General features: G+C 43.0%; 1 protein-coding gene across 1 annotated transcript; it reads right to left on the minus strand.

Moving 5' to 3' along the window:
- Positions 1-753: 753 nt before the first annotated feature.
- On the minus strand, positions 754-51,487 carry c12h21orf91 (chromosome 12 C21orf91 homolog). Its single transcript, XM_048541279.2, has 5 exons — positions 51,342-51,487; positions 31,287-31,417; positions 11,749-12,291; positions 7,671-7,733; positions 754-5,409 (listed from the first exon to the last, which is right to left on the minus strand). Exons 2-5 carry the CDS (start codon positions 31,408-31,410, stop codon positions 5,243-5,245), a joined length of 897 nt encoding a protein of 298 aa, XP_048397236.1. The 5' UTR covers positions 31,411-31,417; positions 51,342-51,487; the 3' UTR covers positions 754-5,242.
- Positions 51,488-64,499: the final 13,012 nt, after the last annotated feature.

Here is a 64,499-nt window from a genome sequence, read left to right on the forward strand (position 1 = left end):
ACTTGGATAACTTGTGGATTACCAACTGCCGTCTCAGCAGCACAGCTAAAACCCACAAAGAAAAGCTAATACTGAAAACACTACAGGGCTTCCAAAAAAAAAATCCCCAGCACAACAGTTAGAGGGAAAAAAAACCAGAAATAAAAACAAATTCTTTATATGGCACAAAGAAATGATGTACAATAGAAAATGCATTTTAAACAAATTAGGTTTTACTCCAACGAACAAAATTGACAAATTACAAGCTGCCACAAAAGGTCAGCAGCATGCCGTTTTCTCTATCCATTGGTGGAGTGACAATAGCCACTGTTTGCAGCTGTCAAGGTTGGAGACTAATTGGCAAGTTGCTCAACTATAAAAAACGTGTACAATAGAACCCAACTTGATGAGTGTTCACTGGCAAATGCTGGATAGCTCTCAATTAGGAAGCTCGGCCAACTTGATCGAACTGCTGTAAAATTCACAGCCGTTTTCAAATCCTTCTGTGAACCCCCACACACACTTCCCCGAATCTCTATAACTTCAAGCCACCCAAGCACCCAGATCTCTGCCATTCCTCCAAGTCTGGCCTCTTGCACATCTCAGGTTTCTACCAAGGCAGCTGACTGTAGGCCCCAGACTTTGAAAAACCTCTCCATCACTTCAGAAGTGGTAAGAGAGACAGGCGCACAGAACTGGGTGGGGGGGGGGGGGGGGGGGGGGGGGAAGAAAAAGATCTCCAGTATGTACTTAAAAAGAAGAAACAGAGACAGATAAGAAAATATTCTTTATTTAAAAATCTATTTTCCAGTATAGAGTTTGACTTTATACAACACAAGTGTAAAAAAAAATGCAAGACTGAGGAAATGTAATTGCTAAGTCCTCCCCAGCAGCGGGGGAGCAACCACTGAGTTTGCAGAACAGACCACACAAATATCTTAACCTAAGCCAGGATCTAGTCAACACAGGTCAGCAATCCCCAGCAATATCCTGTCCTAACAAACTGGAGAAAATGGCAGTGGTTCACACGTGTGTGCAGCACTCCCTATTACTAATTTCGAGGAGCGCTTCGAGGAAAATCTCTCTACTTTTCCTGAAGACCTTGCTGGTGGAGCAGTCTCAAAAAAAAGAGGGGGAGGCAGCTCAGGATAATTGGATTCTTACAAAATACCCACACTTCACAAATTCACATGGCTGCTCTGTATTTCAGACAGTACGAACGCGTCAGAAAGGGCCGAGTGTGTGTTTTTGTTTTATTGAACCCATCTGTGGCTGAGAACGTGGGATTGAAATTGGGATATTGCCCCTTGGAGGCTCAATGCTACTTATGGGCATTTATCCAAAGTGAACCCAGAATACTATCGCCATCAAAAGCAACAAAAATAAGACAAAAGTGACAAGTCAACACGAAACTCTACACGAGAAGAGACAGGAGTCTGAAATTCAGACTGAAAATCCTGAGGAAACCCACAGCAAATGTGGAATCTGTGTGTGACCTTTGAATAAAGATACTGCAAGTGTACAAAGTTGCTGGGTTTGGATACTCCCTGAAACAGCCTTGTTCTTGCACAGTGTGATCTGATGAAGGCACAAACACCCCAATCCAAAAGAAGGCTCGCACTCTACCGAAGTCACTGAATTCACTGCATTCCTAAATGAGTGCTTTCCTTTCGGCCAGGTGGGGAGGTTCAACGAATGTGTTCCAGACACACTCCAGGGCTGTAGTTTATGAAAAGTGTTGTGCTTTCAAGCCTCCAAATCACACCTGACCAGCACAATACAAAAAATACAAAACCTCTACATCTAGAAAACAATAAGAAAGAAAATATCAACATCACAGATTCAGCTCAAAATCACCTTACAAAATACAAAGACTGAAATTGGAAAGTGCTGCAAACAGTAAGCAGAGCAGGCTGCTTCCACAGAAAAACAGATGCACATACAGTTTTCAGGAAAGACCAACTGACACATTAACAGTCTCTCGTCTATCCAACAAGTGCTACTTGACTTGCTGGAATTTCGAACACTTCCCACATTTAATTTCAAGTTCCCAGAATCCGTCGTATTTCACTTCCATCTTCGGATTGTGGGGTTTCTCGACATGAAGCCCCTGCAAACTACATCTACGCATCTTCCTTTTCCACCCACTCAAACAGTGGGCACGGTTGCTACACAAATACTTTACCTAACTTCATGCAAAAGATACAGTGAAATGTGAAACAGGCAGTGGTTTAAGAAACTCTAGTTGGAGGCTCACTGCAAGAATTTGCTGCAGGGGCCAAGTTTAAACAGACAGCAACAATGGGCAACTCATTAGTCTGACAGCAGAGTTAGAAACACCAGCTTTGCACTCTGCGGTATTCTTCCCTCCTCTTCCACATGCTTGGGCTTTCAATCCTCAAAAAAAAAATCAGCATCACCTACCAACACCATTGGAACAGCAGGAGGCTATTGAGCCTCAGATCAATGAAAGCTTGACCAATCGATCCCACGCCACAGGTGTGGTCAGTTAGCTCAGTTATGTGGAAGGCAGGTTTAATTGCCTAGACCAGCTGAGGTTACCACGGGAGGTCCTCCATTGTCAGCCTCTCCCCTCGCCCAAGGTGACCCTTGGGTTAAAACACCACTAGTTGTCGGTCTCTCTCGCTCTGATCTTCTGGGGCAATGGTGACTTTACTCACTGTTACTTCAGTTACATGGATGGGTTGGAGAAGTTGGGTGCGTTCTCCTTGGAGGAGGGAAGTTTGATGGAGGTCATGTGGAGATGCTCGGAATCTGGAGGAACGTGGATAGAGCAGACCAGGGAAAACCATTCCCACTCGACAACCAGAGGGCACAGATTAAAAAAGGTGACTGGCAAAAGGCATAAATCATTAATGATTACGACTGAGCATGTGGGGGAAGCAGATTCAATTGAGGATTTTAAAAAGGACCATTATCTGAAAATGAAAAACACACAATGGTACAGGGAGAAGGCAGGAAATGCTCCCAGGTGACTTCCTGGAATAGGCAGAAGAAAATCCAAAATTGGAAGCTAGTCTCAGTAATGAAGACCATGAAACTATCAGAGTCAGCGTTTAACCGCATGAAACGAGGCCCTTCAGTCCATCATGTCCATGTCAGTCATCAAGCATCTACTGTAATCCCATTTATTGCCGTAAAGCTCTCTAGTTCTCTAGGGAATTCTCCAAGGGAAGGAAATGTGCAATTCTTATCCAGTCTGGCCTACTTGCAACTCCAGACCACAAAGATATGGTTGACTCAAAATTCCCTTAGAGGGCGGCTGGGTAACAAATGTTGGCACTGCCAGGAGTGACATCAGTGCCCACAAAAGAATGTTTAAAAAGAAGAGCCATCACTGATATGATGGGCCAAATGGCCCTCTTCCATGCTGTAACGGTCCACTTTATTCACATGTTGGTGGGCAATTGGCAATTGAGGTCGCCCAGGTATGGCTGTAGGAACAGGGTCACTGTGCTAATCGATGGCTCCTTTTGTTATCACCGTTGGAAGAGGATAGAGGAGCTTAAACATTTCACTGCAGCCAGCAGCTCCCGAGGACAGCAGTTCTGGCAGAAATGTATAAACAAAAGGAGGTAGAGACCAGCAAAATTCTCCCTTCCACTTCATAGCAGACAGAGTGCATCCCTAAGCTCTCATGACCTTCTCACAGAGTCACTCACCACCTTCCTCCAACACAAATCAACCCAATCCAATTAAAAAACCTCCAAAAAAATGATAGCTAGAAACTGGCCTGGCATCCAACAGGGAGGCACACTGCATTAATTGTTCAGACAATTTCTGACACATCAAAAAGGCATGTTACTAGCTGTAGTGCGTTTGAGGAATGCCCTGAGGTTGTGAAAAAGGACCTTTTCCTTCTTAAGATTTTTTTTTAAATCTTCAGATTCTTACTAACCCTACAAGTTCTGGTTCTGCTTCCCCTCACTGTGGGTTCAAAATGCCCAAACTTGGCTCTTGGAAGATAGCTTTTAAAAAAAAGAGCCACGTTGTTGGCAGAAACAGATTTATAGCAAATCCACGACTATAGCACTGACATGGAAGCTTAAAGTCAGGGGTGCCTGAGCCAGATCTAGTGAGAGGCAACTAGAGAGTTTCCTTGTGTAGCTTCAGAAGCTGCTTAGAGAGTACAGTCTGGTGTCTTATACAGGGCTCATCACAATTCCAACGGTCATTCCATCCATCTTGCATTCAGCTTTTTCTGGGTCTTTCAATAGAAAGATCTTGTTGTATGCAGCTGACCTAGCTCTGGGTCTCAGCCTCTGGTCTGAGTCAGTAAAGGTACAGTCACTGCAGTCTTACCTGGGTGTAGGGCTGCTTGGAGTGCGAGAGAGCATGAGAAACACAACTAGTGATGGTTTAACCCGGAGGGTCACCACAAAATAATTCAGGCAATGTATAAACATCTCCGGCAAGGGGAGAAATTGAGAAGGGGTGTCCTTCAATGGCAACCTCAGCTTCGCACCAAACATGTCAAGTACGAGGGTATGGTTGAATGCACCACACGTGGTCTGTATTGGGACTTGCCCATTTTATGAACAATTAGAATAATAGATCACACAGCCACATCACACAGAGACAAACACAAAGTGGAGTGCCAGTGAGGCTGAAGTACTGGCTTCCAGCATTGCTTTCACACAACAGGACCTGCTAAGATAGGGTGCCATAAACAAAATGCAAACTTTAATTAGGGTACGTGTCTCAATTGCCTTGGCCTCCAGGGATCTTCAGGCTCTCAAGCAATGGCACGCAGTGCGCATCACAGCCCTGTATGAACTTGTTGCTGCTAGATCTTGTGGAAAATGAGTAGGGGTGGGGGTAATGTCCAAAAATTCAAACCACGTTGGTACTGAGTAGTGGAACCTTGGAAATTTCACCAGCCTATCCCTGACCACAGAGCAAAATTCGGAGCTCGGTCACCTGCATTCAGTTCGTCCTTGCTTAAACCTCCCTGTCATCTTCGACGCAAAATTCCCCAAATTACACTTGGTTGCGCAGAATGAACTGTTGGAGGTGCCACAATAAAGGCTAGTCAGCCACACAGGGTTTCAAGAAGAAAAACAAAGTCTTAAGAAAAGGAGAAACACTCAAACCAGTATGCAAAATAAATTACTTTTTTCCCACCTTATGCAAATATAAATGTAACGTAACATACAAAACACCTCCCCACAGCAGAGTCCAACTTGACACTGTTGGGAAGCTTATTTGATGCAAAGCTGATTTCCAATCCATTGGTTGAGAGTCAGTTATCGAGGGGAGCATTGGGTTTGATCCCTCCTTGTCCCACTCGCAGCCAGGGTAGCTTCTCCCTGTTCTTGAACAGCTGCTCAATGGCGATGTAGCGTACGTGTAGTTCGGAGGACAGAGAGTCTTTCTTTTCCAATTCCTGTGCAAGATCCTCAAAGACCACTTCGAAAAGACAAAAAGTAAATAAATTAGATTGATTTCAAGTGCAAGAAAAGGGGTCATTCTATCTCCATCTCCTTCTAAAAAGAAAATTAAATGCTTGCTTCAGGTTCAGCTGGAGCATTGCCGCCAATTCCACATCTTACATTTTGCACTAGTTTTTGGATTGGTGCAGTGGTTAGCACTGTTGCTTGAGTGCCAGGGTCCTGGGTTCAATTCTAACCTTAGATGACCGCCTGTGTGGAGACTGCACATTCTCCCTGTGTCTGCGTGGGTTTCCTCCGGGTGTTCTGGTTTCCTCCCACAGCCCAAACGTACAGGTTAGGTACATTGGTCATGCTAAACTGCCTGCAGTGTCCAGGAGTGCACAGGCTGGGTGGATGAGCCATGGGAAATGCAGGGTTACAGGGATGGGGTGGGGCCTGGGTCGGATGCTCTTTGCATTACTAGTGCAAATTCAAATGGGCCAAATGGCCTCTTCCTGCACTGTAGGGGTTCTAGGCGCTTATTTTACATTTTTATTAGCACTTCTGTCAAAATCATCCACATGGCTGTAGTATCTGCAGTCACATAACGGGCTAGCTTTTAATTTCAGACCTTATTCGCCATCTGCCACAGTGGGATTTGAACCCTTGTTCTCAGATTTGGAACATGTTCCTGGGGCTCTGGATTGTTTATCCAGCGATGTTACCACTGTGTGACTGCATCACATTTCAGAAAGGGGTGTCGATGCCTTGTAGAAGGTGCAGAGATGAATGCTAAGAAGGGTATATGTGTACAAGGAACATCAATTAAGGCAAGGTGATAGGCTGTTGTTGTTAGACTGTTAATCCAGAGACCCAGGTACAGTTCAGGGGATCCAGATTCAAACGCTGCCAGGGCAGATTGTGAATCTGAATTCGATAAAAAAATCTGAAGTTAGGATTCCAATGATGACTCTGAAAGCCATTATCAATTGTCAAAAAACTGATCTGGTTCACTTTAGGGAAGGAAATCCTGCCATCCTTACCCAGTCTGGCCAACATTGGCTCCAGGCACATAGCAATATAGTTGCTCTCAGGGCAATAAATGGTGACCTAGCCAGTGGTGCCTATGTCCCGTGAATGAATTTAAATAAAACAGTTAATGTGGAAAAATTGGAGACACTGGGATTCTCCTTCATGGAGCAGATCATGGGCAGTTTATCAGAGATGTTCAAAATGGAGGTATTTTAACCATAGAGAGAGTGTTCTTACTGGCAGAAGGATCGACAACCAAAATGGTAAGGACTGAAGGTAACCGGTAATCAAGACAACTGGTCAAAGAAGTGGGCGAGAGGAATTCCTTTCCTTAACCACAAAACAGATTATGATCTGGAACACTCCGTTAAAAGGTGGCACAGGCAAATTCAAACATAAGTCTTTAAAACTTGGAAATCAACTGCAATGTGGAAGGTTCACAAGGCTGTGGGTAAAGCTGGGCAGGAGGACTAATTAGGTGGCCCTTTTAAGGAGTGGCATAGGTAAGATGGAAAGAACAGCTTCATTCTACGCTGTCCACGACTCCTTAAGTCATTGATTGTACCAGAGACAGTTCAGACGCTGTTTGGAGATAAATATCCATCAGGACACCTTGGCTAAGTCACTTGCTTTCCTTTAGTGTAGAGAGAGCAGGAAGAAGTCGCAGGCAGGGGAGAGCGAGCCAGCAGGAGACGGGAGGAGAAATGCCCTAAATGCCCCTTAAAAGCAGCTGGCCTTACTGGTATTAATTTTTAACTTGACTCTGTATCTATGCACTTGTGCAGTTTCATCACAACATTTATTCAGAGACATCGGCTCCAATATGCAAATTAAAATGAAACACAGATGAGAGTCTGAATCTCTTCAATTTATCTCTTTGAATCACAGTCAGTGCTATTTTTAATAATTAGTTGTTAAATTGAGGCCACACCTGCAGTCTCAGATGGATATAAAAAGGATCTCGTGGCACTATTCTGAACAAGAGGAGAGACGTGCCTGGTCTCCTAACCAATGTCTAACCCTCAATCAAACCGCTAAACACATTATCTGTCAATTATCAATTTGCTGTTTCTGGGAGCTTGTTGTGCATAAATCGGTTGCAGCATCCCTCATGTTTACAAGATTGGCTAAACTGGGATGAAGAAAGAAATTGTACAAAACAAAGACAATAAATTTTTACGACTCTTTTCTGGAAATAAAAAAAATCACATGATATTAATTTAAATTCTTGAATTCTTCCCAGACCATGCAGACATGGTTATATACCTTTGATTTGTTTGAGGAGCTGTTCATTCAATGGCAGCAGATCATCCACCGACATGGCACTCACTGAAAGAAATATCAAACAGTGTTACAGCTATTGTAGTAACTGGTATAAGCAGAGGTCGTCCGGAAAATCATCTTTATCTCTAACTCCCCGTAGTCTATCTAGTAAAGGCATATTACACTGGGCACTATGCACTGAAATAGGAACATTGGCAATGCAGCTGTGAGGAAAACCTGGGAGATAAGTGACCATGTGGTAGAATTCTTCTTCAAGATAGAGACAGCAAGGTAGTCGACTCAGACAAGGGTCCTGAATCCTAATAAGGTAAGGATGATGGTATGAATTGGCTATGATGGATTGGGAAAGGTTACTGAAATGAATAAGTGAATGCTTGCATTGCCTGTCCATTGCATGAATGGATAAGCTACAGAAGTGATTTATTCCTGTCTGGTGCAGGTGAGAACAATAGCCAAATCATGGCTTGAGGGAAGTTAGTGATAGCATTAGATGCAAAAACAGGCATACAACAGGAGAAAGAAAAAAACAGAAGGCCTGAAGATAGCTACAGCTTAAAAGTTAATCAACCCCTTGGTTCTCCTTTAAGTAGTGGAAGGGAAAGTATGAGAGTAAGCTTGCAGAGAACATAACAACTGTAAAAGTTTCAATTGATACGTAAAGAGAAGATTGGTAAAACTTGCAGTTGCCTAGAAATGGGGAACAAAAATGGCTGACAAACTAATTTTAATGCTTTGCTTCTGTCCTCACAAAGATGGTCACAAATAACTTACACCAGAAATGAGGGGGAATACAGGCTTTAGTGAGAGGAAAGAACCGAGACAAATCTGTATGAGTGAAGAAATGGTGTTGGAGAAATTGATGGGATTGCAGGCTGATAAATCCCCGGGACTTGATAAAACTATATCCCAAAGTATTTAAAGAAGTTGCCCAAGAAACAGTGGATGCATTGGTGGCTAACTTCTAAAGGTTCTTTAGACTTCAGACATTAACTAATCTAACTCCATTAGAGAGAAAACTAGGAATTATAGACCAATGAGTCTAACGTTGGTAGTGGGAAAGATGCTAAAGTCCATTATCAAGGATTTTATAGCAGAGCACTTAGACTGTGGTAGAAACAGACACTGTCAGCATGGTCATACAGAAGTGAAATCATGCCTGAAAAATCTACTGGAATTCTTCGAGGTTATAGCTGGTAGTGTTGATCAGTGGATGCATTTTATTTGGACTGTCAGCAGCCTTTTGATAACTTTACACATTAATCTCTTATGTGGGACTTAAAGTATATGAGATTGCGGGCAATATATTGAGTTGTTTGAAAAGTTGGTTAGCAGACAGAAAGAAGTAGGAATAAATGGGCTGCTTTTTGAATAGCAGACCATGGCTAGTGGGTTCCTGCAGGGATTGGCACTAGGACCCCAGCTATTCATGACATGTAAATGATTTAGACAAGGGAACTACATGATGAGGGAACCATCTGTTTTCAGATGACATGAACCTGGGTGGAAGGATGAGTTATGATGAGGACGCAGAGATGTTACAGTGCGATGCAGATTGGGCAAATGCATAGCAGATACAGTACAACATGGTTAAATGTGGGATTATCTGCTTTGGTAGTGAAAGAAAGGAAGGTGGATTATTATTTGATTGGTTGTAAATTAAGAGAGAGGGAAATGTTCAATGAGACCTGGGTGTCCTTGTGCACCAGTTGTTGAAAGTGAGCACATAACTGCAGCAGGTAGTAAGGGTGTATTGGCCTTCATAGTGAAACGATTCGATTATAGGAACAAGGGTGTCTTGCTCTAGTTACGCAGGGCATCGTGAGGCCTCATTGGAATATTGTGTGCAGTTTGTCTCCTTGTCTGAGAAAGAATGTTCTTGCTAGAGAGGGAGTGCAGCAAAAATTTACTAAAATGGATTCCTGGGATGGTAGGGCTGACATATAAAAGAGAGATTCAGAGATAACAAAGTGGAGAGCTGGATGAACACAGCAAGCCAAGCAGCATCTTAGGAGCACAAAAGCTGACGTTTTGGGCCTACTACCCTTCATCAGAAGGGTCTTGGCCCAAAGTGTCAGCTTTTGTGCTCCGAAGATGCTGCTTGGCCTGCAGTGATCATCCAGCTCCACACTTTGTTATCTCTGAATCTCCAGCATCTGCAGTCCCCATTATTACCGAAGAGAGGCTCAGTTAGTTAGAAGTTCAGAACAATAGTGGGGGGGTGGAATCTCATAGAAACCTGTAAAATCCTAACAGGACTAGACAGGCTAGATGCAGGAAAGGCATTCCTGACAGTGGGAGAGTCCAGAATCAAGAATCATAGTTTAAAAAGGATAAAGGGGTTAAAAACTAGGACTAAGATGAGGAGAAATCTCTTCACCCACACAGAATGGGGAGCCTATGGAATTCACTACCACAAAGCAGTTGAGACCAAAATATTGTGCATTTTCAAGGGAGGTGGTAGTTATAGCTCTTGTGGCTAAAGGGTTCATGGGATATGGAGGGCGGCAGGATTGGGCATTGAGCTTGAAGATCAACCACGATCATACTGGATAATAGAGCAGGCGCGAGGGTGGAATGGCCTACTTCTGCACCCATCTTTCAGGTTTCTATTACTGGAATCAGATGGGTGATTCACTATAATTGAAAAAGCTGGTGTGGTTCAACTTGATTTCCTCTGCTGGAAAGAGCTGAGCCAGCGTGAGCGAGAGAGCACAAGAGAACAAAGAGTTGCGGGTTATCCTTGAAATTAAAACTAGACTGCTGGGAGTTGATGTCAGGTCTGTCAAGTTACATATTCACTGGATATTGATGTCTTTGGACCAACAGAATTAAAGGTACAGATCATACACAAGCTGATGGAATGATATAAAATAGTCATGGTCTTTTCTCCAGGGTAGGGGAGTCCAAAACTAGAGGGCACAGGTTTAAGGCGAGAGGAGATAGATTTTAAAGGGACCACTTTTTCACACAGAGGGAGTGGTGTGTGTATGGAATGAGCTGCCAAAGGAAGTGGTAGAGGTTGGTACAATTATAGCAACATTTAAAAGGCATCAGGATTGGTACATAAGTAGGAAGAGTTTAGAGGGATATGGACCAAATGCTGGCAAATGGGACCAGACTAATTTAGGATATCTGGTCGGTATGGGCGAATTGGACCAAAGGGTCTGGTTCTGTGCTGTATATCTCTATGATTCTAAGCCATCGAGAGGCTAAATGGTCACTACTGTCCATGATTATTTTTGGTTCTGCTCAGCTTGAGAAACAAGACTTTGCGTGGGCCGCATGCAGGGAGAAAAACTGAAGGTCAAGGCACGAGTCATGTTTTCCCACATTTTTCAAAATAACGTCATGCAGTCTAATTGCCGTAGGTCCAACCACGGTGCTGTTAGGGAGGCACTTCCAGTATTTTGACCCAGTGACAGTGAAGTAACGGCAATATATTTCCAAGTCAGGATGGTGAGTGACTTGGAGGGGAGCTTGCAGATGGTCTTCCCAAGTATCTATTGCCCTTGTCCTTCTAGGCAGAAATGGTTAAGAGTCTGGAAGGTGCTGTCTCAAGATCTTTGGTGAATTTTCTGCAGTGCATCTTGTACATTGTACACACTGCTGCTACTAAGCATCGGTAGTGGGAGGGAATGCATGTGGTGTCAGTCAGGTGGGCTGCTTTGTCCTGGGTGGCATCAAGCTTTGAGCATTGTTGGAGCTGTACTCATCCAGGCAAATGGGTAACGTCCTATCACACTCCTGACTTGTGCCTTGTCAATGACGGACAGACTTTGGGGAGTCAGGAGCTGAGTTACCTGCTGCAGTATTGTTAGCATCTGACCTGCTCTTGTAGGCACTGCATTGAAATGGAGAGTCCAGTTCAGTTTGTGGTTATGGCAAGCCCCAGTATATTTTTCCTGGCCTATCACTTATAGTTCACTTGTGGCTGAGGCCCAATTCAGGGTCTCAGTGCCGTACTTGGATATTTAAAAATGGTTGTAAGTGAAGATGTGAAAGGGGTAGCATCGATAAGTCTCCGACCAAAAGAATCTGCCTGCCCCTCCCCGATACTTACATTCCTCCTGGGTGTAGTGCCGATGACAGCTGGCCTCCACCCTGCTGTGGTTTCCTGCAGCGAGTGGAGATTCTGTCCCGTGCCCCCGCTCCTTAGGTGGCCAGTGAACATCTAAACCACGAAATCTTTCGACAGACACCCCCAGCATCCCCTGACGGAAGTGTGATGGCACATCCTGCTCCAAAATCCCCTGCCCGCACTTGGAGTAGCCCGGTGAGCTCCCATTTAGCCAGCGTGGGGAGTACTGTGGTAACTGCAGGCCATTCACCTGGGGCAAGTGTGTCCTGAGTGCGCTTGGCTGGTGGTCGTGACCCTTGACCTGCTCCCGCCCACACTCCCGGAGGTCAGGGCGCGAGTGCTGGTTTTGTGCGTACTGAATAATGCGGCTGATCTTCCTGCTCAGGATCTCCTTCACATCTCTGTAGGTGCTCTTTGATACTCTTGGCTGGGGGAGGTCCTGGTTGGCGATGAGGTGAAATTTTTCAAAGCACTCTCTGTGGCCGTGTACTGATTCAGTGTGGAGGAGATTTTCCCTGGCCACCCCTGCAAGACAGAGGATAAAAATATAACACTTACACCAGTCCTCTAAACAACAGACGCTTGCCTATGGAGTCAAATAATTGGTCGAATTCTTGACCCTTGCAAGAACCTCAATTCATAAAACGTTTGGGGCGGCACAGTGCCTCAGCGGTTAGCGCTGCTGTCTCATGGCATCTGAGATCAGAGTTCGATTCTGCCCTCGGGTGACTGTTCTCCCAGCGTCTTTGTAGGTTTTCTCCGGGTGCTCCGAATGCAGGGTTACAGGGATAGGGTAGGGGGTAGGTCTGGTTGAGATACTCTTCAGAGGGTCAATATGGACTTGACGGTCCAAAAGGCCTGATTCTGTGTAGTAGGGGATCTATGATTTGTGATGCTTTCAAGAGCTTAACACTGTGTTCACAATGGAAATATCGTGCATTTTAAAGGAGGTGGTAGTTATAGCTCTCGTGGCTAAAGGGATCAAAGGATATGGTGGAGAACAGGATTGGGACAATGAGCTCGAAGATCAAACATATCATACTGAATGATAGAGCAGACTCAAGGGTGGAATGATTGGTGGCCATCAAATTTGATCAAAGAGGTCAGTTTTACTCAGGACAAGGGATTTCAGAGGGGGGTTTTCACAGCTTAGGCCAGAGGCTGAGGCAGAAGGAGTCGAAGAAATAGCTACTGCAGATCCAGAGAGCAGGGTGACAGGACAGAACCACGGGTGGAGAGAAGGGGAAGGGGAAAAACAATGACAGAGAGAGGGGCAGGGGGATGTAGCTAAAGAAGTGGGGAGAAAAAGGAGCAGCTTGTACCCAAACCTGACCAGCTTTCTTAGCTATCTGTAAAGCATGGACACTGGGCAGGAAACCTGGTTCCAAAAGCCAAGCCAGATCAGAGAACAAACAGATGACCAATGCAACACAAGACCGGCAGCAAGTTTAAGTGCACAAAGGCGAATCCAATCAAGCAAAAAGATAAACTTCAGAAGATGTCCAAGCTTTCCATATCATTAATTGGGGGAGGTGATGGCTTAGTGGTGTTAAATTGCTGGACTGAGGATCCAGAGAGCCAGATAATGTTCTGGAGACACAGGTACGAATCCTGTCATTGCAGACGGTGGAGTTTGAATCCAATAAATATCTGGAATTAAGAATCTAATGATGACTGAGAAAAAAAAACACTATCTGGTTCACTAGAGCCCTTTAGGGAAGGAATCTACCATCCCAACCTGGTCTGGTATACATGTGGTTGACTCTTAACTACCCTTTAGGAAATTAGGGCTGGGCAATAAATTCTGCCTAGCCAGCGATGCCCTCATCCCATGAATGAATAAAAGAAAAAAAACAGGTTGAGAGAATATGCTGATCAGAAGCTTTTCTGACCATTAATATATCACAGGTCCTGAAACACTAGGAGAACGCATACAAAGCTTAGGATCAGCAGGGGTTAGTGCCAATATATTACCACTACGCATTGTTGAAAGACATGCATCTCAGCAGGTGGCACTCGAAGGGGCAGACTGTCAGACACCACACAATAAATCACCAGTTCTGAACATTTGCATAACCATGGTAGTGCCCAAACACAACATCCTCTCGGTTATCTGGAAATCTTCGACCTGTAGATGCCAATGGTCCTGAAATGGCAGGACTACGCATGCAACAAGGCATGAACATGGATTGCGTTACAACGTGAGAAGAGCATCAAGGTGCCGCTCTGGTATACCACAATGCAAATTAGCCTGAAGTCATGAAGGATGAATATTCTGTGTAGCCAGAGGACAACTGCTAGTGGAGTTTGCACCCATTAAAACGAGAGAGAGTTAAGACACTGTAAAGAGGTGAGAGTCAAACAAGAGGAAAGAGTTGATATTTCACTGCAACTGATGTACAGATGAACCTACTTGACCCACGACAAGAATTATACTCCACATAAGCCTTCTCCAATTTTGTTCACCTCACCTTATTAGCGCCTTTCTATTGCTTTCTCCTTTAAACACTCAACTGGCTTATGCTTAAATTCATCTACATCATTCACCTTTAGATTCACCTGCACATTACAGCAACCCTCTGGAATTCCCTGCAATTAACTTTCCGATTTATTACAATTTTATAGACTAAATCTTGGAGTTTGAGCATAAGAGGAAAGAATGTGTTCTCGCCACCCATGAACCTTAAGCCACTTTTTTTTAAAAGGAAGGAACTTTTGCCTTTTTTTAGGTTTTTCTGACAGGCATAATTTCTCAGCCCTGCCACAAACGTTTGCCCTTCTGTTTTCGGCAGATAGTCCTGCTGCTGGTTCAAAACAAAAGAGAGTAAGTATCTCCTCTCCTTCCTCACCGCCCTTCCTGTCTGACATCTCTCTGCAGGTTGTAGCAAGTTTGCTCATATAAGTTGCCACATCTGCAGTTTCATCAAAAGCTGCTGAATTTCACAGAACTCAGCAACCACAAGCAGAGACCCTACCATGTGAAACCTATCAGCACACAATCAACCGAGGCGCAATTGACAGAGATCAATTCAGTCACTTCAGGAAGGAAATAAAATGCAGGATTTGAGGCTTTGCATTGTTCTATTGAGGGGCTCTCGGTTTTTCCTTATGGTCAGTTGTTTGGCTTTAATTAAAAGCTGTACTTAATTCCCTCTTCTCCAAGACACCAGCTGTCTCAGACTTACACAGCAGTGGTTTGCGCGTCTGGACAAGATGGATTAGCAGGCATTTTGGAACTAGGTTATTGAAAAGAGAAGATTAATTTTAAAAGAATAGCTGAATCTAACCCTATTTTTAGTCCATCTTCATGCACGTTGACTTCTGATCATCATCCAGTGAAAGTAGGCTAGAACATTCTGCATATTTACCCAGGAATGTGACCACATTGTAACGCCCTAGTCATTCTTCCAGCATAACATAATGAGCTAAGTCAGCAGAGTTTAGGAACAGAACCTGCATCAATCCTCTGGTCAACAGGAGGGGAGATGGTAGAAAATTTGTACTGTTGCCTGTGTTTCTAGTCCAGCAATTTTCCAGGAACATGGGTACAAATCCCACTGCATTAATACATCTGAGAAATGAAGTTTATTTCAGTAATGGCGAGCATGAAACTCAAAACCCAGCAGATTCACCAAGCTTTTTTTAGGGGAGGAATTCTGCCATCATTCCATGGCCTAGCCTCCATGTGACCACAGACCCATAGCACTTCTTAGGAGCTAATAATGCTCTGAACAGGAGTCATCTGGAATTGAAACATTAGCCTGCTTTCTTTCCATGGATGCTGCCTGACCTGTTGTGATCTTCAGCACTTCTTGTTGCTTCTTAATTACCTTCACGGGCAATTACAGATGGGCAATAAATGCCCTCATCCCAAGATAGATTATAAACACAAGCAGCTCAATACCATCCAGGGCAAAGCAGTCCACTTGGGGAAAGTAAAATCACCTTCTTAGGTAGTTTCTGGGTTCCAAGAGATCCTGTGAAATAAATTTTAAAAACGTCCTTAACTTTTCACCAAGCTAGTAAAAATGTCGTGACAAATAATCCACGTTTTCACACCCAAGCGATTCTTCCTGCTCACTCTCCACCTCTTCTTCATAAGTCGACAGCAGCTATTTAAACAAAATCAACCCACACTGGGGAACTCTGGATTTAAACAAAAAAAACAGAAACAATAATGCAACATAACCAGGAAACATCTGTCGCTAGCCTCACCATATCCTCAAAACTTGGCAACAGATACGTCACAGGTTGACAAGAGAGAGGGCGAAATGGGAAAGGAGTTGGAGTGGAGTGGTGGGAAGGGATAACAGAGTAGGAGTGGGGAGTGGGGAGTGGGAATAGGAGGTGGACGAGCCGGAGGGCAGGGCAAGAAAAGGAGTGAATTTCCTTAATGACCATTGCTTCCACTGGGCTCTCTTTCTAGTAGTCAAAAGAAACACAACTTGGAAGCAATCTCAATTCAATTGAAATCATCCCTTCTAATGTTAAGATGAACAACAGACAGTGCTGCACGTCAGGAATGTTATTTTTAAACAAGTAGATGCTGAACTGAGGCCCCAGTTACCTCTTCAAAAATAGACATAAAGATCTCATGACATTGCTTTTGATCAAAAGCAGAGGGGTTTCTAGTGTCCCAACCATGATTTATCATACAAATCAAAATAACTTGAACACACTATATTTGTTAATGATCAAATTGTTGATCATGGGAGGTTGCTGTGCATAAATTGGTTGCAGAGTTTACTATATTAAAAGACAACTACACTTCAAGGAGGTGTAGATATAGTGGATTGAATGGTTTAACTAATGCAAGTCCTGTATTTCATTGACCTGTGGTTAGCTGTTGGACATTTGGCTCGGCTTAGCATTAAATGAATCAGACACGCATGCAGTCAGAATCATATCGCCTCACCGTGACTACACCGATCAACTGACAACACTAGTTCCATTTACCTGCACTTGGTCTGTAGCCTATGTCCTGGCACTTTCAAAACTTATCCTGGTGCTGCTTTAATACTGCAAGAGTACCTGCCTCCACAACTTTCTCAAATATATTCCACATTTTTAACATCCTCTGGGTAAAATTTTTATCCACCTCCTGGATTTCCTCTAAACCACCCTGCACCTTAGCTCAAAGCCTATGCTCTCTAGTTCCGGGCACATATGAGCCATGCGGAAGAGAATCTCTGGCCTACTCCGTGCCGGTCATAATTTTGTGCATCTCAATCAGATCATCCTCTCAGCCTCCTCTGCTCCAGGGAGGACAAACACAGCCTATGCATTCTCTCCTCATGCCTGGGAATGGAAAGTCTTAGTTAACATCCTCTCCAGTGCCATCACATACTTCCAATAAACGTGGTAACAAGAGCAGCTAACAGTATTCTGTCCATGGTCTGACCACAGTGAAGTACAGCAAAGTGTAACAAAGGTCATTCAGCCCCTAATGGCTGTGCTGACCACATCTCAACCATTCAGTCTCCTTTCAAAGCTTTTCTCATTCTTTAAGCCTTATAGGCTCTACATTAAACACATATCTGACCATAGCTGAAACATTATGAGACTGTTTGCCTTCACAATGTTTTCTGGCTAGGAGTTCCTAATGCATCACTTAATAGACTAAGGCAAAGTAGGAAGGAAATGATATGTAATACCATGACCAGATGCTCCTGCACTGATCACAAGAAGAGACTATTTTTCACATTCTGTGAATTGGAGCATTACTTACAGACAGCAGGGCCTGTGAACGCTGTGCTATCAGATAACCATTCAGGCTATTTTTAGACCACCACCATAGGTTTGCAGTACGTCAGTCAGTGATTTGGGGGTGGGGAGTGGTGGTTGAGCAGAGATAAAAAAAGAAACAAAGCCTCTTTATAAGCAGATTTTGTCAAGAGTACAAAAGCAGCATGAAATGTATTACCAGCTTTCCTCTGGAATTACACTGATAAACCCACCCCTCGCTCAGATTCCAATTATGTGAAATAGGCTAAGCACAAATGTAAACGTTGCCAAGCCTCATGAACATCCTGCTAGTTTCAGGGTAGCCTTGGTGAGAACCCAGTCCTTCTTAAGGCTAAGTATATGGGCGTACATGGAATAGTGTAGGTTAGATGGGCTTCAGATTGGTATGGCAGGTCGGCACAACATCGAGGGCCGAAGGGCCTGTGCTGTGCTGTAATGTTCTATGAATAACTATGAAAAAAGTGTAAGCTGGTGGAGCAAAATAAGTTGAATGACAGGTTCCTTCAAGCAAGCATTGGTCGCGTATGCTCCTAGACTTTCCACTCCTGATGAGAATGAACCCTGGGGACTGACTGCAGTCTGGGGTTGGGGTATCAAACTTTGGTGTCAAGAAACTTTTCATCAGACCAAAGCGCAATGCAGTATCAATACAAAAGGTTTTGAATAACCTCATGCCAGGATTTTTTGTGCTACTGTCTCTGTTAGTAGTTACATTATTTTTCCAACTAAATGTAAGCAAAGAAGAGCTCACAAAACTATGGCGGTCTAATGCACTAACATCTCCAATGCCTCTGCTATATCATTACAGGGGTAACTGGCCTGAGTGACAGTGATTGAAAGGGCAAAGGGAAAAATGAAAATGTTTGGACCACATTATAGCCTAAAGGGTCCAATAAAAAGCTTTACAATCAATGAATTACTTTTAGAAGTGCGGTTATTATTAAGTAGCCAATTTGGACAAAGCCAATTGTGCAGCAAGATTCCAAATCAAATCTGAATGAAATACCAATCTATTTTGACTGTTGTTGTTTGAGAAAGAGGAGTCAAAGAATTTGCTTAATGAGGTTCAGTCTTTACATCCACTTAAACTGGCACACGGACAGAAACTATAGTTTCAAAAGGGAAGTGAGCCTCAAACAATGCAGTACTTTTTCAAGAGCACAGCTTTGTCTCAGCACTTGGGTCCCAGTCTGAGAACTTGGCTAACAGTGGGTACTGACCCTCTGACAATGCTGCGCAGTCTCTAATGTGCTCAGTGGTGATGAGAATGTGAGACCCACCATTGCAGCGGTTGGAACGAATAACAGCTGCACTAAAAAAGGCAAGAAACTTGTACAGAGGAGAGATAGGAACGGAAGGACATAGGCACAGCATTAGGACGTTAGCAGATGTTTGCTGTTCCAAATGGCCCAATTCTGGGCTTTAATTCTATGCAGTAGCTAGAATGGCACTTGAAGTTACAAAGTTCTGATTGAGAAAGTGGTGTGCTTTCATAAGCTGTAAAAGTACTGTCTTCATTCAGATTTGATTTGGGATCTTGCTGCACAATTGGCTTTGACCAAATTAGCTATTCAATAATACTTCTTAAAAGTACTTCTAAAAGTAATTCATTGATTGTAAAGCTTTTTATTGGACCCTTTAGGCTATAATGTGGTCCAAACATTTTCATTTTTCCCTTTGCCCCTTCAATCACATTAATTCCTGTTTTTAATGAGTGCTATTTTAGTCACTCAGACCAGTTACCCCTGTAATGATATAGCAGAGGGATTGGAGATGTTAGTGCGTTAGACCGCCATAGTTTTGTGAGCTGTTCTTTGCTTACATTTAGTCAGTGTGACTGCTGACATGAGCACAGAGACACTCTCCCAGATCCTCTTTTGGTGTCACATAATCTCACCTGATGTTTCTGCATGTGTTTAAGTTTGAATTTGGATGGAGGCAGTTCAGAAGGTGGCACTTTCAGCATCAGAAGATAAACCAAAAGAACCCTCTTTACCCAGCTCCTTGCTCTTTTATAAAAAGCAGTAATATTTGTACATCAACAAATAAGTCAAGTGGTCATGAATTGAAAACACTGCTTTTCTTGACGATTTCATAAGCTGTCTAGTGTTAAGAAATTTAATAGTCACATTGGTTGCAAGCATGTTACCAGGGTTGCAAGTTGCAGCTCTGAGGAAAGAGTGAAAAGGCTACTGCTGTATTGCTTTTTGACTTAATTGAGGTGTACAAAATTATAGTGGGCTTGGATAGAATGAAGAGGGAAAAGACATGTTTCCCTAGGGGGGAGAAGAGGTCCATTAATCGGAGGCAAATTAAAAGGCAAATGGTGGAAGGATTGCAGAGGACACAAAAGGAAATTGGTCACCCTCTGCCCAGTTTGCTGGTGTAGGCAAAAACTCTCAACTCATTTTAAGTGCTGGAAACTGAAAAGGCTACTGCCCTGGTGCTGAATGGCTTCTTTCTGTGCCTGAATGTTTGCATTGTTCTACAGCAGCTTTACAGAGTTAATTTGCTCAAGAATGTGGCTTCCAACAGCTTTAATCTAAAGCACTTAAACGTAAACTAAAATAGAACTTCCTGCTGGTGTGAATCCTGTTCTATTTATAAAAGCAAAAAACCACCAGCCTGCAATTTATACAATAAAAATAAAAATCAGGCTCTGCGTGTATGTATTTGTTAGTCTGGTGTGCAAATAATGATTTACAAAATGAGGAATTAGTCCCCAGCTGATTTCAGAATCAAATGCATCATTATTTTAAAAGCAGCACAATATTGTCGATAGACACACATTGGTTTTCCTCTCCTCTGATGCTGCCTGAGCTGCTGTGTTTCTCCAGTTCCACAACGTATTAACAATATTGTGGATGCTGTGTTTGGTCAACTTGCCTAGTTCACTAATTTGCAGACGTTTCATTATCCTGCTGGGTAACATCATCAGTGCAGCCTCCAATTAAGCGCTGTTGTGTCTTCCGGCCTGGTATTTAAACCCTGGGGAAACATTGGATCGGATTGCCTCATTTCTGGTTTTTCTTCGCAGTGGTGTACGTATAGGGTCTAGTTCTATGTGTTTGTTGATGGTCTTCTTGGTGGAGAACTAGGCCTCTAGGAATTCCCATGCTTGTCTGTTTGGCCTGCCCTCGGATCCTGGTGTTGTCCCAATCAGACTGGTGGTTCTCCTTATCCCAGCGAATGGAGAAGAGGGAGTATTGGTCTGTCTATTTGTTGCTGGTTGGTGTTTGTGTATTCATGCCCAGTTTCCTTCCTGTCTGTCCAATGTAGTGTTTGTTAAATTCCTTTGGTTCAAGTTAGCAGTCGGTGTAGAGTTGATGTGGGTTTGAGCTACTCTGATGCCCAATGGTTGTAGGAGTCTTGTGGTCAGTTCGGATATGTTCTGGATGTATGGTAATATGATGTGTGTGTCAGGGTGTACTGTATCTTCCTGTTATTCACGTGATAGGCATCGTTGGATCCAGTTGTTCAGGCATCTGTTGACCTTAAATACTTGGTAGAGGTACTCCTCTCCCTTTTACGTAGTTCCGGGTTGCTGCAGTGTGTTGTCACTTATTTAAATAGTGTTTTCACACAAACTTTGTTTGTTGGTTACTGTTAGGGTGGTTACTGTTGAAATTCAGCACTTGGTCAGTGTGTGGCTTTTCATCAGGAATTCCCTCTGTTGGCCCTGCTTTCTACCCTAAGGTTCAGGAATAGGAGCTGTTCGTTCTTTTCATCTTCTCTGGTGAATTTGAAGCCGGAGAGAGTGAAGAAGAAGAAGCGTACCGCCACCAAGTATTTAAGGGCAACAGATGTCCGAACAACTGGGTCCGACTATGCCTATCACAACAACAACAGGAAGATAGGAGTACACCCTGACACACTCATCATGCTACCATACATCAAGAACATATCCGAGCTGATCACAAGACTGCTACAACCATAGGTTGTGAGCTACTCTGACGCCCAGTGTCAATTCTATGCCAACTGCTAACTCAAACTAAAGACCCCTTATTCACTATGGGCGGAGCCAATGCAATATACAAAATTCTATGCAAGCACCGCGAAAAACATTACATTGGACAGATAGGAAGACAAGTGGCCACAAACGGCACATGAATACCAACTATCAACAAAAAGACATTACTAATACTCGTCACTCATCTCCATTCACACGGATAAGGACAGCCACTGCGATAACACCAGGATCCTACGACAGGCTAAACAGAGACAAGCACGGGAATTCCTAGAGGCCTGGTTCTCTACCAAGAAGGCCATCAACACACACATAGAACTAGACCCAAAATATACACCATAGTGATGGAAAACCGGAAACGAGGTCATCAAATACAATGGACACCCAAGTTTAAATACCAGGTGGGAAAACACACCGCTTCATCGGAGACTGCACTGAGGATGTTACCCAGCAGGGTAATGAAATGTCTGCGAACTAACGAACCAGTTCAGAGAGCAAACCAACCACAGCATCCACAACCTGAGCTACAGATCTACTCAGGAGTATCGTGCATGCTTAAAACCTGAAATAAAAGTTACAAGTGTTGGAAACACGAATCAGGCAGCATCTTGGCAGAGAGTCAGAGTTGAATTTCAACTGACTGACCATTCTTCAAAACAAGTAAAACTTTTGGCAAATTCTCTCCCAACAAATGCTGCCTGGCCTCCTGAGTGTGGCCACCGCTTTCTGCTTTAATTGGCTGAAGCAGCAGTATTTCGATTTGGACTTCTAGGTGGTGGTGAGAGTTGCTTTGTCTGTCCCCACAAGCTGTTGCTTGCATGTCACTGGATAGCATTCTCATTGATGAGTCAAGTCACTCCTGTGCCTGTACTGAGGGCAGGTTGCATTGTTGAAAGTGTCTTAGAACATAGAACATTACAGCACAGTACAGCCCTTCGGCCCTCGATGTTGTGCCGACCTGTCATACTGATCTCAAGCCCACCTAACCTACACTATTCCATGTACGTCCATATGCTTATCCAATGACGAGTTAAATGTACCTAACGTTGGCAAATCTACTACCGTTGCAGGCAAAGCATTCCATTCCAATACTACTCCGAGTAAAGAAACTACCTCTGACATCTGTCCTATATCTTTCACCCCTCAATTTAAAGCTATGCCCCCTTGTGCTCGCCATCACCATCCTAGGACAAAGGCTCTCCCTATCCACCCTATCTAACCCTCTGATTATTTTATATGTTTCAATTAAGTCACCTCTCAACCTTCTTCTCTAATGAAAACAGCCTCAAGTCCCTCAGCCTTTCCTCGTAAGGCCTTCCTTCCATACCAGGCAACATCCTAGTAAATCTACTCTGTACCCTTTCCAAAGCTTCCACATCCTTCTTATAATGCGGTGACCAGAACTGTACGCAATACTCCAAGTGCGGCCGCACCAGAGTTTTGTACAGCTTCATCATAACCTCTTGGTTCCGGAACTCAACCCCTCTATTAATAAAAGCTAAAACACTGTACGCCTTCTTAACAGCCCTGTCAACCTGGGTGGCAACTTTCAAGGATCTGCGTACATGACTGTCTTGACTGTTTTAAATATACCTTGCCTGATCCCTCAGAAAGGTGAATGTGATCCTGAAGCTATTATTTTGAAAACAACGTGGGGACCTTGCCAACGTTCTGGGCCAATGTGTGGCTGTCTGTAAGAGACAAGTCAGGTTCACCAGGACCTTGCAGTGTGCTAAGATGACTGCCTTGTTTCCTAACAATGGCAGCTTCAGATATAACTATTTTCTCACAAAAAAGTTGATGGAGCACTAGAATAACCTGGACAGGAGGACTTGCAATCTGACATCTGGTTGTGGGGCCTGCCATCGATAACGGGTAGAAGACCATTAGACACAGGAGAAAGTAGACAGACAATCGACTATTGGTATTATTATTGGTTTATTAACCTAGAGACCCAGGAAATATCTTGGGCACCTGAGTTTGAATTCCACCATAGCAGACAGTGGAATTTTAATTCATTAAAATCTGGAGTTAAGAGTCTAATGATGACTCAGAATCCATCTTCAATTGTAAGGAAAAACCCATCTGTTTCATTGATGTCCTTCAGGAAAAGAAATCTTCTTTATCTGGTCTGGCCTACATTTGGCTCCAGATCCACAGCAATTCTTGGCTGCGCTCTGGGATGGGCAATAAATTCTGGGTTAGCCAGTGACACTCATCACATGACAGAATAAAGCAGGCCATTCAGACCACAGTCTGTCCTACTGCTTACGGTGATCATGGTTGATCAGATAATTCTCAAGTTTATTTTGCTGCCCCATAAGATTACCTTATTGATTAATAATCTGCCCATCTCAGCCTTGAAAACATCTAATGATCCAAACCTCAGCAGACCTCTGGTAAATAATTTTACAGATTCACTAATGCAGAGAAAGAAATTCGTCCTTATCTGTCTTAAATGCAAGACTCCCTATTCTAAGATGACGCCATATAGTCCCAGACTCCGCCAAAAAAGGGGAAAACAACCTTTCTGCAATCTCTGGTTTGTTTCATAGGATGGGTGGGCCACAGTCCCAGGGTCTCTCGATCATTCTGTCACATTACTTAGCCACAAAATCTGCCTCCCCTTCACCGTGTTTTACTCCCAGTTGCTCTGCTGTAACAATCTCCTCGACTCATCCTTACAATTTCTTTACTGGTTCTGCGGCCGCCACCTTTTGCCTTGTATCATTATGTGTTATGTCTTTTAATTGCTGCTCTCTCCAAATTTCAGGCGTTCCTTTAATGTTCTTGAAATGCATACACCTCCTTTCTTCTGACTTTGTGCTTGTTGAAAAACTGTTCATTTTGCAGATTCAGATGACAGGACATCAAGTTCAAAAGCCAATAGCTTACTCAGAGGGTGTGTCAAAGCTGCTGAGTGTTTAATTCACTCTGCTTTTTAATCAAATTCACTCCAATCGTAAAAGGGAGGAAATTTTTTTTTGGTGTGTTTAAACTCAGCAAGTTGTTCTGACTTGCTAGCTGAAAAAGGTAACATAAGCAGAGTCAACAGAAACTTTTTAAGATAGCCATGGACAAAGATATCGGAATGAAGTTCTGGGCTCTGGGGAACAATAGTCAAAAGGCACGAGGACAGTTCGGGAAGGACAATGAACGTTGGCTGTGCCAGGGACGCCCACGTTCTGTGAAAGAATTGGCAGCGTGGAGGAACAGAGGGATCTTGGTGTGCAGATACATAGATCCCTTAAAATGGCCACCCAAGTGGACAGGGTTGTTAAGAAAGCATATGGTGTTTTGGCTTTCATTAACAGGGGGATTGAGTTTAAGAGTCGTGAGATCTTGTTGCAGCTCTATAAAACTTTGGTTAGACCGCACTTGGAATACTGCGTCCAGTTCTGGGCGCCCTATTATAGGAAAGATGTGGATGCTTTGGAGAGGGTTCAGAGGAGGTTTACCAGGATGCTGCCTGGACTGGAGGGCTTATCTTATGAAGAGAGGTTGACTGAGCTCGGTCTCTTTTCATTGGAGAAAAGGAGGAGGAGAGGGGACCTAATTGAGGTATACAAGATAATGAGAGGCATAGATAGAGTCGATAGCCAGAGACTATTTCCCAGGGCAGAAATGGCTAGCACGAGGGGTCATAGTTTTAAGCTGGTTGGTGGAAAGTATAGAGGGGATGTCAGAGGCAGGTTCTTTACGCAGAGAGTTGTGAGAGCATGGAATGCGTTGCCAGCAGCAGTTGTGGAAGCAAGGTCATTGGGGTCATTTAAGAGACTGCTGGACATGCATATGGTCACAGAAATTTGAGGGTGCATCCATGAGGATCAATGGTCGGCACAACATTGTGGGCTGAAGGGCCTGTTCTGTGCTGTACTGTTCTATGTTCTATGTTCTAATTAACACAAAGACAGCTCATTTTATGTTGTAGGATTCTGTGAATTTGTTATTCTTCTTGTGTTCCACAACTGAGACCCAACCTACCCGGGCTGCATGCCTACACATGCCCGAGGAGGTCCTGGCAGGACAGCCTTCGTAAGTAGTCTGCGTGGTGCAATGAAAACACTTTTGCCTCAAGTAATAGGTGAGATTCAAAAAGGCAGAAATTGCTGCAGAAACTCAGCAGGTCTGGTCACATCTGTAATGACAAAAAAAAAACAGCATTGACAGTTTTTTTTGAGCCCAGCGACTCTCCTTCAGTTCTGAAGGTGGTTTACCAGGCTCGAAATGTCAACAGTACTCTCTGCACAGATGCGGCAGTTTCTCCAGCAATTTCTGTTTTTGTTTGTTTCAGATCTCCAGCTCTGTTTTGTTTTATTGATGCTAAAAACGTTTTGAATCTTCAGACTTCCAAAACATTTTGAAATCAGCAAGAGGAGATAGTAAGAACAACAGATGCTGGAGATAACAGTGCGGAGATGGAGGAACACAGCAGACCTGGCAGCAGAGGATCAGGAAAGTCGACACTTTAGGTCAGGACTTTTCTTCGGAATTTCTTTGAATTCAGGAAGAATACTGGTTTAACTAGAACGATAATTTGCTGTGTGGAAATTAGAGAAATTGTGATGGTGCTCTTTGGAACAGAGAAGATTTGAAGGAAGTTTAATGGGGGTATCAAAGTCAAGAACACTGAAGATAAATAAAGAGAAGTGTCAGGTCAGTAACCAGAGTAGACAAGTAGAAAGATAACTGGCGAAAGAACCAGGATGGCATCGAGGAGAATTACTGCTCTAAACAGTAATTTCTGATGAGCTGAAACACACCACCAAATATCAAATGCGAATTCAACAGCAAGTCACAAAAAAAGGACTTGGATAAATATTCAGTAGGTATTACATCACAAGCAGTTCAGAGAAGGTTCGCCCAACTCATTCTTGTAATGGAAAAGTTGGACAGGCTGGGCCTTTATCCATTGAGAGTCACAGGTTAAGATTAAGAGGTTTCCCTTTTAAGATAGAAATTGGAGAGGGTTCTTTTCCTTAGTGTGGCTTGTCTATGGAAATCTCTTCCCAAAAAGAAAAAAAAAAAAAAAAGAGGTTTGGTCACTGAATTAATCCAAAGCAGAGTTGGATAGATTTTTGATAGTGAAATGTGTAAGGGTTATGACAGGAGTGGATCAGACTGAAAAGCAGGGTTGAGACTAGAACCAGATCATCCAAGATGCTATTAATTGGCAGAACAAGCTCAATGGGCCAAATAGCCTACAGCTGCTCCTAAATCCCATGTTTCTGTGAAGGTAAGGGTTAGAGGCATAAGGGAAGAAAGCATGGTTGGGAGCAGGGTAGATCTTCCAAAAGAGCCGAGCGCGATAACAGAATCACAACAGAGAAAGACCACTCCTAAGTCCCAACTAGTCAAGCTGTCAGAGTTAGCTTAGTCATTATGTGAAGCCTTTTTGTCTGATCATTCTAAAGCTGATATCACATGGGAAGGATAAAGCTAACTGCAGGATATGGAATCATCCACTGCTGTCAGTACTCTCTAAACCCATTTGGCATTGCTCTGGTAAACAGAGACTTACACTTTGCAAGTTTCATTGAGTTCAGCCTTCTGCCTGCCAAACTGAATGTAAATTAATTTAAAATTAATTTACACAGAGTGTTGGCATCACTGTCTAGGCAGCATTTATTGCTTGTCCTTAGTTGCCCAGACAGCAGTTAAGAGTCAAATATATTGCTGTGGATCTCTAGTCGCTTGTCAGCAAAATCAGGTATGGGCAGCAGTTTCCTTTCCTACAAGACATTAGAAAACCAGCTGGGTTTTTCCTGACAATTGACAATAGTTTCACGGTCAGTTTCCAGATTCCACCATCTGCCATGGTAGGATTTCAACCTGGGTCTTAGAACATCACCTCTGCCTCTAGATTAATAGCTCCAGTAATAATATCATTAAGACATTGCCTCCACAATATTTTGTGATGCAACGTTGAAAAATGGCTGCATTCATTAGGAGACGTGCAAAATATTTTCTTTAAAAAAAACTGTGGGAAAATAGCCCCAATTTCAGTGGAGCAAACAAAGGATATAACTGCATTTAAATGCGAAAAAAAGACCTCAAAGACACTATATAGAGTTTTCCCAATCAAAATTTAAAGCTTAGACACACAAGACATTACAGTAGGTGGCAGCAAGCTTGGTTAAGAGGTTTATTGAAAAAAAAGCGTATTAAGACGACAAAAGTCACGTACACACCCCGAGTGATTTAAGGAGGAAACCGCAGAGCTCAGAACCTTGACAGCTGAAAGCACAGCCAATGATAGTGAACAATTAAAATCGCTGATGCTTAAATGTCTGGCATAAAAGACATTGCAGAGTTGTGCAGCTGAAGAAAATTACAGAGGTGCAATGGAGTAAGGATATCAAAAGGGTGAGAGATTCCCCCCCCCCCACCCCGGACCCTGAAACAAAAAAGGTATTATCTAACCAGAAGCTACTGTAAATCCCTGAGCTTTGGAACACCTCACAGCATAAATAAGAACAGAGCCAGATAAGGTCAGTTTCACCCAGCTGGAAACAAGGGGAGAAGAATTTGGGGTGAATGGCTGATAGTAGGTGGAGAAGGATAAGGAGGGATTGTTCAACTTCTGAGACTTGCTATGTTATTTTTGATATTAATAACAGATTGAAAGAAAAGGGGGGAAAATAGTCACAAAAAAAGGACAGCAGGGGTTAAGATTTATTTACTGAGACTGAATGGGAATAATTTTCAAAAATGTCCATATTTTGGCTTACTGCCAGACAAGAACAAAAATTAGTAAAATGTTACCCACTACAGAGAACTTAAATATTGCGCAGTCCATTGTTAAGAAATCTCAATGCAAGGCATGCACAATAGCCATTTGGAAACAATCACTTGTTGGAACAAAGAGACCCAGGTCAGCCAACAGCCAAATGTTAAGCATGCACGACTGGTCGCAATAGATCATGTATACAGAATACCAACAAAGGTAATGTAGCATGCTGAAGACCAGTTGAGAGATAATTAACATCAGACTCAAACTGATTTGACTAACTCTTGGTTTAGAGTTTATAGTTCATCACCATTTCCTGAAAGAAGGTTGTTTCTCACCTTGGTCGGTTTGAGAGAAGGACCAAGTTGTACAGCACGTACTGTATTAATGAAATATTTCAAGGTAGGTAGTGGCATTGTATTAAAATTGCTGGATTGGTAATCCTGACAAGCAAGCTGATGGTCTGAGACACAGGATCCACAGTAGCTGGTGGAATGTAAAACTCCATTAACAATTCTGGATTTGAAAACTACTATCAGTAGCAAAAAAAAACTGACTGATTTACTAATGCCCTTTCTGGAAGGAAATATGCCAACCTCACTCAGGCTGTCCTAGTCATGACTTAAGGTCCACAGCAAAGTGGTTAAATTTGAACCACACTTTGACCCAGATCAGCAAGTCACTCAGTTCAAGGCCAAAATCAGCGATGGGCAATAAAATGGCAGGGACACTCACATTCCATGAAATAACTTTTATAAAACATGTAAGTCAGCTGGTGTGACAAGTACCACCACTCTATCATCTTCATGTTGTACTGGTTACTGACTGTGGAAGAGACACCACTATATAAAAGGTAATCATCATACATGTTGCTTGTTCCAAATGATGCCGATGGTAACTGTGTGGGCAGCAAGGATATTTCAAAAAAGAGCAACTGGGGGCTTAGCAAAAACCAAAAAAGTCTGACAGTGCATCTCTTTATACTGATTTCCGGGTGCCCCACATTTGGGAGAAGATACTTTGCCACCAACATGCCCAGATTCATTTTAATTAAAATGTACCAGAAAGATAATATTATTGGCAGTGGGATCAGAATTTGCATTGAATCTGGATTCATAGTTCAGTAAATTAACCACTGGGTTGCAGTACTCTCTGCCAACTTCTAAACGATTCTCATGGTAGGATAGCCTTCTGCACTTTGGAGGACGCAGACAAAGTGTAGCCTATGCTTCAGGCACTGTGAAATGGAACTTCTGGATGAATTGTCACTTGTCAAACAGGAAGGGAATGCAAATTTGAAGAAAAAGAAACAAACCTTGCTTGAAGAGTATGAGGTCATTGGAAAAGTAGAACTTGGTTGTTTTTAATTCCTGGATTTGTTTCATAAGTACGTCAGCCTGTTTTCCAGAAGGTTAAGCTTTGTAAACACAATCAGTGTGAGCTTCTGTTGAATTGAGGAAGCTGGGTCTCGCAAAGTGATTACATGCAGTTTCCTGTTTTTTTTAAAGTATTCACTGATGCAGCGTTGACCTTTGCACCGTATTTTCTGCTTCTCCAATGGAGAGGTGATGCCTAGTGGTATGATTGCTAGACTAATTATGTTCTGGGCACCTGGCTGAAATCTTGCCATAGTGGAATTTAATTCCAGATTTTTAAAAAACTGAATTCAAAACAGTCCAGTGATGACTATGACAATCATGGCTGATTGTCGGGAAAATCCATCTAGCTCACTAATGTTCTTCAGGGAAGGAAATCCACTGTCCTCACCTGGACAGACCTACGTGTGACTGCAGACCCACAGAGGTGAGCGACCCTCAACTAGCTTCAAAAATGGCCTAGCAAGCCATTTGATCAAGGGCAGATAGAGACTGGCAATAAATGCTGACCAGCCAGCAATGTCCACATACCCTGAGTTAATTAAATAAAAACAAATTCTGCTTTCTCATGCATCCTTGATTCTCATTGCATCTCATTGGCATTTGTCTATTATGCTGTCTAATGTCTTGGTTTCTTTCTGCAGCTCCTTTTTCCATGTTATGTCCTCACAGTTCCAGCACTTTTGTTTTCATTTTATATCTAATACCTAAATCTTTTATTCTGAACACTTCACAAGATATCTTCACTCATGTTGTCTGTGGGAAAAGACCCTGGCAAGGGATGTTTAAGTGTCAACTTGGGTCTAGATAATGCTCTTCATGAAAGCTTGCAGAGACAGGCACTTATAAAGCTAGCATCACTTTGCAGCATTTATCAGGAAGATATTATATTGATCCAAAAGCTTACGGTTAAGTATCAAAATTTGGTCTCAAGACACGAAGGTTTAGTTTAAACATTTGAATCAGCTTGATTGCTGTAGGCAGCAGTGAGTTTGAATTCTGATGCCTACAGAAAAAGTCACCAGGCCCCCCTCACTTCTCTACAGCATTGCTAATGCTAACGCTAACTCCCAATATTTTTGTCCAGTAATGCACTGCACAAAAGTGATGTTGCATGACAGCGACATGAATAGCATGTGATTCCATGTCATTTTATTTATTTTTTATAATAATTTGGCTACTGTCTTATCCCCTGATCACTTGGAATTGAAGGCCACAGGGCCATTCAGAGCTGGCACTGAGAGACTCACCCTACCACTGTTGAGGCTGCTATCTATATCTGTGTCACAATGACCTTGCATGATTAAGTATGGCCACTTTAATCAAAGACTTGCACGTTAAACATTGAAAATGAGTATTCTGGGCAAGATCAGACACTCAACAATAAATGTAAACATTACTTCACTAACAAATCCAACAGGAACTCATGAGGCACTTGTTTATGTTCAACTGCAATCCAACTAAATGGGGAAAAGAGGCTCAGTGTTGAATAGGCCCCTCCTGTTCTTAAGCTATGAATTTTGTTAGGTAGTAATTGACCTGGATATCATTCCTGGCTCTCACTGTGATGATCATGTGAGAGCAGAATGGTTAATAGAAACAGACAGACAGTCTAAACTGCTAACTCAACATCTATATTTACGAATGGGTCCTATTAAAATCTAAAGTTCCCCTTCTCTAACCCCGCCAATATCACGCTTACCTTCGATGCTGAGCTCAAAGCAGACATGGCAAAAAGAAAGCAGCTCCTTTGCAGTCTCAAGTTTACAGACACTGCAGATATCGTCATCATTTAGGTCAATATTAACAAACTGCTCCTCGTTCATAGTGAGTCTGAAAACAACAAACAAAACAAAAGTCATGACAGATGAATCAGAAGAGATTGATCATCCAAAGATAACTAATTGTAGATTAGAAACAGGGCCTGTTGGCAAGACCACAGGGAGATTCAAAGCAGGTTATATTTCACGAGTCATTTCAAAAAGTCGCCAGGAAGTGCCCTGGTGGAGAACTGTGCTGTAATGCAAGTGCCAGCAGACATAACAAACTTGAATTTATTTAGCTCTTTCAACACCAAGACATCCACAATGTTTTGGGCCATAAGTTCCTGGCCCAGGTGGCCATTAGTTCCTGGCCCAGGTGGCCATTCAACTCATCAACTTCGCTCCACCATTAATAAGATCATGACTGATCATTAATGTATTCATCCTGAACTTCAGTTTCTTGCCTTTCCCCACAATCCTCAATTGCATTACTGATTTTAAAAATCTCTCTCAATGGCCTAACTTCAACAGGCATCTGTGGTTAAAAAAAAAATTGCACAGAAACACTATGCTCAGAAGAAGGTCTACTTCATATCTATTTTAAGTGTGCCACCCCTTATTCAAAAATGATGTCCTCCAGCCCTGGACTCTCCCATGGGAGAAAAGATTCTTCTTCAAGAACTCTACACTACAAATGGAAGACTAAGAAGGTTAAAGCACATACCTTCCCCTGGAACTGCAGGAAGTGCTACATTTGCCCCCACACCTCCTCCCTCACCCCCATCCCAAGCCCCGAGGTGACTTTCCATATTAAGCAGAGGTTCACCTACACATCTGCCAATGTGGTATACTGCATCCACTGTACCTGGTGTGGCTTCTTCTACGTTGGGGAAACCAAGCGAAGGCTTGGTGACCACTTTGCAGAACGCCTCCACTTGGTTCGCAATAAACAACTGCACCTCCCAGTCGCAAACCATTTCCACTCCCCCTCCCCCTATTCTTTAGATGACACGTCCATCCTGGGCCTCCTGCAGTGCCACAATGATGCCACCCGAAGGTTGGAGGAACAGCAACTCATATTCTGCTTGGAAATCCTGCAGCCCAATGGTATCAATGTGGACTTCACAAGCTTCAAAATCTCCCCTTCCCCCACTGCATCCCAAAACCAGCCCAGCTCGTCGCCACCTCCCTAACCTGTTCTTCCTCTCACCCAGCCCCTCCTTCCACCTCAAGCCGCACCGCCATTTCTCACCTACTAACCTCATCCCGCCTCCTTGACCTGTCCGTCCTCCGCGGACTGACCGATCCCCTCCCCACCTGTCTTCTCTATCCATCTTCAATCCGCCTCCCCCTCTCTCCCTATTTATTTCAGAACCCTCTCCCCATCCCCCTCTCTGATGAAGGGTCTAGGCCCGAAACATCAGCTTTTGTGCTCCTGAGGTGCTGCTTGGTCTGCTGTGTTCATCCAGCTCCACACTTTGTTATCTTGGAATTCAGAGAAACTTGGTGAAACACAGATCAGAATCTGGTTTGGTAATAGGACACAAAAAGGGTAGTGGTAGAAAGCTGTTTGTATGACTGGAGACCAGTGTCTAGCAGTGTACCATAAAAATCAGTAATGTGATCCTTACTCTGTTATATACATAGAACATAGAACATAGAACAGTCCAGCACAGAACAGGCCCTTCAGCCCACAATGTTGTGCCGACCATTGATCCTCATGTATGCACCCTCAAATTTCTGTGACCATATAGGATGAAAATAGATAAAAACGTTAGTGAACGTTAAGCATGTTTGAAGACAACACTTTGATTGGTAGGGTTGTTCACAGTGAAGATAGTTGCAGGTTACAGGAAGATATAGCTGGATTGGTCAGTTGGGCAGAGGAGTGGTGAACAGTATTTAACAATAAATAGTGTGAGGTGATGCACTTTGAAAAAAAGCAACAAGATGAGGAGGTATTTAAATGAATGGTAGGACACTTGGTAGTGCAGAGGATGAGGGATCTTGGGGTAATTATTCACAGATCCTCAAAGTCAGCAGAGCACGTGAACATGATGGTTAAGACAACATAAGGGACACTTGCTTTCATCCGTTGCAGGATTCAGTGTGAGAGCAACGAGGTAATACTGGAGTTGTACAGAGCAGTGGTCAGAGTATTGTGCGCAGTTCTGGTCACCCCACTACAGGAAGGACATCATCACACTATAGGGTGTACAGAGGAGGTTTACCAGGATGTTGCCTTGGATGAAGAAATTGAGCTATAAAAAGGAGTGACAAGGTAGGTTTGGATCGTTTGCTGCAGAGCAGTGAAGACGGGGGGGGGGGGGGGGGGGGGGCTTGATTGAGGTGTATAAGATTTTGAGGGGTAGGGGCAGGGTGAAGAGAGAGCAGCTTTTCCCCTTGGTTAAGGAGTTAATCACAAGAGGGCACAGTTTTACAATAAAGGGCAGGAGATTCAGAGGGAAATTGGGAAAAAGCTTTTTCTCACAGCAGGTGGTAGGAATCTGGAATGCACCACCTGGCAAGGTTGTGGAGGCCCGAAACCTTAATGTTTAAAAAAGAATTTGCATGAGCACTTTAAATAGCATAACATTCAAGGATATGGGTCAAATGTTGGAAATTGGGATTTGCACATCTTTTGTGGTAGTTACGTCAGTATAGAACTGAGCAGTTATTAAATGTTAACGGAGGAAATGTGAAATCCAATTTCACACAGCAAGCTTACAATGTCAGTGTTGACGGAAGACATGGGCCTCAGCACTAATTTTCATCTGAAAGGTGGAACCTATGACAGTGTCTGATTCCATCAACACCACGTTGGATATTGCCCTAGATTACACCTTCAAGATTCTGCAGTGGAAACTTTTCTGCGGACAAAGCACTGTTAGAGATCAGGTTAGACACCAGGTATAAGATAAAGTCTGGAGCTGGATGAACACAGCAGGCCAAGCAGCATCTCAGGAGCACAAAAGCAGACGTTTCGGGCCTAGGCCCTTCATCAGAGCATTAGACACCACGTATTTTTGGAGTAAACCCATCTTAATTCCAGCATTTGCAATTAGCATCCCCGGGATTTGGGAGAAAGAGGATTTATGCTTTAAATAAAAAAGCAGGCTTGAACTCTGTCACTGTTCCCCTGCTGTTTAAAAAAGATACTGAGGAACAGTCAGAGGTTTAGCTACAACATGCTACCACCTCACTGTGAGCTAATTTGCCAACATTGCAAATATCCATCTGTGAATCCAGGCAATGTAGTCAATATTCTGCCATAGCGATAGAAACACCTGCTTGTAAAAAGTACTTCAGTCACCATAAGACAGAGCCTCCATTTCTGGAATCAACCTAGCGAACCTTCTCCAGGCTGCTCCCAATGCCAGTGTATCTTTCCTGAAATAAAAGTGCCTAAAACTGTTCACTGTATTCCAGTTGTTGTCCAACTAACGTTTCACATACTTTTGTACTTCATTCTTTTTGAGATAAGATGAGCCAATGGAGTACATTTTGGTTCTTTTCTAGAAAACAGAACACCAAAGAGAAACCAAATTAGATTAGGTTAGATTCCCTACACCGTGTGGAAACAGACCCTTCGGCCCAACAAGTCCACACCGCCCCTTGAAACATCCTATCCAGACGCATCCCCCTATAACCCACACACCCCTGAACACTACGGGCAATTTAGCATGGCCGATCCATTTAACCGGCACATCTTTGGACTGTGGGAGGAAACCTGAGCACCCAGAGGAAACCCACGCAGACACGGGGGAGAACGTGCAAACTCCACATAGACAGTCGCCCAAGGCAGGAATTGAACCCGGGTCCCTGGCGCTGTGAGGCTGCAGTGCTAACTACTGAGCCACCGTGCCACCCCAAATGGACGAATGAAGTAAAGAACTACGGATGCTGGAAGTCAAACAAGACCAGAAATTGCTGGAGACACACAACAGGTCTGGAAGTATGTGTGGACAGACAAGCAGTAATAACATTTCAGTTCCAGTTCTGAAAAAGGGTCACTGGACTTGAAATATTGCTCAGTTTCTCCAAAAGAACTGCAGATGCTAGAAATAAAAAGTAACCAAATTTATGGAAAATCTCAGCAAGTCTGGCAGCATCAGTAGAGAGAAATCAGGGTTAACATTTGGGGCCAGTGATCCAGAGTTTCTCCAACAATTTCTGGCTTTGTTTCAGTACCAAATGGAGGTCTTTAAAATTATAGAAGATTTAGAGGTAGAAGTAGAGAAATCCCTTCCACTTATAGAGTGAATGATTCACTAAGGACCAGCAATACAAATCCTGTCACCTACAAATCCAAATTCAGTAAGTCAGGAGAAAGTTTTTCCACTAGAAATGGATACTACGCTCAGAGCGGCTGCAAGCTGTCTGAGGTCTTTCTGTCGACGTTAAATAGGGATCCATTCCCTCATCAGACCACCCCCTACCTCAAATATATGAAAATATAATCTTACACAAGAAAGATACGCTTCCGGTTCATTTATTGGATACAGTCCAACTCCAATGTCTGGTTTGTTTTCTTCATTTGCTACTATTCAGAATGTGCCTGCCTATGTGCACATGTGTGTATATTTATACTTTTATGAATGAACTATATTTTTGAAAATAAAACAAAAAGAGACAAACACTACCATATGCAGCTGAGGCAATTAACAGATGCATTTTGGAAGGAGCTTTTCTTTATTTATTAATCAGATGAGGGCAATGCTGGCTAGGCAACATTTATTGCCTAATTGCCCAGAGGATGAATGTCAAGCACATTGCTGTGGGTCTGGAATGGGTCCAGACCAGATAACGATAACAGCTTCCTTCCCCAAAAAGGACATCAGTGAACCAGATGAGTTTTTCCCAACCTTGAACAGTGGATTCATGGTCATCATTAGAACCTTAATTCCAGATATTTTATTGAATTTAAATTCCACCATCTGCCATGGCAGGATTTGAACTCAGGTCCCCAGCATATTATCTGGATCTCTAGATTAACAGTCTAGTGATAATACCACTAGGCCATCACCTCCCCACAGTTTAACATGTGTGAAGGAGAGATGAACAGAAGAATACTCTGGCAGCCACAGGGAGGGGGTGGTGGTGGCAGCAGCTGGGAAAGATAGCAAAATGAGTGGGATGAGATTCCTGTGGAGCATAAGCACCATTATAGTCCAGCTGGGCTAAGTGTTCTGCTGCTGTGCTATGGATCCAAGGTAGTGGGGAGGAAGAAAATGAGATGGCAAGCACCCAACAGGTAAGAAGGACATTTCACCACCGCACACCACCACAGCCACCATCACCTCCCCCCCCCCCCCCCCGCTCCAGGAAAAATGTGAAGCTTGAAAATGAATGGACAAGAGTTGCAGATTAAATTGAGAGCGATGAAGGCACTTTCAACATCACTATATATAATCAGTGTACTTCAATCTCGTATTTGAGCAAACTCTGCTCCAATTGGTCATTAGTTTCGAATTTGTGTGAAAGGAGCATATAAAGATTAGCTAAAACAAACGTCAGTGTTTGGCAAACTGCCAAAAATCAGCAGCATCTGCTTTGAACAAAACCAATTTTTAACATCAGCATTTTCTAGTCCACTAGTTTATGGGGACCGCAGGTTTAACTCCGTCTCCATTGACAGGACCTCCCAATTTTAAACAGCTTTTTGGAGTTCACATTCATCATTCTGTGACGAGGATTAAATTTTTCTTTATATTTCAAGACAGTGCCAAGACATACGGTTCTGAATCTCAAGATATCCGACAATGCTTTACCTTCAGCAAATCAGGCATTGAAGTGCAGTCGCTGGCGTGTGGGAACAAGCAGTGAGCAATATTTACATAGTGTGAACTCCCATATCTATCTACAAGATGAAAGGCAAATTAAACCAATCATTAGTGACATCAGTTAAGCAGGTAATGTCTCAGCTTTTTTCGAACAGCAGAGGATCTTCTGCTTATCCCTCCACAGCAGACATGACTGGATCCTTAGTCTGAGATCAGGGCCAAAGTAAAATGCCTCACAGCTTCAAGGTGCCAGCTGAGTTAAATGTAGATGTGGTTGCAGCAGTCCTCACTGCGTACTTAGAACAATAAGTCTATTGTTTAACACCAAGCTACTGACTACCTCGCTCAAAACAGGCTGTAATGACACGACAAAGTGGAACTTTTATTTACATACTGTCTTTCACATCCTCATGATGTCACAAAGACTAACTTGAGGTCTAGGGAGATGCCAGTTCTTTGAAAAATAGAGCTGAGCAATTTATTTTAAAATGTCTACCGAAGAGGGCATTTGAAAAGATATATGGACACAGAAGGAATATGCTTGTTAATAAAATGTGACGCTGGATGAACACAGCAGGCCCAGCAGCATCTCAGGAGCACAAAAGCTGACGTTTCAGGCCTAGACCCTTCATCAGAGAAGGGGATGGGGGGGGGAAGAGTTCTGGAATATATAGGGAGAGAGGGGGAGGCGGACCAAAGATGGAGAGAAAAGAAGATAGGTGGAGAGTATAGGTGGGGAGGTAGGGAGGGGATAGGTCAGTCCAGGGAAGACGGACAGGTCAAGGAGGTGGGATGAGTTTAGTAGGTAGGAGATGGAGGTGCAGCTTGGGGTGGGAGGAAGGGATGGGTGAGAGGAAGAACAGGTTAGGGAGGCAGAGACAGGTTGGACTGGTTTTGGGATGCAGTGGGTGGAGGGGAAGTGCTGGGCTGGTTGTGTGGTGCAGTGGGGGAGGGGACGAACTGGGCTGGTTTTGGGATGTGGTGGGGGAAGGGGAGATTTTGAAGCTGGTGAAGTCCACATTGATACCATTGGGCTGCAGGGTTCCCAGGCGGAATATGAGTTGCTGTTCCTGCAACCTTCGGGTGGCATCATTGTGGCACTGCAGGAGGCCCATGATGGACATGTCATCTAAAGAATGGGAGGGGGAGTTGAAATGGTTTGCGACTGGGAGGTGCAGTTGTTTATTGCGAACCGAGCGGAGGTGTTCTGCAAAGCAGTCCCCAAGCCTCCGCTTGCTTGTGTTCGGCTTAATCAGTATAAAAGGGAAGACTTGAGAAAGGAAGACAGTAGTGTTGCACCTGGGACAAACGGGAACACACAGCTGAGTAAACTGTGCAGACTTTCACATTTCAACTCATTGCCCCATTCCCACTGTCTGTTGTTACATCCGCCTGGTGTTCCAGCACTAAGAATGCACACTGCCCAAAAGTAGAAGAAAATCAAAAAGAATTTTAACACCAGTTCAAGAAAGAGCTGAGCAAAACTTCTGCACACTTATGTTTCACTGTGCCACATGCATGGTGGCTCAATGGTTAAGACTGCTGCCTCACAGCACCAGGGACCTAATTCCAGCCTCGGGTGACTGTGTGGGGAGTCTGCACAGGTTTCCTTCAGGTGCTCCGGTTTCCTCCCACAGTTCAAAAGATGTGCAGGTTAGGTGGATGCTAAATTGTCCGTAGTGTCCTGTAATGTGCAGGCTAGTTGGGTTAGCCATGGGAAATGCTGAGTCACAGGGATGGGGGTCTCAATAAGATACTCTTCAGAGAAGTGGCGTGGATTTGATGGGCCAAATGGCTTGTGTCCACATTGCAGTATTCTAAGATTAACATTGAGTCCAGTGACACTTCTTCTGAACTATCAGCAGTTTAACTGTTTTTATTCGGGGGTCGGGGGTGGGGGGGGGGAACGAGTACAGAAAGACATTGGGCCGGGAAATGAGTGAGCAGATCGAGCATGTGAGAGGGAGAGAGTGAGAGCACAAGAGAAATTCAACATGTGTTGAGCCACACCGGAGCACTACAGTAGGGCTGTGACAGATGTGTTAGCATGGGAATAGGAGGACGTTTTTATTCTGACATTCTGCAAACTGGTGACCCCATCCGCACTTCACCTCCGTAATGTAGCGCAAGTAAATCACAGTTTCACCTGGATGGTGCGTCTGAGTCTTGGATAGTGAGTAGGTAAATGAGCAGGTGTGGCACCATCTGTGATAGCATGGGAAGGTGTTGTAGGGAGGTATTGAAATTGGAGGAATGATCCAGGATGACCCAGAGGAAGCAAGCTGACAAGATAATAATGACCAAGGACTTGGAGACAGTGGAGTTGATTCAATCATCCTCAGTGGCCATACAACTGAAACTCTCAATTTCAGTCGCGTGGAAGAGGTGACTGATTGGCACTCTGCGTAGTGCCAGGCTGTTCACAGTGCCGGGATAAGACACTTTCGTTTTAAACTTGAATAGCCTTTTGAAAACAATACGTTGGAAATAAAGAAACCAATCGGAAGCTACAGGATGAAAGTTCAGCACATGCTTTTTTTTTTAAAAAACTATATGCCTTCCAAATTTCTAAGTCTCTCAGGCAGCACGGGTAATTCATAGACATAATTATTCAGTACATGTATTAAATTCGCATCCCACAGTAGAAAAAAAAACTTTAAAAACGGTCTAACTTTGAATTACAGCATTTTGTGTTTGTTTTTAAATCTATAACTTGGACAATAAAGTAACCTTTAAATGTCATTTAAATGATGTCGTGCTGCAACTGTACAAAATGCTAGTGCAGCCTCATTTGGAATATTGCGTGCAGTTCTGGTCGCCCTATTACAGGAAGGATGTGGATGCATTGGAAAAGGTGCAGAGGAGATTTACCGGGATGTTGCCTGGTCTGGAGCGCAGGCCCTATTAAGAAAGGCTGAGGGACTTTGGTCTGTTCTCATTGGAGAGAAGGAGGCTAAGACGGGATTTAATAGAGACGTACAAGATGATCAGAGAATTAGATACGGTGGACAGTGAGAGTCTTTTTCCAAGGATGATGACTTCAGCTTGTACAAGGGGGCACAGCTGCAAGTTGAGGGGTGATAGATGTCAGATGTCAGAGGCAGGTTCTTTACTCAGAGAGTGGTAAGGGCGTGGAACGCCCTGCCTGCCAATGTAGTTAACTCAGCCACATTAGGGGCATTTAAACAGTCCTTGGATAAGCAAATGGATTATGACGGGATAGTGTAGGGGGGAGGTGCTTAGATTAGTTCACAGGTCGGCGGAACATCGAGGGCCGAAGGGCCTGTTCTGCGCTGTATTGTTCTATGTTCTTTGTTCAATGTTCTGAAATGGGGGTTGGTTAGCTCAGTTGACTGGATGGCTGATTTGTAATGCAAAGTGATGTCACCAGCATGGGCTCAATTTCCACACTGGCTGAGGTTACCACGAATGACACTCCTTTACAACCACACTTCTTGCCTGAAGCACAGTGACACTCTAGTTAAACCACCAGTCTTCTCTCTTTTGAGACAGCAGCCCCATGGTCCTGAGAGACCTCCATGACATTACTATCTTCAAATCAAACTTATAACACTTCAGACAATTAATACAACATTATGGGTATTGAATCTGGTGATAAAATTATATCAACGTGTCATCTCAGCTACATCACAAACAAAAAAATTGCAATCATAACTTACCCCTTGAAGAAGAGCTAACACCTATTACAGTGGCCTAGCATACACTGCGTCTATACCAACAAACAGGTTTACTTAGCATAACAACATTTTCATTAAATTAATCATTTGAAACAGGGAGGCACAATGAACATAATTAAAATTGTACCAATGTGTGGAGCTGGGTGAACACAGCAGGCCAAGCAGCATCTCAGGAGCACAAAAGCTGATGCTTCGGGCCTAGACCCATCAGAGATCTCTCTCTGATGAAGGGTCTAGGCCTGAAATGTCAGCTTTTGTGCTCCCGAGATGCTGCTTGGCCTGCTGTGTTCATCCAGCTCCACACTTTGTTATCTTAGATTCTCCAGCATCTGCAGTTCCCATTATCACTCTAATAAAAATTGTAGCACTTTTCTTCATTTTGTTTTTTCCAAAAAAGTTTCTTATGTTAATGTGATCCTATATGAAACATTCAAGAGCACAAATGAGATGTTAAAGAACCACATGTGGCTCTGTACAATGCAACTCCTGTAATATTGGGTACCTGAAATTGGGTAGTTCACTGCCATCAAACCTCTTTTTTAATGTTTTAAATAACAATTAAACTGATAAGACAGCCCCTGGTCAGAAAAACAAAATCAAAAGGTCAGTGGAAGCTGAATCTAAGAGCCTGCCCAATTGCCTGTGACACAGAATAAACCACTAATGAGTTTCAACAGGAACAGGCATCTGTCTTAAAATGAAAGGGCGCAGCCAATGCACGATAGAATTAAGAATTAAGAATTACAAACTAGCTTGGATCCAGATCGATAGAATTGTGCCCGAGGTGACATATTCATTTCAAAATGTCACTTCATGCTAGACTGACCAGGTTACTTGGATAGAGCTGAAGTAATTTCAACAACGAACTTTTTCAGAGCCATCAGTTTATACATCAAACTCACATAAGAGCATTGCATGGTCTTCCACAAATAAAATACTTGTACTTACTTTATTGTTTGTTTATGGGCACGGATGTGCAGCTGTGGCTAGACTAGGCCAGCAGTTATTGCCCAGGCTGCAGTTAAGAGTCAACCACATTGCTGTGGGTCTGGAGTCCCACGTAGGCCAGACCAGTTTCCCTCCAGAAAGGGACATTACTGAACCAGATATGTTTTACCGACAATCAGCAACAGTTTCACGGCCATCATCAGACTCAATTCCAGGATTTTTTTTACTGAATTCAAATTCCTCTATCTGCCATGGTGAGATTTGAACCCAGGTCCCCTGAATATTATCTGCGTCTCTGGATTAACAGTCCAGCCACAATACCATTAGGCCATTGCCTGCCACTGTACGCAGTGTTTCAAGCTGCCCAAAGCCGATAGGGCCCCGAACTTGGGAAATACCAGGTGTAGCTCACCGAGATTGAATATTAAAGGACATCCCAGTGCAGTGGGAGATTGAGCCACATCACAGAAGCCTACAGTCTAGATGGAAAACACATGGCCTGTCATGTGTCTGTGGGTTTTTTTTGGGGAAGAGGTTTTGAATTATTCTCATTGCACTATACCCTTTCCTCTCACTCAGCATTTTTTCCCCCTTTTGAAATGCATATAATACATATCCAATTGCTTTTTGAAAACTATTCTTAGATCTGCTTCCATCATCTTCAGGCAATTACTGCAATCATAACTCATTGCCAAAAAAAAAGCTCAATCTCTTCATACGGTTCCTGGCCAGCAAAGGAAAAGCTTTATCCTCCAGCTCCCAACTCTACGGTCAGTGTAGTGTAAAGTGTTTTCGAACAGCCTTTGGCTTAGCCCTGGTCTGCCCCTTTGATGATATCTGCCTCTGCACAATGTGAGGGAATCAGACAGTCTCAATTTTAACGTAGCAATCCTTGTTACACATGTCACGCCCATGTGCTTGAAAGTTTTATAAAAATAGCTATAGATCTGAAATACTGATTAAGTCTGACCTTGAGGTTTGACCAAAGACAGCTATAAAACAGAAACGGAATAAAGAAAAATACATGAGTGATAATGGGAACTGCAGATGCTGGAGAATCCAAGATAATAAAATGTGAGGCTGGATGAACACAGCAGGCCCAGCAGCATCTCAGGAGCACCATATCCTCCACCGCATCCCAAAACCAGCCCAGTTCGTCCCCTCCCCCCCACTGCACCACACAACTAGCCCAGCTCTTCCCCCCCAACCCACTGCATCCCAAAACCAGTCCAGCCTGTCTCTGCCTCCCTAACCTGTTCTTCCTCTCACCCATCCCTTCCTCCCACCCCAAGCCGCACCTCCATCTCCTACCTACTAACCTCATCCCACCTCCTTCACTTGTCCATCTTCCCTGGACTGACCTATCCTCTCCCCACCTATACTCTCCTCTCCACCTATCTTCTTTTCTCTCCATCTTCAGTCCGCCTCCCCCTCTCTATTCCAGAACCCTCACCCCATCCCCCTCTCTGATGAAGGGTCTAGGCCTGAAACGTCAGCTTTTGTGCTCCTGAGATGCTGCTGGGCCTGCTGCGTTCATCCAGCTCCACACCTCGTTATGTCGGATTCTCCAGCATCTGCAGCTCCTATTATCTCTGATGCCCGTTCTCACTTGTTATGCAGATCAACATCATTTTGCATCTTAATAGCAATATAATGTAACAGTACAGTCCAAGTTACTACGAAGGAACATAGCGCAAAATCTGACACCAAATCACAAAAATATGATGGTCAGTTGAGAAATCTTGATTGAAAAGTTTGTTGGAGGAGTCTAAATAAAATGGGAGTTTATGCAGGGAATCAGCTGAAGGGATCAGTGGTAGAGCAATAAATATCAGGAGTGGGCAAAACAGCTGAACTGAAAGAGTTCAGGGATTTCAGAAGGTTGTAAGGATGGGGAGGAAGTAGAGATAGCAAAGAGAGACACCAAGGATGAGAATTTTAGAGTTGGCATGTTGCTAGCTGGTAAGTCAGCAAGGCAGTGACTTCCACAATTTTAAAGACCAGTTGGGGGGGCAATAAATGCTCGCCTAGCCAGCAACCCCCACGTCCTGTAAATGAATATGTTTTAAAAAGTGGAATTACATTTGTATGAACAAAAACTGTTCTGAATTAAGAACCTCCAACTGAAAAGCAATCTCATACAGGGGTGTAATTTTAAAGACCTGACGTATGAACATTTCCTGTCTATACGAACAGCTCCTTTACACTGTCCTGCGTTGTGTTCTGACTTGTGTACATCAACTTGCAAATTGACTCCAGACGAGATCTATTTGTAACCTACAGATTGCCTCTACTCTGCCATTCAAATAGATCATGTTTGCCCTGCATTTCAATTCCTTCTACCCAATTTGTCTCAATTTATATGAATGAGGTGCTGGAGTATGGTGAATACAAGTGGCTCATGATGGATTGATTAGCAAAGTTAGATCACACAGAAGACAGAGAGAACTAGCTATTTGGATACAAAACAGGCTCAAAAGGTAGGTGACAGAGGGTGGTGGTGGAGGGTTGCTATTGAGGCTGGAGGCATCTGACCAGCAGTGTAGCACAAGCATCGGTGCTGGGTCCGCTGCTTTTTGTCATTTATATAAATGATTTGGATGTGAGCAAAGGAGGTACGGTTAAGTAAGTCTGCACATGACAAAAATTGGAGGAGCAGTGGACAGCAAACGTTACCTCACAGTAATCTTTATCAGATGGGCACATGCGCCAAGAGAGTGGCAGATGGAGTTCACTTTCGATAAATGTGAGACGGTGCATTGTGGAAAGGCAAGTCAGGGCATGACTTATACAATAATGTTAAGGTCCTGGGGATGTTGCTGAACAAAAAACCTTGGCATGCAGGTTCAGAGGTCCTTGAAAAAGGAGTCCCAGGCAGACAGGACAGTGATGAAGGCATATGGTATGTTTGCCTTCATTGGTCAATGCACTGAGTATAGGAGTTTGGAGGTCACGTTGTGGCTGTAAAGGACGTTGGTTAGGCCACTTTTGGCAAACGGCGTACAATTCTTGTCTCCGTCCCACAGGAAGGATGTTATGAAACCTGTAAGGGTTCAGAAAAGATTTGCAAGGATGTTGCCAGGGTCGCAGGTTTGGGCCATAGGGAGAGACTGAATAGTCTGGGGCAATTTTCCCAGGAGCATCAGAGGATCAGGGCTGATCTTACGGAGATGTGTAAAATAATGAGGGGCACAGGTAGGCTAAATAGACAAGTTCTTTTCCCCATGGTGGGGGGAGTCCAAAACTAGAGGGGATAATTTAAGATGAGAGAGGAAAGATATAAAAAAGTGACCTAAGGGGTAACTTGTTCACACCGTGGGTGGCACATGTATGGAAGGAGGTGCCATGAGAAACAATGGTACAATTGCAACATTTAAGAGGCATCTGGATGGACAGAAATAGGCAGGGTTTCTAGGGATATGGGCCAAATGCTACCAGTGGGATTGGCTTTATATAGGATATTTGATCAACGTGGACAAATTGGATCGAAGGCTATCCAATGCTCAACGGGCTTGAGCCAAAAAGGTGGCAGTCTAGTTTGGAAATTGTCAGCTGATCCAGGAGATAAATAGCTATTGGGAACAGTAGTCCCTGATTTCCTCTAACATCCAAACGAAGGGATTACTTCTGAATGGCCTAGTTCCAGTTTTAAGGAACTATGTTTATAAAGTAGTGATCGAGAAATAGGATCTTGAATTCCTAACCAAGTTGCTGCACACAGCTGGGAACAAAAAAACACTTCCGATGCCCCCTATCTCAGTATAGAGCAAGAGTCTGACAGTTGCAGCAAACTAGATTGGTTACACCCAAAAAAAAGAGTCACCCAGCTTGCAGACAATCACAGGACATCCTAATGGCTACACTGCTCCGCTACAAGTTGTTTTGATGCTCTTGATTCGGTTGCTCACACGGCCTGTCTGTGTAACGACCTGCGGAGCTCAGCACAACACCTCCCAGCCTGGCCCAGGACACAGCTCTCCAAGATCAGTGACACAGCCACAAAGTGGACAAGGAAGCATACAGTAAAACAAACAAATGAATCCATGGGGGGGGAAAACAGACGGAGAAGTCGCACATGGTTTAAAATATTTACTCCAACACAAGTGAGATGGCAGCCTCGCAGTATTATCACTGGACAGTTAATCCAGAGTTTCCAAGTAATGTTCTGGGTTTGAATCCCGCCATGATAGATGTCGGAATTTGAATTTAATATTAAAAAAGAAGTCTGGAATTAATAGTCCAATAGTGACCATATGAACCCATTGTTGATTGTTGGAAAAACTCATTGTGTTCACTAATGCCCTTTCAGGAAGGAAACTACCATCTTTACCTGGTCTGGCCTACATGTATATGCCTGCAAACTAGTTGACTCTTAACTGATGAGCAATAAGTGCTGGTGTAACCAGCAATGCTCACATTCCCTGAATGAGAAAACAAGCTGAACCCTTTGTTTTTTGGAACCTGTTCCAAATTCCAAAACCTCCCGACTGTTCTCCCTCTCTTCATCCCGTTCCCAAGCCTGCCAGCGGAAGATGATATTACATAAAAGCACCATTCACAACCCTGGGGCTTCAAACCTGCTCTTCACTCCTGTGACCTATCCTGGGTCATTTGCTGCATTAAAAGGAAATGATACCTATACTAAATGATGTTACATTGGTTGGTAGCAGCTGAACCAGATGGCCTGGTACAGCCTCTGTGCACAGAGATATACCAGTCATCAGAAACTCTCCACGCCTGAGGTCATCCACTTGGTCCAACAATAAACCCTTTCTTCAAAAGCAGAAACTTCAAACATTTTGAAACAAAGTGCTGGAAACACACAACTTGTCCATTAGCATCTGGAAGCTTTGTTCAAATAAGCACACAGCTTTTTTCCCCTTGAAAGAACAAACCGTCTCAGGGCAACAGACTGTACCCTGCAACTCCTGGATGTTAGTTCCACAATCAATATGTTAACTCCTTGCCTTGTGCTCCCTGTGAAAAACCTAGGCGTGAAAACTGCATTCCATACATTTCTCAGCAGATATAAATTTTAGATTTGCCAGTCCAGACTTGTAAATTAAATCCCTTGCTACAAGTCAAGATTGCCAAGACAAAAGTACCTCATCTCTGTCAGTAAGTAGCCAAGTTTGAAAATGGACCTTGGGAGCCCCTTTCAGGTTTATACAGTTTCACACCAGTCACTGCCGAGTGCTATGTGACGACACAGACATACAGATCCCGTACTCATGTCAAAATTAGTGGCAGTTTGATGAATTCCATCTCTCCCACACACATTGAATCACCTCCTCCATCTGTAATATTTCCTTTGTTTCTGTTAACTATAGAAGTGCACACAGCACATTAACTGTTCAAGCTGTGCCCAACAACATGAACCTGATTACTACTCCATTTCACAGTAAAGAGTGTCCAGGCACTCACTGCTTATGTTAAATCCTAACCTTGTTCATTAACTTCAAAAGCTACACACCAAGTCCTTTATATGCTTGAGCTGCAAACACCAAGTTTCTGGCTACTGCCAACTCCAATAAAGTTGCTTTGGCTTTATTAGTGGACTGAATTGCTGCGTCAATTAAAGCCTTTAAGGCTCAGTGTGCCACAGATGCCTTTGCCAGTTTTGTTCATCAAACAATACACGTTGCAGCTTTTAGTATTTGCCACAGAAGGGCAGAGAACAAGCGCCCCCCCCCACCCACCCCCAAAAAATCTTGGGACATCCAAGTTACGAAGTTTCAAAATAGGGAGGGAAACTTAGGAGCACAATTTCAATGACTTGCTCAAAAATAAAGGTGCGCTTTAATAGGTATGAAGAGAAACTGTAGTCATTGACAAATGGTTCATAGCTACAGAAAACAGATTTGAAGACAATTGACAAAAAATAAAAAAACTAGAGATTTATGTTGGGGGTTGCACGTCGAGACAGATTCATACACACATACACAAAATGCAAGAAATTAAAGATCTGGAACCTACTTTGAAAATGTTCTTAGAGGATGAAGGCACATATAAATGATCTTGCTGTACATTGTCGTCAACCTGCATTTCTTCCACTACATTGTTGGGTCCAAGGATCCTTTGCTTTATGGTAATTGTTCCAATGCTTATTGTCACTCTCTGTTGCTCTGGGTAATTATTTGCCACCTTCGATGCCAACTTTCATTCCTTGCCCTGTCCCATTATTGCCCAGTTTTCCCTTTTGAAGTTACCTTCTGAGCCAATCATAGAGCTACTGTTCTATTCCTGGCCTATATCCGCTCTGCCGACACACAACTATTCCGCGCCCCCCCCCCCCCACCACCCCAACAACCCCCATCACCCTGCCAACTTTGTACTCATTCAAAACTGTTAATCCGATACCAGTTATGCAGAAAGGCCACTGTCCTGATGTCTCTCTCCACTCATCTTGCCTAAAGTGCTAAGAATTTCTAATCTAACACAACAGAAACAAATGGCTGAATGCTGGGTATCTGAAATGACAACAGAAAAGTGCTGGAGAAACCTGGCAGGTTTGACTACACCTGTGGGAAAGAGAAATAGAGTTAATGCTTCGAGCCTAGTACGAATCATCTTCAGAGGCAGCGATGGCCTCGTGGAATTACGGCTCAAATGTTAATCCAAAGGATGTTCTCAGGATGCGGGTTCAAATCTCCCCAAAGCAGGTGGTGGAATTTGAATTCAGTAAGGAAAAAAATCTGGAATTAAGAGTCTAATGTTCACGCTGAAACTTGTTGATTGTTTGGGGAAACCCATCTGGCTCACTAATGGACCTTTAGCGAGGAAAACGGTCATCCTCACTTGTTCTGCCATCTATGTGACTCCAGACCCACAGCAATGTGGTTGACTCTTAACCGTCCTCTGGGCAATGAGGGATGAGCAAGAAATGCTGGCTCAGCCAGAGACACCCACACCCCATGAAGGATTTATAAAAAACAAACTGGCAATGCTTTATGGTTTTTGAGCAAGCACAGAGCAGCCCAATTTTGCACTAGCCAGTGGTACATGTGGATGATGTGATCTTCCTTTCATAACAACGTATAGGCAGAGAAGGGATGGCAGGAAATGGAGTGAACCCTTAAAATTCAAGTAAAAAGGCAGTCAACCCATTACAGCACATTCAAAGCAAATCCTATTAATTTATTCCCTCCCAAGGCCTTACACATTCCTCCACTTTACACATTTAACCTCTTTCCCTCAGAAGCAGCAATGCCATTGTATTAATCATTGTGGCAAATCTCTCCGCACTGAATCCTGTCTGAAGACTTTTCTGACAACCTTTTGGACAAAGATTTTGAACAGATTATCTCATCAGCCAGAGGAAGTAATCCTTCCCTGCTCACTGTACCAAGATACTCACCAGCAACTGTTTTGCTCCAGTAAGAACAGCAGTGTTCCCCTATAATTACCATTTTCCTTCTCATCAACCCCAGCAATTCATGCTGAAAATCCTGTGGTGCTGATGACCTTTCTTGTAAACAAGTACACACCTCAACCCGCACATTGCCAGCTGCAATAGTAGTAAAGCTTGGAGATCCAACAGCAATTACAACCAACAGGCAGATATTTGCCTCACCCAAAGTCAAAAGTAATTCTATATACACTCACATAAAGCAGGGAAACATGCTTCCCGTACACACTTAATTCAAACATCCAACAACACCAAGAAACTAAAATAAAAACACAATCAATCAAAAAAGGAAAAATCACAAGCAATCCACCATTATGCCAAGAAACACAAAAATAAAATTGAAACTCTTGTGTGTAATGATGTGAAGATCATAGTCAAATGCCTAACAACATTATCGGCTTGCTACCTAGAAATACAATCTTGACACACTTGGATTTCCAATTCACCATGTATGGTGGCATGCTGGGCATCTCTGACTAAACGCAACACATTGTCTAACTTGGTTCTTGGATGACATTCTGTTAAACATCAGGGGCAGAGAAGTACCGGCCAGCTTCCATGAGCAGGTTTCAGACGTTTTGATATGACAGCCCGGCATAAATGGGAGTTCTTCAACTCAAACCAGACATCCACAAATCATAAATCATCTGCACAACCAAAAGTACACCAGAAACTGTTGACACACTGTTTATCTTTCAAAAAAAAAATCACAAACAAAATTTTATTTTAGCAAAGTTCCTTCAGGATGACCAATTTTAATGGATAGCTTTCTATAACCAATGAGAATGGGATGAGCGAGTGCATTACATTCTGCACTGGGAAGAAATAAACTCAGTGAAATATGACAGTTGGGCTCTTTCACGATGAAGGGAAAGTAAACTAAAGAGAGAAACCCACAGCTACAGCTTAACTTATACAAACATTAAACACATGACAATGAAGGAGGCCCAACGCAATCCTCATGTCACATCTGCCCTTTGAATAAGTTGATTAACTCATCCCACTCTTTTCCTCTTTCCCCAAAACCTTGGGATTTCCTCCTTTTGGAAGTAAACTTTCAGTGTTTCCAACTGTTAGGCTTTTTTTCCAGACGGCCAGCAGCTACAGCACTGTTTCTTGGAGGAGCAGGGCTGTGTGGGGCGGCTCAGTCACTGAATTGTCATAGATTAGCTTTGTTTTGGTGAGCAAGATGGGTGGGGAAAAGAAGACGGGAAGGGTCGGGAAAGGACGGCGCAACTAAGAAGCATGCAACAGATTCGGAATTGGAGCACATTAGCAACACTACCAAAAAAAATCCACAACACCAAAACATAGACTTGAACATTAAAAAGCACGCCTTTCCCAACTCCAGGGGCGGCTCAGTAGTTAACACTGCTGCCTCACACCTTCAGGAGCCCAGGTTCAATTCCACCCTTGGGTGACTGTGTGTATATTCTGTTTAGGGGTATGTATGCCAGCGACATTAGCCATAGGAAGTGTAGAGATAGAGTGACGGGTGGGATGCTCTTTGGAGGGGCAGTGTGGACTTGACGGCCTGCTTCCACACTGTCAGCATTCTAGGATTCCACATCAATAACCATTCGCAGCCACCTTGGAAACAAATCCCCTGTGCTAATGCATGGGACATTGAATTCAATCTGCTGTGGCAAGATCCCATAGTAATAAAAATAGATTATCCAGCAATTTGCAATGATAAATGTCAGCCCAAATTATCGATAGAAAACACTCTCCTCCTGGTTAAATACTTCTACAACACACACACACATCTATACATAGACGCATTTGCGCGTGTAAACATACTTAATATGGTTTGCCACATAACTGGCGGGGTTCAGTCCAACCCGGGGGGGGGGGGCACAAAGAGAAAGTGAGCGATCTCTTAGACTCTCGGGGACGTTGTTTTCGCGACTTATCACATTTACTCCATTATTATGTACACAGTCCCAAAGGTAGATATTACCCTCCGCAACAAGAGGCCAACCAATCTTGAAGTGGGGCTCGACCGAGTCCAGAAATGAGTCGGTCAAGGCCCGTCAGTGAAGTTCCCTTGTTAAAATGTTTGAATCAGACCGACCGAAATCTCCATCACCCTGCGGTCATCGTTCTCTCTCCCTACCTCCCCGTTTTACTGCCTCAGGAAGGCTTTCCCTTACTCACTTTGCTGGTGGTAGCAGCTCTGAGCTGGCCGAGGGTTACACAGTATCTCCGTCTGATACAACGTGTCCTCCTCTTCGTTACACTATTATCTCCCTTTGAAACAATGTATCAACTCCTCACTGCGATACACCGCGTTCCACGAGAAACCCCCCCACCAACCCGAATGTGTAAATAACGGCGCATACAGCAAAGGGATGTCAAACAAATTCCTTCGCATCATCCACAACACAAGATCGCACCCCAACACATCAAGACACAGAATATATTTACTATTAACTATTAATGATTACAACCTTATTTTCCAAAACGCCGCTGCGTTAATAGGTTAAAAAATTATTTCAAACCGCATAATCCCCCCCTCCTCCGCAATTTAAATTGGTTAATCCAACACGTCACGTTTCATTCTGGACTGTACCATAATGCTTCAGTTTCAGAGAGTGGATAATAAACTATAAAACTGAAAATTTAAAATGATTGAATATGTAATGAGGTGATTTATCCTTGCATTATTTTATATATTTACAGTCTGTCATAATGTTAAGGTTAGAATGCAAATTATATGGCGTTATTTGATAAAATCATCGCAATTTTCACTCTCCTCCCCGTCTTGGTGTGGTGTATTCCTAGCACTGCCTCGCTCCTTACTGCCCCCTGCTGCTGACTCACTGGCAGCGCAGTCTTTGCCCAGCTGTTGGGAAATTCCTGCTGCTCGGAGCATGTTCCAGTAATTGAAGAACTGTACTGTATCGGATCGAAACTGAACCTGGGGATTTCCCGACCTGAAATCGGGTCAAAACATGTTTTAACGCTAATTCCTCCGGAATTTCCTAAAATGTACATATCAACTAACTGCAGTAGTAGAACACTCAGCGCCTTTGCTTCACCTTTGAACAATATCGCGGCAGACCTGAACATTGTACATTCCTGCCGATCTCCTAATAACGCTTCACCACTGTCCCCTCCTTCTTGCTTATCCAGGATTTAACTAACTTCCCCTTGAAAATATTCAAAGGTTTTGCTTCCACCACTTTTCAGCAAGTGAGTTCCAAACACTCATGACCCTCTGTGAGAGAACAAAAATCTCTCAACTTTCTTAAACGGACGATCCCCCAACTTTTAACAGTGACCTCTTGTTGCAGATTCTCCCATTATAGCGAACATCCTCTTCACATCTAACCCATCAAGATATGGAATCTTTTATACTTTAATCAAAACGCATAAAGGTGAGTAAATCCCTGGGATCTGACCAGGTGTATCGCAGAACTCTGTGGGAAGCGAGGGAAGAGATCACTGGGCCCCCTTGCTGAGATATTTATACCATGGACAGGTAGTTGGCGACTGTGCTGCTACTATTTTAAAAAGATGGTACGGAAAAGCGAGGGAACTACAGACCAGCGATGACAAGGTGTAGAGCTGGATGAACACAGCAGGCCAAGCAGCGTCAGAGGAGCAGGAAGGCTGACATTTCGGGCCTAGACTGAAGGGTCCAGACCCAAAACCTCAGCCTTCCTGCTTCTCTGATGCTGCTTGGCCTGCTGCGTTCATCCAGCTCCACACCTTGTTATCTCAGTCTCCAGCATCGGCAGTTCCTACTATCTCTGAACTATAGGCCAGTGAGCCTGACATCAGAGGTGGGCAAGTTTTTGGAGGAAATCAAGATGGTGCTGACTCGTTGCAACTCCTTGTGAGCTCCCTATAGCACATCTAACATTTCTTCTACACTCTTAAGCTTAAATTCTGAATCTGTATTGCCTCTGTCCAAGCTTTTTTTCCCTCAATCCATGATCTGTGTGTCCTTGCTTACAATGATCTGCCTGTACTGCTCATAAACAAAGTTTTTAACGTAGGTGCACATGACAAAAAATCAAGTCAAATCAAATCAAGGGACAGGATTTACATTTATTTGGAAAGACAAGGACTGATTAGGGATAGTCAACATGGCTCTGTGCATGGGAAATTGTGTCTCACTAAATGGATTGAAGTTTTTGAGGAAGTGATGAAGAGCATTGATAAGGGCAGTACAGTGGACGTGATCTGTATGCACATCAGTAAGGTGTGTGACAATGTTCCACATGGTAGACTGGTGAGCAAGGCTGGATCACATGGAATACAGGGAGAACCAGCCATGTGCATGCAGAACTAGCTCAAAGGTAGATGACAGAGAAAATTGGTGGATTGCAGATGACACCAAAATTGGAGGTGTAGTGGACAGTGAAGAAGGTTATCTTAGAGTACTATGAGATCTTGATCAGCTGGACCAATGGGCCAAGGAGTGGCAGATAGGAGTTTACTTTAGTTAAATGTGAGGTGCTTCAGTTTGGAAAGGCAAATCAGGGCAGGGATTACACACGTAGTGGTAAGGTCCTGAGGAGTGTTGCTGAACAAACAGACTTTGGAGTGCAAGTTCATTGTTTTGTGAAAGTGGTGTCGCATGTAGATAGGACAGTGAAGAAGGCGTTTGGTATACTTGCCTTTATTGGTCAGTGCATTACGTACAGGAGTTGGGAGGTCATGTTATGACCATACAGGAAATTGGGTTGGCCACTTTTCGCATACTGTGTGCAGTTCTGGTCTCTCTGCTATAGGAAGGATGTGGTGAAACTTGAAAGGGTTCCAAAAAGATTTACAAGGATGTTGCCAGGGTTGGAAAATTTTAGCTACAGGGAGAGGCTGGATTGGCTGGGGCTAGATTCCTTGGAGCATTGGATGCTGAGGGGTGACTTTACAGAGGTTTATAAAATTGTGAGGAGCATGAATAGGGTAATTAGCCCCGGGGTGGAGGAGTCCAAAACTAGAGGGTTTAAGGTGAGAGGGAAAAAGTTTTAATGGGACCTAAGGGCAAAATTTTCACACGGAGGGTGGGGTGTGTATGGATATTGAGCTGCCAGAGGAGGATGTGGAGGCTGGTACAATAACAACATTTAAAAGGCATCTGGATGGGTATATGAATAGGAAGGGTTTAGGGATATGGGCCAAATGCTGGCAATGGGACTAGATTAATTTTGGACATTTGGTTGGCATGGACGAGTTGGACTGAACGATTTGTTTCCATGCTTAACAGCTCTATAACTATATAAATTACCTGTTACTCTTCGAAATTCAAGTTGATACAAGCCTGATACAACCCTGCTCAGAAAACATATCCATACCTTGTGTTAATCAACTAAACCTCTCTTAACTACTTCCAACACATTCACACCCTTAAATCAGGAAAACAATATGCACCCAGTAATCCAAATGTGATCTCAATGTGTTCCCTCTATAAATGAGTCATAAGCTCCCCATTTTTTAATTCAATTCCCCATATAATAGTAAATGACATTTTATGAGTTTTCCCTTCATTATAGTGTTCAGTTGTAAAGAGTAGAAACACTCACCTTACTGCACCTTACTAGTCTTTTCCTTCATTCTATTGGACTGTCGTTAATCAGTGTGCCATTTCCATTCATTTGACTTAGTTCCACAGTCATTAATCTGGTTATCTAGCCAAAACCTATCCAGGTCAGTCTTCAAAGCTTCACGTATCCTCTTTATTCAGGAAAATTGTTTCAGATTTACCATCCGCAAACTTCAGACCAGCTAAAATGTTGCTGTATGAGTCTGGACTCACACCATGTCTTGTTCAGCCATCCCTGCTGTTCTTGTTGATCAACATTGGCCCCAACTAGGTAATAAAAGTAAAAAGAATGGTGCTGACGACGGCAATCTGAAATAAAGGGATCCTGAAAAAGTTTATTATTTTACTTGATACCTACCTCTGTTTCTATCTCCACAGACCTATTCAATTTCTCAAGGACTTTCTGAATTAATTCACAATTCCCAACTTTGTTTTCAAATCTATCTAAAGCTGTACTCCTTTCTACCTTTCTATTTTCCCGCAGCACTCTGATATATCTTAACTACTCAAATTCTGGCTGGAGTATTTCTGATTTTAATCATATCATTGTTTGGTGACAGTGCTGTTAGCTACCAAATCTGTCAGCTCTGGAGTTCCCTCCCCATACCCCTCACACCAACCTCACTCTCCGCCTTTAAGAATCTCCTTAAACTATGTCTTTGAGCAAGTTTTTGATAATTTACTTTAATTTGGCCTTAAATAATTTGGTGTAAATTTGCTTTTTTTGAATTGATTCAGAGCATGTCGGCATCACAGGTTGGACCAACATTTATAGCCCAGCCTTTGAGAAGTTGGCAGTGGGTTTCCTTCTTGAACTGCTGCAGTCCATTTGCTGTTATAGACCCACAATACTATTAGCAAGTGAATGCTAGGATTTTGATCCAATGACTCTGAAGGAATTGCTATCTATTTCCAGGTTAGGATGGGTAAATACTTGGAGAGGAAGTTGCCGATGGTGGTTTTCCCATTTATCTAGTGTTCCTATCCTTCTGGATGGAAATGGTCGTGCGTTTGGAAGGTGCTATCAAAGAATATTCAGTGAATTTCTGCAGTGCAGCTTATAGATGGTAGTCACGGATGCTACTATCAGTGTTGGAGGTAGTGGGTAGTTCCATTTTAGAATAGAATAGAATAGAATAGAAAAGTACAGCACAGTACAGGCCCTTTGGCCCATGATGTTGTGCGTGGATTAATTCTAATCCAAAACTAAAATAACCTAACCTACATTCCCCTCAATTCACTGCTGTCCATGTGCATGTCCAGCAGTCGCTTAAATGCTAATGACTCTGCTTCCACGACTACCACTGGTAAACTATTCCATGCACTCACAACTCTCTGGGTGAAGAACCTCCCTCTGACGTCTCCTCTATACCTTCCTCCTAACACCTTAAAACTATGACCCCTTGTGGCAGTCAATCCTGCCCTGGGGAAAAGTCTCTGGCTATCTACTCTACCCATGCCTCTCATTACCTTGTACACCTCGGTCAGGTCACCTCTTGTCCTCCTTCTCTCCAGAGAGAAAAGTCCGAGCTCAGTCAACCTCTCCTCGTAAGACAAGCCCTCCAGACCAGGCAGCATCCTGGTAAACCTCCTTTGCACCCTCCACATCTTTCCTATAATAGGGTGACCAGGACTGGACACAATATTCCAAGTGTGGTCTCACCAGGGTTTTGTAGAGCTGCAGCAAAACCTCGCAGCTCTTAAACTCGATCCCCCTGTTAATGAAAGCCAAAACACCACATGCTTTCTTAATAACCTTATTCATTTGGGTGGCAACTCTTTTTCTCAGAGTTAAGTGGGCTGCTTTGTTCTGAATGTTGTCAAGTCTCTTGAGTGTTGTTGAAGTTTCAATCATCTGGGAAAGTGGGAGAATTCCATAATATTCCAGACTTGTATCTTGTAGACGGTGGACAGGCTTCGGAGAGTCAGAAGGTGAGATATTTGCTGAGGATTCCTACCATCTGCTCTATGCTTGTTGTCACCCAGTTGTATGGCTAGTCCAGTTCTGTTTCTGGTCAATGGTCACCCCTAGGATGTTGATCGTGTGGGATTCAGTGATGCTAATGCCATTGAATTTCAAAAGGCAATGGCTAGATTCTCTCCTGTTGCATTTAGTCATTCATGCCATGCAAATGCCAGACATGAATGTTACTTGCCACTTGTATTTGGATATGGGCTGCTTCAGTATATAATGAGTTGCAGATAGTGCTACTCATCAAGTTCCCCACTTATTAGCTAATAATGGAGGGCAGATCATTGATGAAACTGTTGTAGATCATTGATTATCTTCCTTGAGGATCCTGGAGCTGAGATGGTCAACATCCAGCAACCATACCATTTTCCTTTGTGCTAGATATGACTTTCAAGCCTTCAGTTCCCACTGACCCTAATTTTGCTCGGGTCCCTTGATATGAAGTACTGCCTTGATGTCATGGGCTGACATTCTCATCTCCCCTCTGGAGTTTAGAAAATGTAGGAATCTATTAAATGTTGCACTACCCTTTAATTAGTGACCAAATACAGTTTGTTGAGATGAATTGTGACAACCCTGCTTGTAAGGAATGCACATCACTAAATTTAAACAGTAAAGTTATGCAATAACCCACCATAATAATGTGTGCCATGAAGCTGTTGCTGATATAGTAATGCTCCTTTGAAGCAAGTGCATCTTGGAAACCTGTTTACACTGGGATCGTGGTACATAATACTTCAGTTACATTACCAGTCTCTATCATGTATTACCATTACTATGTGGTGGGGACTTCCAGACTGACTAGCACATGATCCACCAATCACAGATCCGCTTCTTTCCTGCCCACATGCTTTCCAATTAACCAATCACAGTTGTACCTCTTCCCTGCTCACATGCTTTCAGTCCGCCAATCACAGTTCCAAATCTATTCTGCTCACATGGTCTGAGTCCACCAAACACAGTTCCGCCTCTTTCCTGCTCTCTGGTTGTTGCCATGTGGCTTTGGGCTTTTAGCCTTCACGTTCAGCTCGAGGTTGGTCTCTGGTTGCAGCCATTCTTGGCCATTAGATTCCAGAGATTACTGTACTAAATGTGGCAGACTTCAAACAAAATTAGCAGCTCAAGACTGAACATCCATGAGGCACTGTGGGCCTTCAACTGCAGCAGAATTGTACTCTAGCACAATCTGCAGGCTCTTGGCCCGGCATATCGCCCAAACAAGCCAGAGGATCAACACTGATTCAATGCAGAGCCAAGGAGGACATGGCAGAAGGAAATCTGCCATTCATACTTGGTCTGGCCTACATATGATTCTAGAACTATTGTAACCTTGTTGGCTCTAAGTTGCCCTCTGAAATAGCCTAGCAATGGCAAGCTGGCTCTAACTCCTAATTTAATCCTATAGGGAACACAATAGAAGGCTATTGATGCATATCCAACACATTGCATACTTTCATGAGATGTGGGTGTCGATGACAAGTTCTGTATTTCGTGCCCCTGCATTGTGTGCTAGGCTATTTCAGAGAGCAACTTAGAGCCAAAAAGTTATAATAGTTCTGGAATTGCTGGTAGGCCAGACTAAGTATGATGGCAGATTTCCTTCCCTAAGGGACATTAGTGAATGAGATAGTGAAGCTGATGTTTCAGGTCTGGGCCCTTCTTTTGAAAATGATGAAGGGTCCACAACCGAAACATTAGCTTTCCTGCTCTTCTGATGCTGCCTGGCCTGCTGTGTTCATCCAGCTCCACACCTCGTTATCTCAGACTCCAGCATTGACAGTTCCAACTATCTCTGAGTGAATGAGAAGAGATTTACTTTTGACAACACTTCTGGTCACCGTCAGAATACAGACTTTATGAACTGAATTTAAATTCCACGAGCTGTCATGGATTGATTTAAATCTATGTGCTCAGAGCATTAATTCCTTGGATTACTAGTCCATTGACATCAACATTTTCCACCACCTCAACTTGTCAATAATTACTTCAAATGCCAAGAAAAAGTCATGTGAAGAAACAATGAACAAAAGTCAGAAAGACTTGAGGAAATCATGAAGGCTAAAGAGTAAAGCAGGTAGAACATGAGAGAAAAGAATGGACCTTCCTTCTTTACCTCATTGTGGAAGCTCCAATGATAATCTTCATAACACAGGTGCAGCAAAGGTGCTTGCATTAATCCTCAGTGTGATCTGAACAGAAACATAACATGGTACACTGCAACTTGAATTTGGGACAGAGGTGGTGTGATGCTGGTGGCAGAGTGGGAAGGATGAAGAGGATTTGTTAATATTCCTGATCCTGTTCTCTATCCAGTGATTATTGCTACAAAAGACAAATGTTTGGCTGTCAGACAAGCTGTAGGATCAGGTTTACTGCTTGCAAACGTTAGAAATTTGGCATATTTTGATTATTACTTTACCTGAAGGTATTGCATAAATCTCTACCCAGATTAAACTTAAAAACAATTGCTGTTGCATTACGAAAGAACAAAGAGAATGGAAAAATGCATTCTCACAGCAGGAGCTCACCATCAGGTGCGGATGTGCTAGCAGCAGTGAGCTTCTGAAGATTATATTCACTAACAACAAACTGCAGAAAGATCAAACTTTTCTCCATATCATTATATTCAGTGACTGCAGCTTGTTCAGCAGCTTCCAAGTTGCTCACATTTCCTGCATTGTCAAGGATGACAATGATGTAGAGGTGCTGGTGTTCGAACAAGGTGGGCAAAGTCAGAAGTCACACAACATCAGGTTATAGCCCAACAGGTTTATTTGACCTCTCAAGCTTTCGAGTGCTGCTCTCCTTCATTAGGTGATTTTCCCAATCTACATCAAGATTAAAGTCACCCAAAATTAACATACTGCCTTTTTAACCCAACCTCATTATCTAATCATTTACTGTCTTACAATGTACCTATTGTTAGGGGATCTCTGATTTTGCCTTATCTCCATCCATAAAGATCCTAGAACTTGTAAGTCAATTTCATTCCTTTCGATTATACTTAATCCATTCTATAAGAAAAATGCTATTCTTCCACCCTTTCCTCTTGCTTGGCCTTTCAAAAAGCCACATACATCTGAATATTTAGTTCCTATCTTGTCCAAGAATCGGTGCTGTGAAAGCCTGTGATTTCAAATAAACCTGTTGGACTATAATTCGGTGTTTGTGACTTCTGAGTCAAGGTTAAAATGCAGCAAATGTCGCAGCTATATTATTAAAAGCAGATCACTCCCCACTCTTGGGAACAAGCCATGCATAAAGTAAATTAGAACAGGTCCTACAGAGATATAAGCTTGCAACCAAATAGATAACATCAGACGAAAATAGAGAAATTGCAAGCAAACTAACATAAATTGATGTGAATGGGTAGGATCTTACAGCCATTGCAGAGACATGTTCATGAGAAGATCAAAGATAGGAACTAAATATTCAGATGTATGTGACTTTTTGAAAGGCCAAGCAAGAGGAAAGGGTGGAAGAATAGCATTTTTCTTATAGAATGGAATAAGTATAATCGAAAGGAATGAAATTGACTTACAAGTTCTAGGATCTTTATGGATGGAGATAAGGCAAAATCAGAGATCCCCTAGCAATAGCTACATTGTAAGACAGTAACTCATTAGATAATGAGGTTGGGTTAAAAGGCAGTATGTTAATTTTGGGTGACTTTAATCTTGATGTGGATTGGGAAAATCAAATTAAGATATAGCTATGAAGACAAATCCATGGCGTGTGTTTGGGACAGTTTCCTAATGTTGTGGAACCAACAAGCCATCAGCCTATTTTGTATCTGGTAATATGTAATGAGGTAGGTTTAATACAAGACTGCAGTGTAACAGATTCCTGAGGAAACAGTGACCATAATTAGCATTCAGTTTGAAATTGAGAAACAAGGCTCCGAAACCATTGTGCTAAACTTAAATAAGGGTAACTACAAAAGAATGACTGCAGAGATAGCTGAACTGAAATAAGAAAGTAGTTTAGCAGTAAAAATGATTTAGGAACAATAGCAGATATTTAAGATAATAGATTTTGACCGTCACTGAGGTTCAAGAATTCTAGGGAGTGGATAAGTCAACCATGGTTAACCAGGGAAGTTGATGTGAACATCAAATTGAGAGAAAAAATATATAATGTTGTAAAGATCAAGGAAAGCCAGAGGGTTATGAAAGTTTAAAAACCAACAAACGATGACCAAAATAAAAAGAGGAAGAAAATAAATGAGGGCAAACTTGCAAGTCATATCAAGACAAACATAAAAGTTTATTTAGAAATAGGGAGCTTTTTCTGACATTATGAAAGGCACTAATTAGATTACATCTACAATAATGTGAACAGTTTTGATCCCCTTATCTAAGAAAAAAAATACATTGGCATTGAAGGCAGTCCAGAGAAAGTTCACTAGGTTCATGTCAGGTCCAAAATAATTTTATAATGAGGACAGGTTGAGTAGGATCGGTCTACACTTCACTGCAATTCAGAAAGTTGAAAAGTGAGCATATTGAAATAGATAAAATTATTAGTGGGCTTTACAGGATAGATGTGGAAAGGTTGTTTCCCCTTGTGGGAGAGTGCAGGATCAGAGGGAAGAATCTTTAAAAAAAGCCACTCAATTAGGACAGAAATGATGGAGAATTTTTTTTATCTTGGGTGATAGTGGATCTGTGGAATACTTAACCATGGTGGGCTGTACTATCTGTGTCATTAAACATATTCAAGGTTGAAATACATTTATAAGCAATGAGGGAATTAAGATTATGTGGAAAAGGCAGGGAAGTGGAGTTGTGGATTATTATATCTCATTGAATGGTGGGGCAGATTCGATGGGCTGAATGAACTCCTTCTGCTCCTATGTCTTATGGTCTTTTGATCAACCAGTGCACTTGTGTTTCGAGGAATCTAAAAATCAAATGACTAACCATGGTCATCAGCTTTGACCAGTCTGTCAAACTTACACAATAGCCTGAATAATGTTTACTGGCCTCATTTTCAAAATAACAGCAAGGTTGTTATTTAGGAACCTTAACATCAGGATCACTAAGTCATCCCATCATCTGCAGAATCAGTTAGAAAGACACAAGGGTGTGCTGCGGGGCAGCTTGCATTTAGAGTTTTTAAACTTGGAAAAGTCAGGTGTAAAGTCAATAATTTCTCAAGGTCCTGAAGTATTAGCTGTTTTGAGGGGAAAATGGATCTGAATCAAACCTTCAAACAAAAGATAAATTAGTTTGATGTACTTAAAAGGGGAAGAAATTCTTCAAACGACTGAGATGCAAAACATCCGTGATTATCAGCAAAAGGTGTGACAGAAAGCCAGTGATATGTCTCAGTTTGGCAATGAGAGCTAGGCAGCAGAAGTTTTTGCAATAAATCATAGTTCAGCTGGAGATTGAAATACTGGAATGCTTTGATCTGGTGTCCATAACTCAATGAGGAATGCGAATGACAATGGAATTTTCTTTCAGAGTGAGTCCTGCCAATGAACTAGAAACACAATTTGCAGACTACAGTTATGTTCTCATAAAGTATTCTCAACGGCTGATGCACTTTGGCTAAAGCCAGTGTGAACAAACACAGTCAACAACTGCTAAAGCTGAATAACTACAAACATTGTGGAAAATATCATAATACATGGATCCTCTGACACTACTGGAGATGTAACTGGGTTCTGTTCATTTTGGTCACACAGAAGTGAATTGATATTTCACAACGAGTCATTTTCAAGGTATTACAAAGGTAGATCAGATCTAGTGAGTTTTGAGAAGATTTGTGGCTCAGGTTGAGATTCTGGATGTGAGTTTGCTTGATGAGCTGGAAGGTTAGTTTTCAGACGTTTCGTACATCACCAATGCAGAAAATGACGTCACCAACTCAAGGAAACCTAAACAGATAAATAGAAAGCGGGACATAACACCAGCGCTTCGTCGGAGGCTCACTGATGATGTCATTTCCTGCATTGGTGATGTACGAAACGTCTGAAAACTAACCTTCCAGCTCAGCGAGCAAACTCACATCCAGTAGATCAGATCCGTGTTATACCAGAGACATGTGGACATTGAATCCATAAAATGGCTCACATGTAAATCTGTGTTCTGGTCTGGGATGACTCAGTATATTCAATGACTTGTCACTGTTTGAGGTATGCCAGATGTATCAACCACAGCAGCAGAGGCCACTTTTCAATTCATACTCTATCTAATCTGTGAGTGAAAGTAGCATCCTAACAAACCAAAATACCTGAATACTTAAATATGCAACCAGCCAGATCATATAAAATTAGTAATGATCATGGTGTTACATTGCAAATGCTCAGAAACCAGCTCAGGCCAATATACAGCGCAAAGTGAGTGAGGAAGAAGATTTTCATGATAATGATTATGTGACAATCTTGACAGACAGAAACCAACAGCAAGACAGCCAAGTTGTGAACAAGTGAAAGACAGAGCAATGTGGACCCAACACCGACCCTTGTGGTACACCACTAGTAACTTGTCTCCAGGATGAACATTTCCCATCAACTACCACCCTCTGTCTTCTTTCAGCAAGCCAATTTCTGATCCAAACTGCTGTATCTCCCACTATCCCATTCCTCCGCATTAGGTCAAGTTTTGCAACTTCTCTAGTAGGTATACCTACATACTGAATCAGAAAATTTTCTTGTACACACTGAAGAAATTCCTCTCTGTCCAAGCCCTTAACACTGTGGCAGTCCCACTCTGCTGGGAAAGTTAAAATCTCCTACCATAACCACCCTATTATTCTTACAGATAAGTGAGATCTCTTTTCAAATTTGTTTCTCAATTTCCTGCTGACTATTGGGGGGCCTACTGTACAATCCCAAAAAGGTGATCATCTCTTTCTTACTTCTCAGTTCCACCCAAATAATTTCCCTGGACGCATTCCGAGGAATATCCCCCTTAAGTACAGTTGTAATGTTATACCTAATCAAAAATGCTACTCCCACTCCTCTCTTGCCCCCTTTATATCCTTCCAATAGCATCTTTACCATGGAACATTAACGTGCCAGTCCTGTCAATCCCCAGAGCCATGTCTCTGTGGTTGCTATGAAATTTCAGTCCCATATTCTCAACAATGCATGGAGTTCACCTGCCTACCTGTTAGATCTCTTGCATTGAAATCAATGTAGTTTATCAGTCCTCCCTCATTCTATGCTTTGTTCCTGTCTGCCCTGACTATTTGACTTACTCCTTTCCCAAATGTACAAGTCTCAGACTGATCTCTTTCCTCACCATGTCCCCAGGTCTCACCCAACCCAAATATCCCTTTACTAGTTTAAATCTTCCAGAGCAGCTCTAGCAAATCTCCCCGCCTGTATATTGGTCCCCTTTCAATTCAGGCGCAATCTTTCTAACTTATACAGGTCACTTCTTCCCCAGAAAACATTCCAATGATTCAAAATTGTGAATCCTTCTCCCCTGCACCAGCTCCTCAAACACACATTCATCTGCACTATCCTCCTGTTCCTACCCTCACTAGTTTGTGGCACTGGGAATAATTCGGACCTTCAAAGACCTCCTTTTTAAATTCCTGCCTAACTTCCTATATTCTCTCCTCAGAATCTCATCCTTTTCCCTTCCTATGTTGTTAGCTCCAATGTGTACAGTGACCTCCTGTGGTCCCTCTCCACTTTGAGAATATTCTGCATCCTCTCTGAGATACCTTTGATCCTGGCAACACAGAGGCAATACACCATTCTGATGTCTCACGGTCAATAGCAGAAATGTCTGTCAGTGCATCAGACTCGACAGTCTCCCCCATCACAATC

Source organism: Stegostoma tigrinum, chromosome 12 (genome assembly GCF_030684315.1).
Source record: "Stegostoma tigrinum isolate sSteTig4 chromosome 12, sSteTig4.hap1, whole genome shotgun sequence".
Taxonomy (NCBI): Eukaryota; Metazoa; Chordata; class Chondrichthyes; order Orectolobiformes; family Stegostomatidae; genus Stegostoma; species Stegostoma tigrinum.

Coding starts and splice junctions, on each gene's coding strand:
- c12h21orf91 (XM_048541279.2), bottom strand. CDS start 31,410: ATGAACGAGGAGCAGTTTGTTAATATTGACCTAAATGATGACGATATC. Junction 12,292..31,286: donor CTTTGAGCTCAGCATCGAAG/GTAAGCGTGATA, acceptor TCTGTCTTGCAG/GGGTGGCCAGGGAAAATCTC. Junction 5,410..7,670: donor GCTCCTCAAACAAATCAAAG/GTATATAACCAT, acceptor GTCTTTTCGAAG/TGGTCTTTGAGGATCTTGCA.